At 39.0% G+C, this 72089-nt stretch overlaps 2 protein-coding genes across 2 annotated transcripts; both read right to left on the reverse strand.

Moving 5' to 3' along the window:
• Positions 1-26644: 26644 nt before the first annotated feature.
• Positions 26645-28726, reverse strand: LOC110941819 (dof zinc finger protein DOF5.6). Its single transcript, XM_022183494.2, has 2 exons — positions 28546-28726; positions 26645-27914 (listed from the first exon to the last, which is right to left on the reverse strand). Exons 1-2 carry the CDS (start codon positions 28594-28596, stop codon positions 26898-26900), a joined length of 1068 nt encoding a protein of 355 aa, XP_022039186.1. The 5' UTR covers positions 28597-28726; the 3' UTR covers positions 26645-26897.
• An 8852-nt stretch (positions 28727-37578) lies between these two features.
• Positions 37579-38058, reverse strand: LOC110943929. Its single transcript, XM_022185660.1, has one exon. The coding sequence runs from the start codon at positions 38056-38058 to the stop codon at positions 37579-37581; it is 480 nt and encodes a 159-aa protein (XP_022041352.1).
• Positions 38059-72089: the final 34031 nt, after the last annotated feature.

A 72089-nucleotide genomic window follows, 5' to 3' on the forward strand; every position in this document is an offset into this window, starting at 1 on the left:
AAAGAGATAAACTAGGAAAGTAAATAATATTAAAAGTTACATAAAAGATAAACATAAAATCTTGAAGATCTTGATATTTGCCGCTCTAATCGTTAACCCGTAGTATAGCCAACCAATGTTTTTTCATCTACTAATCAGACGTCGCCTTTAGAAGCCCAAATCATTAATAAGCGAATACCTGGATCAAATGGCCCATTAAAAATCAAGACCACCACTAAGCACTATATAGATTTTTAGAAGATTTAATTAAAATATTATCATTAATATCTATCTATAAGTAAAAACAAAATGAAATAATACGTAGTTTATAAACTTAAAAGCTTATAACTATCAAGTATAAATAAAGTTTATAAGTTAAGTACCATATAGATTTTTATAAAAACAAATCTATCTATATAATAAAAGAAACCTAATATAGGACACTTGGCATCTACATCTTTCTTTTCCTGCTCATGTTACCGGATCACACTAACTTTGTGGACCGAAAATTATCCGACCCGCATAAATTAACTTTTTAGTGTTTCTACTTTTTCGATCAAAACTTTGAACCCTAACATAAACAGAGGAAATCAATACATCTTCTATCGAGCATCTCTATCTCCAATTATCTTCCTTGCTACGCTATCAGGCTAACTTTATTATTGTGATCCTCTTCAAAGATTTCTTTAAAAAAACCCTAATCATTAATTCCTTCCACCTCACACGTTCATACCCGATCCCAAACTCAAGGATTAATTGTGCATTCTATACAAACAATCAAGGTTTAATTCATCATGTAGGCTACAAATATCAAGCACCCAATTTTTTTGACTTCATTGAACGGATTCGTGAAGCACAGGTTTGATACTGCTCTTACTCATGCCCTAACGTAAGTTCTTCCGCATAGCTCTCACTTGATTATTATTTTGATTTTTGCTATGATGTGTCATGTGATTAATTTGGAATTATGATTCGTAGGTTGCTTAATTACGAGTGATTGTCTATAATTCGTTTAAATTGAGGGCATGTTTGGCTAAGCTTTTCAAAACAACTTATTGACTTATCAAAAAGCCAATACGTTGTTTTTGTGTTTGGCTAAGCCAAAAGTCCTTTTAGAAATGGCTTTTTGCAAAGAAGAAAAAGGAGGTTTCAAGAAGTCACAATATTGTGACTTTTTGGCCAGCTTTTAACTTTTCAAACTACGAATTACCAATATACCCCTTCTTTACCCCCTTATATCTAAAAGAATGCCCATTTTAGTCATTTTACATCAATAAGCTAATCCAAACACTTTTTTTAAAAACCTCTTTTCAAAAAGTCATTTTCCCAAAAGTCAATTTCCAAAAGTCCTTTTTAACTATAATAAGATTAGCCAAACATGCCCTGAAACCAATCTGGTGCTTTTGAATCCTTTTTAACGTTCCTAATTCCATCCGAGTTAAAATAATTGTTTTCTAATTTGTTTTATGGTTAATTTTGGTACGATCTGGTTAACTTTGGGATTAAGGGTCATATGGTTGTTGCTTAATTATGAGTGATTCTTTAATTTGGTTAAACTGATTGGATATGGTGCTCTTTATTTTTAGGGTTAGTTAGGTGTGAGTGAATTGGGTACCAAGTGAAGTAAATAAAGTTTGCATGAAATCTTTTCTAATGTTTCAGTGCTCCATTAAAAAAATGTTATTCAAAGTGCATGGAATGGAACCCAGGTGGTATGTCACCTGCTTGGAGTAAGTTATTGTATTTGAGCAGGGTCAGCAATGTCTAAAGAAGGTATAGACATTGCAATAGATAGTTGTACATTATGCTTTTCTGGCTGTACATGAATGTATTTTCAATATCAAAACATATGTAAAGCTTATTTATTGTATTTGAGTTTTATGATATCGTTGGACGGGCATAAGACAAGATTTTATTAAAACCAGCATGAAGATCGTCAACATATATCTAACATCTATATGGTCTTGCACTAAATGCTTCTTGTGGTCATGCTTTGTATGTCATTGGTAATATTGAAGTTTGTTTTGATGTTTGAGGTTATGTACGATGAAGAATATGTTCCAACGATATAATTCATACTCATTTTACTATCAAATCGAACTGAGACGTACCTTCACTATTTTGAAACATGTGTTTGTGTAGCTACTCAGGTCTCCGGCCTTCATTGACCAATTGTTCTACCCTTCACTACTTCAGATCTATATGTATGAACATATAATCCAATATCTACTTATTTACTCATTACGATGCTTTTTTTATTATTTGATGGTGTACTTGATCCTTTGAATCGATCAAAACCTAGAAAAAAGTGATCTTTCGTGGAGCCCTTTATTTTTAGTGTAACTCAAGTATACAGTTATACGCAGCATACAATGGATGACTAAGGGGTAAAACTGACCCTTGCACTAATCTATGGGGTTTATTCGGACTTTTATTTTAAGGGATAGGTTGTCATGGGTTTAATATAACCTAGGATAACGATGGTTCCACTAACTTAAAGAACTCGAATGAGAAGTTGGCTTCCATGGACATGACTGGATAATCTGTTACGCAAAGTGTCACGGCCCCCGGCCCGGTTTGACCCGTTCCAGGAGCCGCGGGACAGAAATCCTGCGGTACTTGATTAATTATGAGTTTAGCAGCGGAAAATTTATTTACAGGATCGGCTAAGTTAAAACTTTTCCCGATTATTTTATTTCACAATTCGGGATAAAACCCCGATAATTTACAATAACAAGATTTTACTGATAAAACATATTTCTTTATTTTATATTGAGCCACTATCTTAAGCTTGAAATGCTTCCCCTGCATTTTTCCTGAATTACAGCAGATCACCTGAAACATGTTTGAAAATGATTTTGTCAGCGGGGAAATACTGAGTGAATTATTCTAGTTACTGGAAAATAACACATTTGTTATAATTCACAGTGTTAAGATCTTTTACAATGTTTCTGATATCAACCAACTACCCACAGTACTTTACCACTCGACCCATTGGCCCACCTGTCCAATGGTGTCTGTGATTATGGTCATATCACCCAATGGCTGCCCCAATGGTGAAGATTATCAAGTAATGTGCACAATACCCCACATACCGGCTGTAATTTGGTGATTACATAAACTTAATCACTGTAAGTTATAATTCTGAAAATAATTTGGAGTATTGTAAACAGTTAACAGCTCACAAACGGTGAGAAAAGAGTTTATAAAAGAAGAATAACTCACATTGCAGATTTAGTACTGACAGAATACGATTTTATCCCTGTTAACCTAATTTCAATAATAATGCGCACAAAACAGGATTAGTGATCAATACAGCAGTTACGATAACTCACGAGATCAAATTCTCACAATGAATGACAAAGTGAAATACTTCAACTCATTTATCGAATTAACGACAAACGACAAAGTATAATACTTCAACTCATTTATCGAATTATCGACAAACGACAAAGTATAACCCAATGTGGGTGGCACTTAGACATTCTTTGGATATATTGATCCCGGAAAATGAATCGTAATAGCGATCGAGTAATTACCCTGTTCCGCGACAGCGATTCGATATTAGTGGGTGTGTGAACGATTTCTGCTATAACTCAGTGTATAATTCGAGTTTTAACGTCGAACTTCCAGCAAAATTCAAGTGCCACTGCCCCCTATTTATATCTGAAATTTGTCCTCCCTCGCGCCACGCGAAGAAGACATGTGTACCCGTCGCGTGGCGCGACGGGTCTATTTTCTAGCCTAGGTTGTTTCGTGTCCTAGATAGCCTTGCTGAGTAATTTGAACGAACAAATTTCGTTTCTACAGCAAATTTAGAGGATAAACGTCCACTAGGGTTTAACCCCCCTGAGTTTTAGAGGCCCTGATCCTGATTCTGATTGTTTCGAAAATTTTAGGGTTAGTGCAGAATTACTTGGGTGTTTCAATTAGGGTTTCCTTATTGACTAATTATCATTCTAATTATTGATTTTTTAATAATAGTTGTTACATCCTCCCCACCTTAAGAAAAATCTCGTCCTCGAGATTTACTGAAATAGATGAGGGTATTTCCGCTTCATTTCTGATTCCAGTTCCCAAGTATATTCTGATCCCCTCTTTGAATTCCATTTGACTTTCACCAGTACTAGTCGCTTGTGTTTGAGAAACTTGATTTTCCTATCTTCTATTTGTAAAGGTTTCTCTATGAATTTCAGCTTCTCATTTACTTCTATGTCTTGAAGAGGTACTACCAGAGATTCGTCTGATAGACATTTCTTAAGATTGGATACATGAAATACATCATGTACTCCAGCTAGTTCTTCTGGTAGTTGTAAGCGATAAGCAACTGGTCCGATTCGTTGAATCACTGGAAATGGTCCAACATATCGGGGACTCAGTTTTCCTTTCTTACCAAATCTTACAACTCCTTTCCAAGGAGATACTTTTAGCAGTACTTTGTCTCCTATTTGAAATTCAAGTGGTTTGCGACGATTGTCTGCATAGCTCTTCTGGCGATCTCTGGCTGTTTTCAATCTTTCCTTGATTTGAGTTATCTTGTCTGTGGTTTCTTGCACAATTTCCGGACCTGATAATTGACTTTCTCCTATTTCCGCCCAACATACAGGCGTTCTGCATTTGCGTCCATACAGTGCCTCGAATGGAGCGGCTTCAATACTTGAGTGATAACTATTGTTATAGGAGAATTCAATTAATGGTAAATGGTTATCCCAATTACCTCCAAAGTCAATTACATATGCTCGGAGCATGTCTTCCAGAGTTTGGATCGTCCTTTCACTTTGTCCGTCTGTCTGTGGATGATATGCAGTACTCACATTGAGTCGGGTTCCCATTGATTCTTGGAAACTTTTCCAAAATCGGGAAGTGAAACGACTATCTCTATCCGATACAATGGAGAGTGGGACTCCATGTAAGGATACTATTTCATCCACATACAGCTTGGCTAATCTTTCCATGCTAAAGGTTTCTTTTATTGGTAGAAAATGAGCTGATTTGGTTAATCGATCCACGATTACCCAAATTGCATCATTACCTTTTCTGGTTTTGGGTAACTTAGTAACAAAGTCCATTGTTATGAGTTCCCATTTCCATACAGGCATTTCTAACTGTTGTAGTAAACCTGAGGGTTTCTGGTGTTCGGCTTTAACTTGTGAACAGGTTAAACACTTAGATATGTATTCAGCTATATCCTTTTTCATTCCTATCCACCAGAAATTCTTCCTTAAATCTTGGTACATCTTATTGTTTCCTGGGTGTATCGTATACCTAGATTTATGAGCTTCTTCTAAAATTTTCGATCTTAAATTTCCTTGTTTAGGTATCCAAATTCTGCTTTTGTGGAATTTCCAAATTCCATCATTTCCTTGTTCCAATTCTTTTAGGTAACCTTTCATTCCTTCGGTATCATCCTTGATTGCCGTTTTCTGGATTTCCTTCACTTGTTCCCTTAAATCTACTTGTAGATTTATTCTGAGAGCACGGACTCGCCTTTGCTTTTCATGATATTTACGACTTAAGGCATCTGCTACTACGTTTGCCTTTCCTTCGTGATATTGAATATCACAGTCGTAATCGCTCAAGACTTCCATCCACCTTCTTTGCCTCATGTTTAACTCTTTTTGCCCGAATATATACCTTAAACTCTTGTGATCTGTATAAACAGTAAACTTACTCCCATACAGATAATGTCTCCAAATCTTAAGGGCAAAAACTATAGCTCCTAATTCTAAATCATGAGTCGTATAGTTTTCTTCGTGCTTTTTCAATTGTCTGGAGGCATACGCAATTACCTTCTTGCGTTGCATTAACACACACCCGTATCCTAATTTTGAAGCATCGCAATATACTTCAAAATCTTATGTTCCTTCTGGTAAGGCTAAGATTAGCGCATTGGTTAATTTCTGTTTTAGGATTCGGAAGGCTTCTTCTTGTTTTGGTCCCCACTCGAACTTAGTGGCTTTACAGGTTAACTTAGTTAATGGTACAGCTATCTTGGAAAAATCCTTAATAAACCGTCTATAATAACCGGCTAAACCTATAAAACTTCTAATTTCCATTGCAGTTTGTGGAACCTTCCAATTGGTAATTGCCTCTATCTTAGTAGGATCTACATGAATACCTTCGTGATTTACCATGTGTCCTAAGAATTGTACTTCTTGTAGCCAAAATTCACACTTCGAGAATTTAGCGTACAACTTTTCTTTTCTTAACAAAGTTAAGAGTGCATGCAAGTGCTGACAATGCTCGACTTGACTTTTGGAATAAATGAGTATATCGTCAATGAACACGATCACAAATTTATCCAAATATGGTTTACAGATTCTGTTCATCATGTCCATGAATGCTGCTGGGGCATTGGTTAATCCGAAGGGCATGACTGTAAACTCATAATGACCATACCTAGTTAGGTATGTCCTCCTCTTGTACTTTCAACTGATGGTATCCGGATCTTAAGTCTATTTTAGAGAAATACCTAGCTCCTTGTAATTGATCGAAAAGATCATCAATCCTAGGTAATGGGTATCGATTCTTAATTGTAACTTTATTCAATTCTCTATAATCAATACACATTCTTATTGATCCATCTTTCTTTTTCACAAACAACACTGGTGCACCCCAAGGGGATGAACTAGGTTGTATAAATCCTTTGCTTAGTAATTCATCTAATTGCTTCTTTAATTCTAGCATTTCGGTAGGAGCTAATCGATAAGGTGCCTTGGCTATCGGTGTAGTTCCTGGAATTAGATGAATCCTAAATTCTACCTCTCTATCTGGTGGCAACCCAGGTAAATCTTCTGGGAATACATCTGGGTATTCTGAGACTACAGGAATTTCCTTAAGTTCTTTTCCTTTAGTACAAATGATTACTGAAATCATATATACTATTCCTCGTTTTCGTTCATAATTAGCAACTTTCATTACTGATATGAACTTTAATGGCTTCCGGGCTTTATCTCCTGAAATTTTAATTACCTCTCCAGTAGGTGCTTGAATTTCTCTAGAGTTCCGATCACAAATGATTTGAGCATGGTTGGCTATTAACCAATCCATTCCTAACACAACATCGAATTCAGCTAATTTCATAGGAAATAGGTTTGCAACAAATTTGTGACCTGAGAGTTCTATTTCTACTTTTTGCAAAACTTGATTAATTTCTACGGAATTCCCATCTGCAGTTTCAACTGTAAAAATCCGCCTAACGGTAGTTAGTGGTAACTTAAGAGCTTGACAGAATGGAGTATTTATAAAACTTTGGTTTGCACCAGAGTCAAATAATACTTTTGCATAGACGTTGTGAACTAAGAACGTACCGGCTATCACATCCGGAATGAGCTCTGCTTCTTGAGTAGTTAGCTGGAAAGCTCTGGCATTCTTTTTAACAGTTCCTTCAACTGGTTTGCCCTTGTTATCGGTGATTTTGTTTAGTTTAGGACATTCGGTTTTGTAATGTCCTATTTCCCCACAGTGAAAACAGGTTACAGTTTTCTTCTTACAGTTTTCTTCACTATGGCCTACAGATTTGCAGAAGTTACAAATTGCATTGCATTTTCCAAAATGCTTCCTTTTGCAATTTCTGCAAAATGGCGGGGTTGAAGGTTGTCTCGCTCCTTTCTTCTTGAAATTACCACTATTACCCACTCTAAATCCTTGGGTAATTTTCTGAGCCAATTCTTTCTTCCTATCTTCATCTCTTGTGCGTATCAGTTCGTCGGTTAGGGTATTAGCTAATTCTACTGCATCGTCAATAGTACGAGGTCTCGCAGCCTTAACGATATTGCGAATTTCGCTAATTAATCCCCAAATATATCGAGAAATGAGTACTGGTTCTGGCGAAGCCAGGTTAGGTACCACTCTCGCATATTCGAAGAATGTCGAAGTATAACCACGACAATCTACCCCGGTCATTCGATGATTTAGGAACTTATTTGCCATTTGTTCCTTCTCATACTCAGGACAGAATTTTCTTTCGACAAGATTTTTAAATTCTTCCCAAGTCATAGCATAAGCCACCTGTCTTCCTTTTGCCTGCAGCACTGTGTTCCACCATTCTAGTGCTCCTTCTTTAAACAAATTTGAGGCGTACATGACTTGATCTTCTTCAGCACATTTACTTATTGCAATTACTGCTTCGGTTTTCTCTAACCATCGCAGTGTTGCAGTTGCTCCTTCATTGCCTGCAAATTCAGCGGGTTTACAAGCAAGGAATTCTTTGAAAGTGCAACCAGGTGTTGCAGCTTTTCGCTTCTTAGGGCGCGGAGTGTGCTGAGATTCATTGTCATGATTAACATGATCATTGCCCTCGTTTATACTATTACTAAAATTATCTTTGATAGTATGTTTACTAGGAACGATATGTTGCGGATCGTTCGGATTTTTCATAGCAGCAACGAATTTTGGAATTGCGTTGGCTATCCCTTGAGCAACAATATTTTCGATATCTTGTTTGGTCATATATTGATCTTCTGGGTGTTGCTCCGATTGATTAACTTCATTTACTGGTTCGTTACCATTATTTGCGATCTGATAATAATTTATTATAAGTAATTAGCAATTTATACAAATAATCGAACAATTTATAACACATAAAGTCAAAATTATCGATTTCTCGATTCCATTTTATATCAGTATAGTATGCATCAATACACACCGATATTTTACAATGTTTTATTCGTTATGTTACAACTGATTTCACTATTTACTTTTACTATTATACAAAGATAGCGTTACCACCCTCCTACTTGTCATCCTAAAAACGAAGTTCACTCTCGTCATATTTCCAGGCAATCTGTCCCCCTATCTCCCTAATTCTATTCCCTGCATCCATCAACTCTTCACCGAAATGGCGAAGTTCAGCCAGATTTTCATTGCTCATTGGTGGATTAGGTAGGGGTTCTGGGTCAAACTGTGGAAGAAAGGAATAAGGGTCGTTGACAATATTTTGGAATTGCCAATCGTTTGTCCACCATTCTTCCATTTCCCCAGGTTGGAAGTGTACTATTGGATCTGGTATTACTAGCCCAGAGTTCATAGGAAGTGGATTTTCAATAGGATAGGTAAAAATATTCGTATTGACAGGCTGTAAAGTATCACAGTTTGCCAATAGAATATCTATCTGTTCCTGAAAAGTTAACCTTTGGTTTTGGTTGGAACTCTCCCCAATTTCTACCTGAGTTGGTCTAGAACCTTGCCCTATTTCTGTTTCTATTTCTTGAGAATATTTATCAAACTGTTCCTCCATTTGCCTAGACTCGTCATTGGCTTCAGTTTCCTTTTCTTGCTGATTAGGGTTTTCCTGGATTATAATTGCCTTTCCTTTTCCTAAAGGGTTGTTATTTCTAGGAGGTTTTGTAACTGGCTTTTTCTTACGTATACGGCTTCCCCACACATAATTTTTCTTTTTCTTTCTTTTTGGTTTGGTCAATGGTGAAGTAGGGAATTTTACAGGTTGGTCCACATCAGCAATATATCCCGTAAATTCATGAGAAACTTCTATATTCACTGGATACAGATTGAGGTTCTGAAAAGCTTCAGATATCTCGTTCATGCTGTGTAGCATATATGCAAAATGCACAAAATATCAGGTTAAAACTTTGGAGCAAAGTTTAACAAATAAACATGGAAATTTATTGCACACTATTTGTACAAAATACAGGGGAACATACTCAGATTTATTTTACTAAATTTTATTTATTTACTTATTAGGAAGTGCTGCTTGCTAAATTTAGGGCATCTAGAGATTTGCATGTTCTGCCACAGTGACTAACATATACAAATTTGCCCATTTTTCATCGAGTTTATCTTCCCAAGGTGATTTCTTAAGTAACTCCTGGGTTTCCTTTTTAATCTTCTTTTCTCTGATTTGCTCCTTACTTTTCTTAATAATCATATTCCTTTTTCTAGGAGAAAGCGGATATTCATAATTTGCTTTTTGCACAAATATTCCTTCTTCAGGAATTGTAGGGAGCTTTGAAATTTTAGTTTTGGACGAACTTCCTTCTTCGTAAATTGATCTATCTAATTTAAGATAGATATTTTGCAACTTTTGTTTACCCATACTGTAACTAACAAATAATCAGTTAATATCACATAAATACATAACAGTAATCAGGAAAAATCAAGTATCGTTTAAATACTTAATTAGCTTAACTTAGTGGCTCTGATACCACCTTGTTTCTGTCACGGCCCCCGGCCCGGTTTGACCCGTTCCAGGAGCCGCGGGACAGAAATCCTGCGGTACTTGATTAATTATGAGTTTAGCAGCGGAAAATTTATTTACAGGATCGGCTAAGTTAAAACTTTTCCCGATTATTTTATTTCACAATTCGGGATAAAACCCCGATAATTTACAATAACAAGATTTTACTGATAAAACATATTTCTTTATTTTATATTGAGCCACTATCTTAAGCTTGAAATGCTTCCCCTGCATTTTTCCTGAATTACAGCAGATCACCTGAAACATGTTTGAAAAAGATTTTGTCAGCGGGGAAATACTGAGTGAATTATTCTAGTTACTGGAAAATAACACATTTGTTATAATTCACAGTGTTAAGATCTTTTACAATGTTTCTGATATCAACCAACTACCCACAGTACTTTACCACACGACCCATTGGCCCACCTGTCCAATGGTGTCTGTGATTATGGTCATATCACCCAATGGCTGCCCCAATGGTGAAGATTATCAAGTAATGTGCACAATACCCCACATACCGGCTGTAATTTGGTGATTACATAAACTTAATCACTGTAAGTTATAATTCTGAAAATAATTTGGAGTATTGTAAACATTTAACAACTCACAAACGGTGAGAAAAGAGTTTATAAAAGAAGAATAACTCACATTGCAGATTTAGTACTGACAGAATATGATTTTATCCCTGTTAACCTAATTTCAATAATAATGCGCACAAAACAGGATTAGTGATCAATACAGCAGTTACGATAACTCACGAGATCAAATTCTCACAATGAATGACAAAGTGAAATACTTCAACTCATTTATCGAATTAACGACAAACGACAAAGTATAATACTTCAACTCATTTATCGAATTATCGACAAACGACAAAGTATAACCCAATGTGGGCGGCACTTAGACATTCTTTGGATATATTGATCCCGGAAAATGAATCGTAATAGCGATCGAGTAATTACCCTGTTCCGCGACAGCGATTCGATATTAGTGGGTGTGTGAACGATTTCTGCTATAACTCAGTGTATAATTCGAGTTTTAACGTCGAACTTCCAGCAAAATTCAAGTGCCACTGCCCCCTATTTATATCTGAAATTTGTCCTCCCTCGCGCCACGCGAAGAAGACATGTGTACCCGTCGCGTGGCGCGACGGGTCTATTTTCTAGCCTAGGTTGTTTCGTGTCCTAGATAGCCTTGCTGAGTAATTTGAACGAACAAATTTCATTTCTACAGCAAATTTAGAGGATAAACGTCCACTAGGGTTTAACCCCCCTGAGTTTTAGAGGCCCTGATCCTGATTCTGATTGTTTCGAAAATTTTAGGGTTAGTGCAGAATTACTTGGGTGTTTCAATTAGGGTTTCCTTATTGACTAATTATCATTCTAATTATTGATTTTTTTAATAATAGTTGTTACACAAAGCTTGGTTGCTATAACTTAAATAAACATTTATAAATGAATTTTTCTTAATGACAGCTTAATAGGTGTAGCTATTGCCTGCAACAACAATTTTCTTTTTGGCTTTGCGTTGCAGATGGTTTCTCCAACTGAAACATTACCAAGACTTTAATGAAATAGGGATGAGCAAATGATACCAGGTACCAATTCTGGTACCGAAATTCCCGAACCGACTTGATTTTCGGTACCGCCTAACTCACTTGAGAACGAACATCAATGGATCGGTCATAGATATATCAAAATCCACGCTTGGTACGCAATAGCTTTGTTTCTCTATAGAAAAATGATAGGTGGATTAATCTCTTATGCACACGCATATATAAAGTTTACCTAACTCACATATTGCTTTGTAGCAGAAGACTAATGGTGATCTTATACTTGGTGACCAGATAATGTGAGATTTTCTTTTTTTATACATATGTACATAATGTGGTAAACTAAATCTAAGCACACGTATATGGAAAGAACACCTTAATTTCTTAGTTATTACATTTAATAAAAGAGCAAAGTTTGTATGAGCTGGTGTGAAATTACATATACTAGAGTCTCAGATAACGATGGAAATATTACAAATAAGACTACCAATTTGGTGTACAAGGAAATTTGTTATGAAATTTGAGTTATTTGTTGCATTTTTTACCTATTATATGTATTTTTAAGTTACTTTACTAAATTGATGTTATTTTTATTTATTTTTTATTAAATTCACAAGTCCCAAGCATTTTCATTTGTGAAACCGCGTGTACACGCGGGCTCTAACCTAGTTAACCATAATCTAGACGCTAAGTTAAACTATAGACTCTTTAAAACTAAACCAAACTACTAACCGGCAAGTGTACCGACTCTAGAATAGCTAAGTAAGCCCGAATATCAAACCCACAAGACTCTTTTAATTACGTTAACTTGACTTATTGACTGACCCGACTAAATTGTTTTTGTATTTTGAGAAGGGGAGGGGGGGTCTAATAACCTAAAATTGCAATTAATTTAAAGACGACCTAATTAACCAAACTAAAAAAAACTGGGAATTTGGATTTTACTCAGATGATGATAAGGATACTACCTAGGTTAGAATCCCATATGTTATTAGTTGAATTTCTATCGGACATGAGCTGTTTCGGAACCGGGATCTTAGAGTACTAAACCTACCGGGAAACCGAGCAGGACCCTCGACCCTTCTCGAGAAGACACCTATGGAACTATAATAGATTGTTAAATTGCTTATTTAAGTAGACTCCAACATGGGCTCTCTAATTATTCTAATAAAGTACCCTTAGTCAACAATCTACCTCTGATGGAATGTAAACCGTGTCCCTCTCTATTGATTTACAATGATATTTATAATTACATTTTGGTTCCTCTATTTTAGGATAGAGATATTTACATTAAATGCTATACAATCATACTAAAGATATGTACGCTATTATACCCCCGCAGTCGAAGCGGGAGGAGACCGGATGCTGAGACTGTCTCTGAACTCTTCAAATAATATCCGAGGTAGTCCCTTAGTAAAGATATCTGCAACCTGGTACCGTGAAGGGACATGTAGAACTCGAACCTGGCCACGTTGAACTTGTTCGCGAACAAAATGAATATCTAGTTCTATATGTTTTGTTCGTTGATGTTGGATGGGATTCCCTGACAAGTAGATGGCACTTACATTATCACAATATACCAACGTGGCTCGAGATAACGGATGATGTAGCTCAAACAGGAGATTACGTAACCAGCAAATCTCTGCAACAACGTTTGCAACTCCCCGGTATTCCGCTTCGGCACTGGAACGGGAAACGGTGCTCTGGCGTTTCGAAGACCATGAAATTAGATTGTCACCAAAGTAAATACAATACCCACTCGTGGACCTCCTTGTGTCAGGGCAGCCGGCCCAATCTACATCTGTATAGGAAACCAGTGTCTGTGTGGATCTTGCATGAAGGGTCAAGCCGAAGGATAAAGTACCTTTGATGTAGCGAATAATTCTTTTGAGAGCATTCCAATGGTCAAGGCGCGGGGAGTGCATATGCATGCATACTTGTTGAACTGCATAGGATATGTCTGGCCGTGTAAAAGTCAAGTACTGTAGTGCACCGGCTAGACTGCGGAATAAGGTAGGATCATGAAATAGTTCACTGGTATGGGCACTACGTTTGCTGTTAGTATCAACCGGTGTAGCAACGGAGTTGCAGAACTGCATGCATGCGCAGGAAATAATGTCAGTCGCATAGGACTGCTGTGAGAGAAACATCGTGTCCTTGGTGCGGGACACAGAAATGCCTAAAAAATAGCTCAGAGGGCCAAGGTCCTTCATGGCGAATTCACTACTGAGGCGTGCCATGAGAGATTGACGAAGAGAGTCAGTTGAGGTGACGAGAAGTATGTCGTCTACATATAAAAGAAGAAAAGCCGTATTAGAACCCTGATGAAGAGTAAAAAGGGAGGCGTCACACTTGCTATGAATGAACCCAATAGAGAGAACAAAATCCGTGAACCGCTGGTACCAAGCCCGCGGGGCCTGCTTTAGCCCGTATAATGACTTCTTAAGAGAACAAACATGGTCTGGGAACTGCTTATTTCTGAATCCCATTGGCTGGTACATGTAAACTGTTTCATGAAGATTCCCGTGAAGAAAGGCATTAGTGACGTCTAACTGATGTACGGACCAATGCTTGGACAGAGCTATGGAAAGAACTGTCCGAATAGTAGCCGGTTTCACAACCGGACTAAAAGTCTCACCACAATCGACACCTATCTGTTGCAATCGACCGTCACATACCAATCTTGCCTTGTACCGTTCCAAAGTGCCATCCGACCTGTACTTATGTTTAAACAACCACATGCTCCTGATAACATTCATATTAGGGTGGCGAGGTACAAGTTCCCACGTTCCGTTTCTAATTAATGCATTATATTCAGTAGTCATGGCAGAGTACCACTCCGGTATAGTTAGGGCAACAGCCGGGTTTTTAGGAATTGGTACAATGGAGGGCGTGGTCGTGGTATGTAAGTTGAAGGGTTGCTTAGGTTTAAAAACGCCGCTCATAGAACGGGTGTGGGGTCGGGTTTGAGGTTGGGTCGTAGTAAGTGGAGGTGGGTGGGCCGAGGAAGGTTCAGCGTTTGGTGGAGGGTGTGGGTCGAGTGGATTTGTGGGATGTTGGTTGGTGGCAGGCGGTGAGGTGGGGGCCGGGTTATTAGGCTGAAGGTTTAGGCCAGGAGGGATATGTGTGGATGATTGTGGCGATGTGGAGTTAAGGGCCGGTTGGGTGTGAGGTGATTGAGTGGTTGTTGGGTTTGAAATATGTGGGCATAGGTGTTGGGGGAACGGGTCGAACAAAAAATCGTAGGTGGGTTGCGGGCCAATAGTTTGGGAAAACGGGAATGTGGTCTCGTCAAAAGCGACATGTCGAGATATGACCATTTGTTTTGTTTTCAAGTCAAGGCATCGGTACCCCCTATGAGTAGGAGGGTAGCCAAGAAAGACGCACGGGTGGGAGCGGTAGTCAAGTTTATGGATGGTAGTGAATGGGTGTAGAGGATAGCATAGGCATCCGAACACACGAAGGTGATCGTAAGTCGGGGTGAGTGGTAGAGAAGTTCGGTGGGTGTGTTGTTTTTGGATGTTTTGTTAGGTAGGATGTTGAGTAAATAAGTTGCGGTTTCAAGTGCAAAGTGCCAGAAATAGGAGGGAAGAGAGGCATTGGCCATGAGGGTACGAATCATGTTATTAATGGTTCGAATTTTACGTTTAGCTTTACCGTTTTGAGAGGAGGTGTAGGGACAAGATAAACGGTAAAGAATGCCATTTGTGGTGAAGAAATTTTGGAAATAAGTGTTTACGTATTCCCGACCATTATCACATTGAAAGGTTTTTATGGTTCGTTCAAATTGTGTTTTTATATTTGTGGCAAAGTGTGTAAATGTAGGGAAGACTTGGGATTTTTGGGCTATTGGGTAGGTCCATAAAAAATCTCTGTGGTCATCTAAAAACAATACGTAATATTTATGACCAGATGAACTTATGATCGGGGAGGTCCAAACATCACTATGAATGATATCAAATGGTTGGAGAGTATAATTAGTAGAAGCAAAAAATGGTAAACGAATACTTTTTCCAAAAACACAAGCTTGGCATACATTATTATTTAAATTGTCAAACGAAACAGAACAAGAAGTTTTTAATGAATTTAAAGATTGACGCCCTGGGTGACCAAGACGTTGATGCCAAAGCTGAGCAGAGATAGCGGCAAGAGCAGTTGGATGGGAGGAGGATGACCCGAGGACCAGAGGGTAGAGGTCACCGCTGCTGTTGCATCGCAGAAGGGGGGCCCGCGTCTTGAGGTCCTTCACAAGAAAACCAAACGGGTCAAATTCAACAGACACAGAGTTGTCCGTGGTAAAACGACGGACTGAAATAAGGTTTTTAATTAATTTAGGTGAGTATAGGACATTTTTAAGGACAAAAGGTGGAAATGGTTTGGGTAGGTATTTTGTGCCCTGTCCTATAACCAGAATTGTATTACCATTGCCTACTATAATATTTTGAGGAATGCATGAATTAGAAAAAGAATGGAAATCACCTTGCTCGTGAGACATAGTGGATGTAGCTCCCGTGTCCATGTACTGAGTTGGGTCGGGCTGAGTAAGAGACATAGTGTACATGGCTTGCTCAATATCGGTTGGACTGTAGGCTGCATAATTACTCTGCTGAGGATGGGGGCCGAGGAGACCGGGTTGCTGGGCCGAATTGTTTGGTGGGTTACGGTTGGCAGTGGGGTATGGGCAGGGTGGGTTGGGCCAACCATTGGGATGTTGGGCCGGGTGTGATATGCTGTTGGGCCATGTATTAGGTTGGGGAAACCATGGTGCCATCCAAGGAGGGTAAAAGGGATAGTTATAATTCTGTGGGTATCGACCGCGACCCGTTCCCGATCTGCCACGACCGCGTCTGCCCGAAGACCGACCCCTGCCACGACCATACGAGCGGTCATCATATCTATTCTGGTCAGAAGATTGGCGGCCGGTGGTGGCTAAGAGCCCCGAGGATGCAGCTTTCGCGGAATGTAGAGCTTGTTCCGCCTTTCGTGTCTTGACCTGTATCAGCTTGGAACGAGCAGTATAGAAGGAAGGTAGCGGTTCTTGTTGTTGCAAAATAGTGGCAATCCCTTCATACTGCTCGTTCAGGCCAGAGATCAATTGGAGCACCAACCGATCATTGTCAACCGGAGCGTTCACGTTTGCCAGTTGATCGGCTAACACCTTTAATTCTTGACAGTAAGCCGAAACATTGGGAAAACCATCCAGCCGAGTGTTAGAGAACTTGTGCATAAGGTGAATGGCACGTGAACTTTTGTTATCTTGAAAGAGATCTTCGATGGCTTTCCAAGCATCGTAGGCGGTGGCAGTTTTGTTAATGATGGTGTGCAGGAGATCATTGGAGATCGTGCTATAAATCCATTGTAGAACAATGGCGTCAAGACGATCCCAATCATCGTTGGGTTGAGTGGTAGTAGAAGAGGCGGTAGCGGTAGCCTGTGGTTTAGGAGATAGGTGGTCATGTACTAAGAAAGCCTTGTAATTATTTTTGAACAGTGTTGCCCAAGTTGCATATTGAGAGGATTCAATTTCCAAGATTATAGGGACATAGTTCTTGATATTTGATACAGTGGTGGCGGGATGAATTTTGGATTCAAGTGTTATGGATGGAATTGTAGGGGTGGGTGGGGGTTGTGATGTCATTGTCGGTCAAACAGAAGAAAGATTAAAAAAAATAGAGGAAGGAATATGATGATGAAAGTGGAGGGAAATAGTGGGGAGAAGGCACGACCAAGAAGGAAGATCGGCCAAAAGATGGTGACGGCAGGGGAAAGAAAATTAGGGTTAGGCACACAGGACTCTTGATACCATGATGGAATGTAAACCGTGTCCCTCTCTATTGATTTACAATGATATTTATAATTACATTTTGGTTCCTCTATTTTAGGATAGAGATATTTACATTAAATGCTATACAATCATACTAAAGATATGTACGCTATTAACCTCACAACGCGAAAGTCAAGGGTAACTTGGAAACCTGATTCGACTCGATAAGCAAAAATTGGAAAGGATACTAAGTCGGCCTTCTCACAAAGTACCTAAACCTAGCAATTTACCAACCTAGACAGACCGATAATCTCGCACCTCACGGATTCTAAGATTAGTAGAACACCTAGACCTACTTGATTCACGAATATCGCTTTTATGATATATTGGCCAATTAACCACAAAATAATCAAGAACACACAGTTAATGATCTAACATGAACCTATTATGTGAACGACACTCAACAAGGAACATGTAAAGCAATAAGATTAATCAAACAAGTATAGATATGCATACACATCGAATCATGGCAAAAAGTCTATACTTTACTAGAAAAACCATAACAAGTTTATAATCCGGATAAAAATCGAAACTTTAACATATGTTCATCATTAACCTTGGTAGTATATGTAAATTTAGCCTCTAATCATGGTTTTAACATTCAAAACACAAAGTTCAAAGATTTAATTCATGGTAGAAAGATGAAAAGTAGAAAAATATGAAAACGGGAAGATGGAACCCGTTATTCTTCGTTCTCGTGCCTTGGATCTTCAACCGTATCGAATCTTCACTTCAAAACCTTCAAAAACTGAGTTTCAGGAGCTCCAAATTCATCTCATAGATATCCAATTCGTGTAGGGTTATTGTATTATCTAATTGTGATCAAGCATTATATATTTATAACACAACCGTGCTAACACCCTTTTTCAGTGGAAATAGGCTCCTCGCGTTGCATGACACGGGCACGTGTAAGTCAACTCCGAATCAATTACCTCCTCGCGTCACATGGGGAGACCTTCCTTTTGCTTAAAATTTGTGCCTTTTCAAATATTGGTCCGCGAACGCGTTCTGGTGCTCGGTTTTCTTGATATATGGCTCGTTTTTCGCCCTGTTCAGCTATCTTCAATACCCGAGACCTGGGAAACACAAACTAATCAACAATATACACATTCTACCTAAAAACAACGCAAATGGAATCGAAAACTGTACAAACTATACACGAAAAATAGATGTATTTTGCAATACATGAATGCTTGAATAATTCAAGTTACATACCAAATAAACCCAAACCCAAAGTCTTAATGCAACCACAAATGGTTTAGCTACTCTTGGCTGTGTGAAATGATGAAAAAACACACAAATTAGAAGCACTAAACATGATTATGATGATAATTTAGTCTTTTTCACTTGAGTCCAGTCTTGTTCCTAGCCTCTCAACGCGAGTGTACGAAGAAAACAAACAAAGAAATCCCTTAACTTTTCAGCCATAATTGTGCAAAAATATCATATGGGTGTAAATACGGTGGTCCACCGTATTTACGGTGGTCTTTACGATGGGGTTCTCTGTTTACGGTGAAAGAGATGTGAAACAATGTTGTGTAGTGACGTAGGTTCGGTGGTTCCCCGAATTTACGGTGGTATTTGGTTTTTTCACCCGTTTTTTCATGTTTGATCCATAAGATTGCCTCTTCCATGTTTGGGATTGAATCTCCAAGCGTGTATGCATCCTTCCTTGTTGTCCTATGCATATAAACCACATAAAGTTATTCGATTCGACTCAAAAGTTCATTTTCAGTTGACAGGCGACACTTGTCTGAAATAGTTTTAAATTTGATAAATCTTGACTTTAGACTAAAAACACTTTTGTTAATGATAACATGTCTAAACAACAGTTTTAGTCCATGTTTAAGTCTACCAACGAACTCTTTGTTTTGGTTAATTATAGTTTTATTTACAAACAACTTATATGTTATATCTAAGTTTACTACAATATGCCAAATTTTATATATTTAATCTATTTCATTTTACCAACTCAGTACATTAAAAATATAAACAAATATAAGACATAATTCGTTTACTTCATTTTAGTCAAAAACATAGTGTTTAATATGTAAATTTATAATAATTAATATAGAGTACAAAAGGAAATAAAAGAAATATTGAGTGTTTAAAAATGTGTGTTTTATAACTTTAGATTGAGACTGAAATTGTTGTTTAAAATGAGAATAAGTAGAAAGAGAGGTTTACATAAAACTAAAAGCATCACTATCCTGGTTAGTTTTCTGACTCCATTCGCCTCTGGGGTTTGTGGTTCTGGGGAATAGTCGTTTGGTTTCGGTTTCGCCTCGGTGGTGTTTTTCCGATTTTGAGCACTTAGTAGGTCTGTCATTGATCGCGGCTATTTTTATAGTTTAGCTAGATCGATACGAATCCTATTAACAGTTTAAAAATCTGCGTTAAACGCCACTTGAGTCATGGAGGAGTTCGTTGGTCCCTCCGGCGTCACGCCGGGATCCGGTTTGGCTAAGTTTTACGTGTGTAATCTCCCGGACAGATGTGGTTCGAAGGATGTGGAGGAGTTTTTTAGGCAGTTTGGGGAAGTCTCAGGGGTTTACATCGCCCGGAAGAGAGACAAGTGGGGAAATAGGTTCGGTTTTGTGAGTTTTTGCAAGGTGAAAGACGTTAAGTTTTTGGAGAAGACTGTGGCAAGAGTTAAAATGGGCAACTACGCGTTGAAAGCTAACCTCGCTAGATTCTCAGAGGAAACTAAGGAGTATTTTGCTAAACATGCAAACTCGAAACCTGTCAATCATTTTCATGAGTCTGCTAAAGGTTCACAGTTTATAAACAACCTCTCTCATATGACGGGTCCCATGTCTTTCAAGGAAGTTGTATCAGGTGGATCGTCGGGGAACAACGAGAAACTGGTGGAGGTGTCGGCTTTTGTATCGGCTCTCAAGGAGTTCTTTGATAGAGCTTTGGTGGGGAGGGTCAAAGATCTTTATACTCTTCGGTTTCTGGACAAATTTATTAAAGAAGCCGGAGGTTGTTATTCAAATATCAAGTTCCTGGGCGGTCTCAGCGTTCTTATTTCTTTTGTTTCTCCGGAAGTCATGGGGTTTTTCTTAAAAAGTTTTTCGAAGGAATCCAACCTATTCAGCTCCCTTGAGATTTGGAAAGGTCAATCGCTGCCTTTCGAGAGGTTAGCTTGGTTGTCCATTAAAGGTGTTCCATTACATCTGAGAGAGAACGAGGTGTTCGACTCAGTGGGTAGGCTCTATGGGAAGATTATACATCCATCGCAACTCGATGAAGACGATGGTGATTTAACTTCTGACATGGTGGGGGTAATCGTGGGGGAAGGTAGACCTATCAACGAACAAGTTACGCTCACATGGGAGAACAAAAGATTCAAAGTCTGGGTTGCGGAGGAGACCAGCGATTGGATTCCCGACTTCCTGGCTACCAAAAATAATAGGAACGTCGATGAGCAGATCGAAGTTAATAGTAATGAAGGTATTCAATCCCATGCTGTGCCATCAGTTAACGATGCCGGTGTTCGGGACGACTCCGACAATAGAAAAGTAGTCGAAGAGGCTAGCATGCACGATTCGGGTGATCCTATCAACCCGGGGATATTCCCGAGATGGGAAGACGGCTGGAACAAAGGTACTTTCAATGCTGCACAGGCTTCGAGGGGTGCAGATTACAAAAAAGCTGATAAAGGTCTTCTAAGAAGATGGGCCTAGGAAAGGGTAGGGCCAGTTTGTACAAGAAAGCCCAATATGTTTTCATTGGTGAACCAACCCAACATAGGTCCAAAAAAAGAGTGAGAGTGGACCCGATTGTGGTCCTTGACAGGAGTGAAGTTAATGTTAATCCTACAGTGGGTGGGGAAGGTAACGAGGAGGGGTTTACAACATCAGGTTCTATCGACCTAAATGTCAATTTAGATCCAGCTTCTGCAAGGGTTTTCAATGAAGGGAGTAATGATAACCAAAAAGGAGCTTTACAGGAAAAAGGTACAGAGGAGGGACAACCAGAAACAAACGGAGGGGAGACTAAGAACATGGAGATGGGGGAGACTGAATCCACCATGGAATTAGCAGCAAAACTTGGAATCAATCTTAACGGTCATCTTGATCTGGTGAAGGATACTATCAGGAAGGAAGGAATCCAAGATGGTAAGCCATGAATTTTTTATCGTTAAATATTAGAGGTATGGGGGTGGTTTCGAAGGCTAGTTGGGTCAGAGATATCAAAAGGGTCCATGGGATTTCGTTTATTTCTCTTCAGGAAACTCAGGTTCAAGACTCTAGAGATATTGATTTAGCTAAATTTTGGGGGGGGGGGAGGTGATTTTGAAACAGATTGGGTAGCGGCTTCAGGTCGATCTGGGGGTTGTGTCTGTCTATGGGATCCTAAAATCTTTAAGAAGGAGGCTACGCTGAAACACAACAATTTTATTCAGATTAAAGGTTCCATTACTGGGTCTGGCAAGGAGCTGAACGTAATTAATGTCTAAGCGCCTCAAAAAACAACTGAAAAGAGGGCCCTTTGGTCAGAATTAAAGGGGATCATTGTCAATTCTTCTGGTCAATGGATCATTATGGGTGACTTTAACGCGGTTAGGGGTCCGGACGAGAGAAAGAATTCGAAGTTTAATGTGGCTAGCTCAAGGGATTTCAACGACTTCATTGTTGATATCGGCTTTTTGGAATATAGTATGAAAGGTTATAAATATACATATCTGGGGGAAAGTGGTTCGAAACTAAGTAAAATTGACAGGTATCTGGTCTGTAATAACTTCTTCAACGATTGGCCCGAAGCTTGTCTCCGTGCTCTTCCGAGACATTTGTCGGATCATAATCCTCTTATTCTTACAACGGTGAATAAGAATTTTGGAAGGAAGCCTTTTAGAGTCTTCAATTCGTGGTTAGATAAAGAAGGGTTTGAAGAGGTCATTGTTAAAGCGGTTGGTGATTTCGATATGTTGGATGGCTGCCCGGATGTTAGATTGAGCAAAAAATTTAAGTTTTTAAGAGGTCGAATCAAGGATTGGAGGGACAAAATGATTGAAAAAGAAACACAAGAAGAAGCGAGTCTCAGGGAAGATCTGGAGAGAATGGAGCGAATCTTGGAAGTTAGGGAGCTTAACGAAGAAGAAGAGTGGATAAAAATGGAATGTTTTAAAAGTTTGGAGGAGATTGGTCACAACAAAGCTAAAGACCTTAAGCAAAGGTCCAGGATACGTTGGGCTATCGACGGTGATGATAATACAGCTTTTTTTCATGGAACCATAAACAGAAGGAAGGCGTCTAATGCCATTCAAGGTCTCACTGTGGATGGTACATGGACTCAAGAGCCTAAGAAGATTAAAAAAGAAGTTCTGGCTTTCTTTAGGAGTTTGTTTAGCGAACAAACGCCTATTAGACCTTTTATTCGGTGTCATGGGGTTAAAAGAATTTCAGAGGAGGAAGCCCATGAGATTATTGGGCATTTCACGGATAAGGAGATAAAGGAGGCGGTTTTCGCTTGTGGTTCGGATAGGGCCCTGGGTCCAGACGGTGTTAATTTCAGGTTCATAAAGAAATTCTGGCATCTTTTTGAGCTTGATTTTAGGGAGATTATGAAATATTTTTTCGAGTCCGGTAAGATCAATCAAGGGAGTGGGTCATCTTTTATTACTTTGATCCCGAAGACGAGGGACCCCACGAATCTTAAGAATTATCGCCCTATTAACCTTATTGGGGTTATTAGCAAAACGATTTCAAAAATTACTGCCACCAGATTCAAAAGGGTTATTGGTAGGGTTATTTCTCCCTCTCAGTCAGCTTTTGTTAAAGACAGGTACATCCTCGATAGCCCTTTTATGCTCAACGAGGTGATGGCATGGTTAAAGCAAAGAAAGAAAAAAACGTTTCTATTCAAAATTGATTTTGAGAAAGCATACGACAACGTCAACTGGAAGTTTGTTCTCGATGTTCTTAACCAAATGGGGTTCCCGGCTAAATGGTGTTCGTGGATGGAAGGGATCCTTTCTTCGGCCAGGTCTGCGGTGTTAGTAAATGGATCTCCTACTTTCGAATTTCAGTGTCAAAAAGGTTTAAGACAAGGAGATCCTATTTCCCCTTTTCTTTTCCTGACTGTCATGGAAATTCTGTCCTGTCTCATCTCAAATGCTAGTAGTATGGGGCTGTTTAAAGGGATTAAAACTCCCAATGATGGCCCGGAGATTTCGCACTTCCTTTATGCGGACGACGCTCTAATTTTGGGGGAGTGGAGCGCTGAAAACATTAAGACGATCGCTAGAATTTTGAGGATATTCCACATTTGCTTAGGTTTGAAAATAAATTTTCATAAGTCAAATATTTTTGGTTTAGGGGTCAGCGAAGAGGAAACGGAAAGTATGGCTAGTATTCTGGGTTGCAAGACGGGTTCTTTTCCTTTCAAGTATCTTGGGATTTCGGTCGGAGCGAATATGAATAGGATTAATAATTGGTACCCGGTGGTGGATTCTTTCCAAAAAAGACTTTCTGCTTGGAAGGCCCACTCTCTTTCAATAGGAGGTAGGGTCGTCTTAATTAAAGTGGTTCTCGAAAGTCTTCCGATATACTATTTATCCATGTTCAAGGCCCCGGTTAAAGTTGTGGAAAAATTAGAAGCATTGATGAAAAGGTTTCTTTGGGGTGGTAATGAAGAAGTTAGGAAAATGCATTGGGTGTCTTGGGATCGGGTGGCCCTTCCGAAAAAAATAGGGGGCTTGGGCTTATGTAAGCTTAAATATATAAACGTTTCCTTATTATCCAAATGGATTTGGAGACTAAAAACGGATAAAGGAAGTTTATGGAAATCGGTTATTGAGGCGCTTCACGGGTCGGGAAGAAAATGTTCTTATTTGCCGCTAAACTCCGCTATTTCTGGAGTGTGGAAGAACATAGTGAAATCGGAGGAAGGCACAATCATCAAAGGGAAAAAGATCTCTTCTTTCATCAAAAGTGTTCCTGGAAACGGGAGGTGTATTAAATTTTGGTCTGAGCATTGGATCGGCGACAGCCCCCTGATGGTTTCCTGGCCAAATCTGTATGAAAAGGAGGTTGAAAAAAATTGTGTTATTGCGGATAGGTTGGGCTTCGGGGTTAACCAACCGGTGTTTTACTGGAACTGGTTGGGTTCGAACCTTTGTGATAGAGATAGGGTGGATCTGGGTGAGTTGGAGAACATGCTGAGGGACGCTCGGTTGACGTCTCAAGCGGATAGATGGAGCTGGGCTGGGAACAAGGACGGCGGGTTCACTTCGGCTTCAATTAGAAAACTTCTTGTCGATGAAAACGCAGCTTCTTTCGACATTGTCATGGGTTGGGTTCCGTGGGTTCCGGCTAAATGTGGTATTTTTTTCTGGAGAGCACCTCAAGACAGGATCCCGACGAGGTCTGCGTTGATCAGACGTAATGTTTTCATACCCGATTCCAGTTGCGGTTTTTGTGGAGTTTACGAAGAATGCCTGGACCATGTTTTCTCAGGCTGTGAGACGGCGATGAGAGTTTGGCTTCAGTTCAGCGATTGGTTGCGGCTCCCGGCTATGATTGTTTTCGGTTTCAGAGATATTGCCGAATACCATAACGTTTGGAAGCTGAACAAAGAGGAGAAGGAGGTAGTTAAAGGGCTGTTAATGATAAGTTGTTGGGGTATATGGAAGGCAATGAACGAAAAGATCTTTTCTAACGGGCCAGGAAGAAGCGAAGATATTATGGGGGTTATAAAGTCTTTTGGCTATCTTTGGTTAAAGAATAGATCGAAATATAAAGACATTGTTTGGGTCGAATGGTGTAAATTTCCTTTGTATATGTTGTAAGTTGTTTTAGCGGGGCGGCCGGTTTTTGGTCCGTTTTTGCTGTTTTCTATAAAAGTTACATTTCAAAAAAAAAAAAAACATAAAACTAAACTGCTTTAAATAACTTTTCATAATACCTACATCTTTTTTTTTTATATATATTTTAACAAAACAAACCTATATGATAACTTTCACATTAATTATTCACTCAAAAACCCTCAATCAAAGACATCCTTTAACAACTACGATTTTTGTCTTTTATCAATGATTAAAGAATTCATGTTTGTTTTATTGTTTATGAAATTCCGAGAGCCGTCAAAACACAAAGAGACATAGGGGTCAAATGCTAATGAGAACGCACATTTCAAGACAATTTTGGCTTTGCTTTCATCACCTTCCCTTTTACTTTTGTAATTTTATTTACTCTCTCAAATCTTATTTCTTTAAATTGTGTAAACTAAATCTTTTTAGCAACCGTAACATCTGTTATCTTAAAACTTCGAAACTCTATCAATGTTTGCTTACCGACAGAATAACGGGGTTTGCATTGAATAGATTACTTCAAATGAAATAATAAGAAGAAAAACTGCTGTTCAAAATAAAAAAAAATACGAAAAATTGATGTTCTATAGCTCTATTGATGTTATAGCTTAATAAAACTATATTGAGCAAATGATTGTCACTATTAACATTATAACAAACATCTTATCAAGATGATTGTCTTATAATATAACTTTGACTAAGTTATAAAGTTGGCATCTAAATGTTCAAACCATTTCATCTTCGAAACGATATATTATCTTACTTTTTATGTTTTTCTTTTTTCTCTCACTCTTATGTTTCAAGTGAGACAAAATTAAAATTGAAAAAGGTAAGATGACCTCACTTCACTGAGGTGTGGAGATATTCTATATATAATCCTACATGCCAACTTTTAGTCCCTCACCCCTTCAAAATAATTTTGTATAGTTTATATGTGAAAGCATTTCTTTTCTTTTATAAACTTGTGGTATGTATGATATAGCCAGAATTATATTCACACATATCAACTAGCATTTAGATGTGACTAGGCTTGATGCAAAACTACTATCGAGCAAGGATTTCACTGGAAGCAGCCTCTCTATTTCTACGGGCTAGAGATAAGGCTGTCTACATCTTACCCTCCTTAGACTCTATCTTAGTTTTGCTATTAGTAAGATTTACTGAGTATGATGATGATTTAGATGTGAGTAGGTCTAGTTTATGAAATTAAAGCAGCCGATAAAACACAGGCAGATCTAGAAAATAACAATGATCGAAAAAGACATTAATCCCTTGACAGAATCTTAAAGAGATCATATATCACTTGGATATTAGTTTTAAAAACATTAAAAAACACACTAATTTGCTTTCTTAACGTGTCACAAAATCCTACAATCCTGAATGTCGATTAAAATACATCCACCAACACTACTAAATATATAATAATAATAATATTAATTAAAAAACCAAGATCCAAATTCCACCAAAGCAGTCATTTTTGGAATCCCATTCATACTAAAACCTTCAAACCCTAACCCATGATCCGAACCCATTACACCAATGAGTTCGTCGCTGACGGTCCATACCCGCTCATTAACCCGCCCCACGACGACCCAATACCCGTCAGGTACGCACCACCACTTCCGCCGCCAGAACTCGCACCACCACCAGTTTGATCTTGCCATTCTAAAGCCAAAAGCTTTGGCTTTACATCAAGAGAACTAATTGCATCCTCATTCACATCATTCCCATCATTATTATATGCAATCAAACCTCTTTCCATAAAAGGATTATTAATAGAATCAAGTGTCATTCCACCAAAAGGTGAACAAAGATTACCACCATGATAATTTTGTCCCATCACATTCACACCACCCATCTCCGCCGCGTAACCACCGCTACCCATCATCCCCATCAACTGACTACCACCACCACCACCATTATTCTCCATGAAGTCAATAGCCCTAGTAGCACTCCCATTCAAATTCTCAAACATAAAACTCGGAATATTACTAGAAGTCCCAATGCCAAACAAATTATTCGCCGAAAACTGCATCGTTGAGTCCGGATAGGACAGTTGAAGATCAGTCGAGTTCATAATCAACTGATGATGGTTATGGCTATGGTTATGATTAGGGTTAGCATTAGGGTTTAGGGTTGGGTTTAGGTTGATCAAATGTGAGTTTTGCTGGTGTTGGTGCTGGTGTTGGTGGATGATATTGTTATCGTTACTGTTACTGTTATTGGCGGCTGCCGAAGTGGATTTCTTGGAACTTGAAGAGATTTTTTTGTTTTTTCGGCAGCCGCCACCAACAGGGATGTTACGTAGCGTGCCGCCTTTGGTCCAGTACCGGCGGCACGTTTTACAGAAGTAACGGGGTTGAGTGAGTGAGTAGTTGTTGTAGTAGCAGAATTTGGTGTGTGTGGAGTCACAACGTGGACATTTGAGGGCTTGATCGTGTTGTGGGCGGAGCCTACGCTCCATTAACGGGCGGGAACATGCAAGCATAGGATCTGTCATTCCTGATGGTGACGATGAGTCCATTCCTGCTTCCTCCGGAATTGTGCCCTACAAATAATAATAAAGATGATGTTAGAGTAATCATTATCGTCTATTTTGTGTCAGGAATTGTACTTTCAGAACATTCATTTAGAATGTACAGAAAGAAAAAGACATTATTATTATTAATTTATTATTATTATTATTTTTATTATTATTATTTTATTTACAATTTATGTTATCTTAAAAATGAAAAAAAAAAAAAATATATATTAATACAATGTTGTATTTTGAGATTTCAAAATAGAACTTATATATTCTGTTATGCAGTTTGTGAAACTCTATATGCATAAGAAAATATAAATCCTAGGGGTAGATTGTGTTAAAATGGTGTACTCGTTAACCAAGTATCACGGGTTCAAATCATGCAGAGTATAGGTGTCGTGATTTTAAGAGTTGAGTAGGTATAGTCGTGTAGAGTAGAGAGTATGTATGTATTTGCCAATTAAAAAAAGCTAGCACAAACTGGCCGGAAATAAATCAAGAATTGTGTTGCATATTGAATATGTAATAAGTATATTTTTTTGAAATAGACAAATTAATTAAGCATACATGGCAACTAGTTTAAACTTACACATAAAACATAATCTTTGATATACGATAACTATATAACTAGTCTGATCATAGTGTTGTCAGGTACCTGAAACCAGTCGGGCGAGTCCATGCAAACTTGAAGCGACGTTAAACCCATTTGATATTCAAAGATATAAACCAGTGTAAGTAATACTTACTATATAAGTAGAAAGCGAAAACCCTAACACACAGTAAGTGTGTTGAAGTGTGTGTGGTTTAGAGCGTAAATGTGAAGGATGCAATGAGGACTATGGTGATGGGAGTGGATGTAAATAAGAAGGAAGAAAAAGCAACATGTGGGGGGTAGCTGCTGCCTCTGCCGTCGGTGTCACATTCCCGATGTGGACCCTGCACAGTAACGGACGGGTGAGATCTTATGTGTGCTTTTTGTGGAGTGTGATCGTGGCCGTTGGATGGGCGGGACATCTGACTGATGTTGACAGTATGATGTTTTATTATGTTAAGAACCGAAAGATCAGACTGCTTTGTGGGGTATTGGATTGTCTGTGTAGGGGCCCACTACGTCGCTTCCAACACGCAAGGCATAAATTCTTTTTTTGATGACGTGTCGCAATGGATGGTGTCCACGTGGATAATGCCAGTGTAATATCTTACTATTCGAAAACTATTGCAATTTTTAACAATATACAAAAACACAACCATTTTAAACACAAAACCGACAACATTTAGCTAACGAAGATAAAGATCAATGGAGATATTAGATAGACACCTTTGGAAATAGAACGAAAAAAAGTGAGAGATGATTAAAGGGGTGGGACGAAGGCAACGATTATAGGAGGGTAGGACCCTCGGCGTAATTTTATCAATAACAAAAACAAAATTTATAACATGCGAACCTGGTTGTCGACATAAATGGCTCAAAAATTTTAGTTAGTGAAATCTGACTAATTGATAAACAAATGTATTTTACATAGTTAGACACCAATGTGGACTAGCCCACTTGATAGTGGTCTATGCCGAGGGTCATCTGAGTAAGGGAATATTTTAGAATGGTGTAAATTAGAGGGGGTGACATTCGTCGTTCAAAAAAAAATAGTTAGACACTTCATTAAATTTATACACCAGCCAACATGCGACTAGAGTATAAGAATCAATGGCGGACTCATGAATTATTTTCATGGTATGCGAACAATGGGTCAACTAAACATTCAAATGGTGTGATCGGGGCTTTTACCGATAAAATACATTAATTTTTTTTAGGAGTGCGTCCTCCCACTCTCGCCCCTACTTGGGTCCGCCCCTGATAAGAACTATTTCTTTCTAGTACAATTTTTCATTTGGAATTTTATATGTGCGTTAGACCCTACAAAGTCGATTTCAGAAACTATACAAATGCTATGATCATGGTCAAAGAAAGAAAGAAATTGCATTAACGAGATCATACAATTGCGTTAGTTTGTAATAACTGATATAATTAAGATCATTAAAGATAAATTTCATTAACATGCACACATTGTATTTGTTAGAAAAAAGTAACATGGAAAGAGAGAAAATTTATAGCATGTCAAAATTCCCTATTTTTTAAAATTTTTTAAAGTCATTACTCATGAAACAATTAAGGGGATCTATGAGTTTTGGTAATGATTATATTCTGAGTCTAAAATTGGCACTTTGTTCTTTCTTTACACTTAAAAAGAGTTTTTCATCATTAAAAGACAACTCAACAATAAATCAAGAATTTTTGTAGGCCATCATTAATAGTTCAATCATGCAATTCAAAATTTTGGGAATACGTTTTTTGTTCAAAATTAATTTAACTTTTTTTTTGAATGGCAACACGGAACTTTATTAATCAAACCCAAAAAGGCCCATAGCAAGATGCTATGATAGCCATATACATTACATCAAAACTTAGCAAAAAACACAACATCAAAACTTACAGTAACATAAACACACAACTTAACTACAACATGAAAAGTACACACAACTTAACTACATCAAAACTTAGCAAAAAAACACAACATCAAAACTTACAGTAACATAAACACACAACTTAACTACACCATGAAAAGTACACCCAACTCTCCCAAGAATTCAATTGTACCTTCGATTTGTGCTCCATCCATTGATACGATTCTTCTTTTATTTCTTCTATCATTTTAAAAACTTCACCATTTCTTCCTTGAAATACCTTTTCGTTTCGTTTTTTTCCAAATGATCCAAGTTGTCAACACGAAAATAGCATGCACCGCCTTTTTTCTTTTCTTCGGCCAGCTTTGCTCCTCAAGTGCATTGAATATTTCTCCTAATGTCTCCTGCTGTATAATTGTTGGTGCCTTAACCCATGAGCCGATTTGTTCCCATACTCCTTTAGCCTCTCTACAATTAACAAGAACATGGTCCGGTGTTTCTTGTTCACGGTCACACATTCTGCATAAATCCGATGGTATCGGTACCCCTTTTTCTCTTAACTGAGTTGCCGTCGGTATCCTCCCTTTTAGGGCTCTCCATACGAACAAGTGTAGGATCGCGAGACGACCGAACGAGTCGATCAGAAGAGTGCTCAGACTGAATTAGAGGCGGAATTCATTGATCCAGTCTTTGTTTAGCTTGATTTCACTATTAATTGTCTCTTGTATTGATCAAAAAGCTGTTACAGACGCGGAGACACTTTGACGGAGCTTCGCCGTCGCAAATCACAACTAGACTACTACTCCCTGATTTCGCTTATAAGAACCTATTTATAGGCTACTGATTTCGCTCATAAGTACACAATATCAGTAGGAGCGAAATCAGGTATTACGTTTCAGGCGAAATCAACTAATAGACATTTGGAGCGAAGTCAAGATTATCATGTGATTTCGCTTGTAATGACAGAAAGTCATTTGGAGCGAAATAATCACTAATTCATGTTTTCTTGATTTTCGTGCTCAAAACAATCAGCCCTAAACTAAGACTCGAACGAAGATGTAGTCGACAGACAACTGCACCAACAGACTCCCCCTTGAATGTTGACGGAATCTTCAGTGAGAGTCTTCAACATGTCAACTCTTCAATCTTGATCGGTCTTCTTCAGGAATTCTTCCTGGAATCATGTACCCGGATCTTTCTCTGGCTCTAACTTTCGTCAGACTCCCCCTTGCAGCAAGCTGGGATCGCTGTCTGGAATTTGTTATCACCTTTGAAATCAAATCCTGGCTTTTTCAGTTTAAGCTCTTCTTAGATTCTGATGCATCTCCTGGCCTTCCATAGCAACAGGATCAGAATCCTACACAACTCAAACACTCTATTACAACAAACAATGTTGTGATTCAACTTAATGAATCAATTAAACATTTGAAAATCTTTCACATTTGAAGTTTATCAAACTTTAAAACATTCCAAAATCTGATTCAAATTAATGAATCATATTAAACATTTCAAATCAATTAACCAACCCATCTGTTCATCATGTTTAGCCTTTGAGATTTTGAATATCAGCTCTCCAATATCAATTGTCGAAAATCTTTTTGGATTTTTCAAAATATGAAACATAAATGCAATAACCGAAATTAAATGCAGAAATGAAGTATGTACAAACATATTTTTGTGAGTTTGCGAAAGAGAATCATATCAGTTTTTAGACACATCACAAGCACCGTTAAGCTTTTAATCGTTTTAAGTTCTAAACGATTCACATAGATTGACGATATTGTTGTCCACTTAAACTCATTCTAAAAACTTTCGACATGTTTACCGATACGTTTAGGTATATTAATTTTGCACTAAATTCTTATGGACCCCACGATCTCAGCATATCCCCTCATCATGCAATACACTAACTCAAGTAGTGCCTTTAAACTTTTATCAACTGTGATTTGTGCGAAAATAACGCAGAATGTTTAAACATTAACAATCAGGTCGATACTTCCGTATACACAGAGAAAGTCCAATGTTTAAACAAAATAAGAAAATAAAAACAAGTTGAAGTTGTTTAGGCTTTAACCACCAGGTCGATACTCCCGTATACGCAGAGGTGGTCCAAAGCTTAAACGAAACACCAAAGAAAATAAAGCAGAACGTTTAGGCAATAACATCTAGGTCGATACTCACGTATACGCAGAGGATGTCCAATGCTTAAACAAAATAAAGAAATAAAACAAGTTTAAATCTTTGCAAAATAAAATGCACAATCACAGTGTCATATTTAGTAAAGTTGTGAAAATTCACAAACTTAACCAGTTTTATGCGTTTGGCATTCAGCAATTACTGAGCAGGCACACAATCAAGAAGGACAAAACTAAGTATTATGCTATCAATCATGTTTCCCACTAGAACTAGGCTTTTTCTTTATGTTTGTATCGTTATTGCAAATCTACTAGTCTAGCTGAGCCTATCGTCACATCTTTAGTGAGACCGTTTAACACTTTAAAACTTTACATATCTCTAGCATGCTGTGATAGACCACTGATTTTCTATCATTTCCTCTTGTTTCAGCAAAACTCTTTTTTTAAATTTTTCATGTTTTTGATATTTTCAAATTTTCTAATTTTTTAAAATTTTTACACCCCCTAAAATCAAAATATGTTTCAATTTTGATTTTCTGTGAAAATTTGAAACAAACTGTACAAACTTGACAACTTGATGAGAATCACTTCAATTCTCCATCCACCTTGCATAAACAATCAGAACTCCCCCTGACAACAAACTATTTTCCCATTATGATTTCAAAACACTTAAGTTTGTTTTAATCAAAATGGTTTTTCCGGAAAACTTAGTTTGTTTATCAACCACTTGTAGGTTCGGGGTTACTTCATCACTTTGTTTTTCTCAATCACATGGAAGATTTATCATTTCTGGATTTTATCATAAAACCACTTGTAGAAAATCAAGTACAACTTAATGTCCCTGATTTACAACATGTAAGGCGAAAAATCACCAGAGTGAAATTTCTCAAGAAATGTGCCGATTCATGTTCCACGCTTACCAACCTGGGAACTCCGGCAAGTCAGGCTTTTCTATTTGAACAGATTCACCCAAGCCTGACGATCCTTGGGTGATTTTGAATTCTTGTTTAACAATGGTGGAAAATTTGCATCATCCATTGTTAAACCCAAATTCTCCTTTTTTACCTCAACACCAGGCTCCTCTGGCTTTGACGAATCAGAATCATTGCCTGCACATGGCTTGTCTGACTTTGACTTGTCAGATTCATTGCCTGAAGGTGGCTTGTCTGACTTTGACACGTCAGATTCATCACCGACCATTTTCTTCTTCTCCTTTTCTTCTTTCGTCCTCAGATTTGTATCCGATGAATTCGTCTTGCTTGACTTTGCAATCGAGGGAGTCGATTCATTAGAACTCTTATTTGATGCAACTGGTGAACCCGAGGACAAAATCTTCTCCAAATATTCTCTCGCCTTCTTCCTCTTCTTTCGCATCTGTCTTTCTGCCCCTGTGAAAGTTTAACTTTCTTTTCTTGAATTGTCTGTTCTTGAACTTTAGGTTTTAGAACCTTCTGTTCATGGGGCTTGACATTGACTGGAATCTTTGCCAATTTTTGAGAATTAGCCCTCAATCTGTTATTTGATCTCCTTGGGCACTCTCTGGCAATGTGACCTCTGATGTTGCAGTTAAAGCATCTCCTTGTCTCATAACTCCAACCTTGGCAGTTAACAGCAATGTGTCCTTTCACTCCACAAGTGTAACACATTCTGTTATCGTACCATTCACCACTTTCACACCAGATGCTCAGATCATAACATTGTCTGGCTTTGTGGTAATCATCACTCTTCTTGAAAACTGGATTTGGCTTTGAAGCACTGTGGTCAAACCTGCACCACTTATTACCAACAATTTTTGAGTTTTCATTTTTCAATTTTTGTGATTTTTGATTTTGATTGGATGATCGATCTGATGAGCTTTTATTATCTTTTTGAACATTTTTCTCATTTTTAATTTTTTGTTTCTATTCCACTTTCTTCTTCAAAGGTTTTTGCTTAGAGCATTCTCCCTTTTCAGTCGATTGTAGCACAGTTTTCTGAAATTTTTCTTTTAATTTCAAAAATAATTTTGTTTTTCAATTTTTTTCTTTTTCATCATTAGATTTCTCATCACAATCTTCAACTACGACTTTGTCATAGTTTGTGACATTGTCACTTATTGGAACAAAATTGATCGGTTTTGGACAGGGGAATTCAGAAGCAGTCACAAAACCTTTCAATTTCTTTTCAAGTTCATCAATCTTGTTTCTTGAATTCTCAACTTCGTTTTCAAGCTGAGATATTCTTTCAAGATGAGACTTGATTGATTTTTCATTCTCAATCTTAATGTTTTCAAGAACAGATTTTTCATTTTCCAAAACTTTTAACTGTTCTTGAAATTTTGTTTCATTTGCTTTCAGATTCTTGTTTTCCAGCTTTATCCAGAAATCTTCATTTTCTGAAGATTTATTTTTGCTTTCAAAGTCTTTTTCTTTCTCTTTCAAAACCTTGTTTTCTGATATTAAACTGTTTAAGTCATTTAACAGTTTAACATTCTCAGATTTCAACTTCTCACAATGTCCCTGTAAATCCAGAATCTGTTTTACATCAGTTTGCTTTTCATCTTTCAACTTCTTGACTTCCAATGTCAAACTTTCCGCATCCTTCAAGAGTTTGTCATTGTCAGTCTTAAAGTTGTCACATTTGGAGCACACTGATTCAGAATTTGAAGATTCATTCTTCACAGATTCTTCATTCTTTGAAATCTCCTTTGTCTCTGTCTTGTATGTTCCTGCACAAAAAAATTTTAACGAAATCAAGAGGATTCGCATTATCATCAATATAACAACCCCTCCTCATATCATATTTCAAATTTCTTTTTGCTGCCCAACAAACATTGATTCTTTTGTTTATTTCATATATCACGTCTAAACTCAAATCATCTAAATTCATTTTTACTTTATCCATAAAATCTCTCTTCTTTTTATAAATTTCATAACTGTGATTTTTAAGTTTACTGATGAATTTACTCAAAGATAATTTTGAAAAACTAGAATTTTCTCTCAGATTTTTCAAAAAATCATCCCATTCAGCTGGTAATCCATTAGCAAACTTTGATACCATTTCAGCTTCTGATATTATTATCTGATTTTCTTTCAAATAGTCAATCAAACGATCAAATCGCTTCTCCAGATCATCCAACTTTTCATTTTTCTTACACAGAAAACATTCGAATCGGATATTCCACACATTTTTAGGCAATCCTTGATAATGACTACTGAAATATCCTCGATACCAATCATTTATCTTTTCAAGATCATTGTTTTCCTTTTCATCAAACATTTCTGCCATATTCCAAATAATCCCGACACGTTTTTTTTTTCACAAAAACAACCTGTCAAGCGAAATTAGAGTTTTCAAGTGGAAAACTCTTTGGAGCGAAATCACTTGTTAAGCCTCCTTGGAGCGAAATAACCCTGATCACTGGAGCGAAATCTCAATCTTTGAATCCCAGGAGCGAAATCAGATTTAACTTGGAGTGAAATCACTCTTGTATTTGGAGCGAAATTAGATAAATGTGTCTCTGGAGCGAAATTAACAACAAAACTTGAGCGAAATCTCTGAAGTTGCACCCTGGAGCGAAATCAAACCAGTTTTTTTTAGAGCGAAACTAAACAACTTTGGGCGAAATCAGACGTGTCCTTCTCGAGCGAAATCAGCTCGGAGTCAATTTTAGTCCATTTTTAGTCCGAATTTAGGTGTGAAACTTTCAAGGGTTTATCTACGTCCAATTTCCTATAATTTGTGAAATTTTGAGCAGGTTTTGACTAGTAAGTCTCGTTCTGTTGAAGAAAGAAGGTGTAGAAATCAGAATTTTCCAACGAAAACGAGCAAAACGGTAAGAACTCTTCCTCCTGAGCTCTGATACCACTTGTAGGATCGCGAGACGACCTAACGAGTCGATCAGAAGAGTGCTCAGATTGAATCAGAGGCGGAATTCATTGATTCAGTCTTTGTTTAGCTTGATTTCACTATTAATTGTCTCTTGTATTGATCAGAAAGCTGTTACAGACGTGGAGACATTTCGACGGAGCTTCGCCGTCGGAAATCACAACTAGACTACTACTCCCTGATTTCGCTTATAAGAACCTATTTATAGGCTACTGATTTCGCTCATAAGTACACAACATCAGTAGGAGCGAAATCAGGTATTTCATTTCAAGCGAAATCAACTAATAGACATTTGGAGCGAAATCAAGATTATCATGTGATTTCGCTTGTAATGACAGAAAGTCATTTGGAGCGAAATCATCACTAATTCATGTTTTCTTGATTTTCGTGCTCAAAACAATCAGCCCTAAACTAAGACTCGAACGAAGATGTAGTCGACAGACAACTGCACCAACAACATGCTGCATTTCTGTGCTGCCCAATTGTTCCAAAAATAATTGTCCGCTACTTCGTTTAAGTTTATGTTTCTTTCCAACGTACTCCGAACACTTTTAACCGGGAAGCTTTGATCTTTGTCACCGCACCACACCCACCTATCACTACCTTCCGCCAACCGAAACTGATTTAGTATACCCAGTAATTCTTCAGCTTGTTGTTTTTCATCTTCTATTGTAGGAATTCTCGACCAAGCCCAATCCCAAATAGTACCCCCATTAAGTTGTTTGTAACATTCTTCTATTTTAGCTCTTTTGTTTATTACAATATCATAAAGTAAAGGAAACCTTTCTCTTAATGAAACTTCACCAATCCATACATCAATCCAGAACATCGTTTTATCGTCGACACCAACTTTGCTTGTGAGATTATTTTCGATTACCACTCCCCTCTTAAACATATCTTTTCTAACTTCCATAATAGTTTTCCGTACCCCTGTGTAATCGATTTTCAATGGGACTGCTGTGATTCTTCTCTTATTTTTATGGATTGTACCTATTACTTTTGCCCATAATTGTTGCGGTTCCGTTTTCAACCGCCACCACCATTTAACCAATAATGCCAGGTTTAAATCTCTAATACTTCCTATACCCATACCCCCAAACTTTTTAGATGCTACAATTTTTTCCCATTTAATCCATCTCATCTTTCTGTTCGTGTTATCCCCCCCCCCCCAATAGAAATTTCCTCCTTATTCCTTCTAAAACTTTTATTACTGCAACCGGACATTTTTACAAAGAAAGATAGTAATTAGGTAGAGTACCGAGTACCGATTTCACCAAAATTGCCCTTCCTGCAAAAGATAACAACTTTGCTCTCAAGTTTGATAATCTCCTGTTGAATGTATCTATTACTTCCTTCCAATTTTGAACTCGGTTCATATTTGCTCCTACTTTCAACCCCAGATATGTGAATGGAAATTTTCCCGGTTTGAACCCGAAGCTATTCGCCTTAGAGACAATCTCTTCCTCTTCAACCCGTACACCAAAAATCTGACTTTTCTTTGGATTAACTTTTAAACCAGACACTAAGTAATAGCATCTTAGTATCCGTCTCAGATTTTTTATGTTACTCTCTTCCCATTCTCCCACGAAAATTGAGTCATCCACAAATAATAAATGAGTTATTGTTATTTCTTCCCCCGGTAACTTCACTCCCGAGAATAATCCTGATGCTTCGGCATTAACCATCATTACGTGTAATGCCTCCATCGCAATTATAAAAAGGAACGGGGAAAGAGGATCCCTTTGCCTCAACCCCCTTTTGTGTTGGAACTCCTCGGTTGGTGCCCCATTTACTAGGATTGATCCCCTCCCGCTATAAAGTAGTCCCATAACCCAATTCTTCCACTTCGATGGAAAGCCCATATGAGTTAAAACAGAAATAAGAAATTTCCAGTTTAACGTATCGTAGGCCTTCTCAATATCCGCCTTAAATACAAAAAATTTCTTTTTTCATTTTTTTCTCCCAACCAACCACTTCGTTAATTATTAGCGGCCCATCTATAATATTCCTACCCGATATAAAAGCCGATTGAGAATTTGAGACAACGCTATTTAATACTGATTTTACCCGATTAGCCAACACCTTTGATATAATTTTGTTGACTACCCCAATTAGCGAGATGGGGCGGAAAGCGGAAAAAACAAGCGGATCGTTTACCTTTGGAATGAGTGCAATAAATGATGAGCTACAAGAATGGTGGATCGAACTAGAGAAATAACATGTAAACAAATATATACATCAACCAATTTTTTTAATTGTAGCAGGTATACATTTCATTGAGTTAATTACACCATTAGTCCCTATGGTTTATGTAAAGTAACAACCTTAGGTACTAATAGTTTAAAGTAACAATCTAATGTTTTAACTTTTGATTTTGTAACATCCTAGGGCCTTAAGGCTAACGGTTGGTAAACACTAATTGAAAACTTAGGGTATTTTTGTCAATTAAGAACTTAGTACCCAACTTTGTTACTTTATAGAAACCACAGGGACTAACCTCGCAACTAACTCTGATAGTATTTAAAACCCATATTTTATCTTTTTTCTCTTTTTCTTTAACTAAGTTTTTTTATTATTTAACTAAAAAATATAAAAAATGAGGACAAACTAAAACACACTAATTTATAAAATCCAAAATGGTCAATATGAGTTATAAAAAAACTTTTCTAAACCATGGAATAAGTCACTTTTAACTCTAAGCCTTTTTATACATAATTCAATTCTAGTAAAAAAAAACTAAAGTTTATATCCATCAAGAACTAAATTCAACTTTATTAAAAAAGCTGCACATCGTTGATCAATATGAAGTTTAGTTTGAAGGTGGTCATCAAACAATAAAGCAAATATAAAGTTTATATCCATCGTACACCCATCCATTCATCACAATTTAGTTTGAACTAAATTTTTATAAAGTTTAGCGTACCTTTATTCTCATCCATTCATCACATTATATCCATCAATAACTAAATTCTCATATGCAAGGTGGTCACCAAAAAATGGTTGGATGGCTCCACGACACGATGCGGATGGTGGTTCCACGGCACGGTGCCAGCGGTGGTTCCACAATACGGTGGTGGTGCGACATCATGATGCGACGGTGTTGGGTGGTGCAACGATTCGGTGGTGCGACGGTTGGATGCTACGTTGGGTGACGGTTGGGTGGTGCGATGGCACGGTGGTTGTTCAACGGTTAGGTGGTGTTGTTACAGTACTGAATGATCACAATGTGTATCTATTTTTTATTTGATTAAGTTTATTTTTCTCTTTTATTAAATAAATTATGTCAACATACTTAATAAAAATAAAAAAAATTAATTGTCACCTAAGATAGTTTACCTCCATTCAGGTTAATTATATAGGATTAGCAAATAAAATAAACTTTAATGAGTTAATTAGAACAATTTTTTTTTATGAATGACCTAATTGAAACACTCCTAAAACTTGGTTATTGTTTTGTGAAATATTCCCGTTAATTTACTTGTAAGCTAATTACGGAAGTGGATTCAAATTAGCTTTAATACGTCAATTACGTATAATTATTTAAAAAATGGTTTACTTACACAATTAAAAAGGTTTAATTAAATAGTAATAGAAAAAGAAAATTTGTGTTTTATATGTGACAATAGTTAATTTTGTGGTTAGTCCCTGTGGTTTCTCTAAAGTTCAAGGTTGGGTACTAAGTTCTCGGTTAGTTTTTAACGGTCGTTAGCCTTAAGGCCCTAGGACGTAACAGAATCAAAAGTTAAAACCTTATATTGTTACTTTAAACTATTGGTACCTGAGGCTGTTACTTTCCATAAACCACAGGGATTAACGGTATAATTAACTCCATTTCATTTCATAAAAGTGCACGGTTTGATAGCGGGGAGGCACCTAGGGGAATGCAGGACCGGCAGGTAGGGGTGTGCACGGTTTGATTTGGTTATTAGCATTATGCGTAACTGTAACCGAAGTTATCGGTTAATCGGTACGGTATATTCGGTTAATTTGTCGGTTTTATGTTCGGTTAATTTCGGTGAATAACCAAACCAAAAATTGGCTAAAATTTTTGTTTAGAAATACCTGTAATAGAGTTATAAATACATGAAATAAATATATAAATACATGAATTGGAGGTATAAATAAATAAAATGAAGGTATAACACATGAAATGAAATTATAAAACATGACATGGATGTATAAAAGCTAAATGATTCGGTTCGGTTCGGTTAATTTCGGTTAATCGATGGTACAAAAAATATCTGTTAACCGATTTTCAGTTAACCGATTTCCGTTTAATTCGGTTTCGGTTAATTTCGGTTCGGTTTTGTAGGTTTTCGGTTTGGTTTTGATTAACGATTCGATTATTACTCACCCCTACCGGTAGGAACCCGACCGGTTCCCTCGGTATCGCTCAGTTTGGCTCCTGCTTAATGTCTCCCGTTGAAGTAACCATTTTGTTAGATTAGGGGTGCAAATGAGCCGAGCGGCTCGCGAGGTACTCAAGATCAGCTCGAGAAAAAGTTCGAAACGAGCTGAGCCTTACCGAGCCCGAGCCGAGCTTGAGCCTAAAATAAAGCTTGTTTGTTTATCGAGCCTGAGCTCGAGCCTCGCATGTGAAGCTCGTTAGGCTCGTCGAGCTTTATCGAGACATAGTGTAAACGAGCCGAGTCGAGCCAAACTTATTTAAACTTGTAAAAAGCTGACCTCGAACCTAAATATAAGCTTATTTAGTAAACGAGCCCGAGCCCCGAGCTTCACTTATCGAGCTTGCGAGCCTAAAAAGTCTATTATTTATATTATTTTTATTTAATATATTAATTAATAGATAATAAATGAGCCGAGCCCGAGCTTGAGAAAATACAAACAAGCCGAGCTCGACCTCGAGCTCTGATAAGTTAATCGAGCTCGAGTCTGGTCAAACTCAGATTCGACTCGCCTCATTTGCACCCCTACTCCTGTAACAACCCTGACCGTTTAAGGTTATTGTTAATTTTTTATATTTTTAATTAAATTTATGGTTTTCTATTAGTGCTTATTTATTTTAATTTATTAATTGGAAAATGGTTTACCGGTACTTACCCAATTTTGTTTTTGTCCCACATGCATCATACCGAAACCATTTCGTGTGCACTGAAAATCGCATTTCAATCGACTGTTCATAGAAAAAATGATTTAGTTATTATTTAAACAAATACAAGATGTCTAACTATTCGAGTTATGAACTGTTGTCCTGTTTTATAACATGTATGTAATATAATTTTGTTTAGTCTAATGCCTGCCCAGTGACAAATAAGAGCTAGGATAAGGCTTAGAAATCATTAGATCCTATGTTCGATTAGGATAATGCTTAGAAACCATTAGGTCCTATGTTCGATTCTTTCAAAGAGGTTTTTCTCAGATTTATTGAGTTTCCTCCTGAATTGGTGTATAGACATTATTGTCTAGTGGAGATGGATATAATCGGATGGTTCCGCTCGTGACACGATCATACTCCAATGGTCACTCATTAATCCAAATTTGCTGTTAAAAATATATAATGGTTATGAAAGTGAAACCACATAGACTGAAATAACAAATTTTAAACTAATAGACTTAAATAGTGATTTTTGACAAACCACATGGACGAAAAGAGTAATTAACTCTTTTGTTTAAAAGAGTTTCAATTTAAGTCGCTTATACAAACCATAATAGTATACCTAAGCTAGAGATATATATTGATGCTAGAATTTAGTTTATAGTAGGTAAAAAGTGTGAGCGAATAGTAAAGTATCTAATATGGACTACAACATATAATGAAAACCACAATAAGGTATATCAAAAACACATAAAAACATATCTAGTTAGCTGATATATTGATGTGTGTAAAATGTAACATATAAATTACATCAAATAAGGCATAAAACTAACCCTTTTTAAGTACTAATGTTGGAAAAAGAGTGTTTTTGTCTTCCTTTTGTATTTTCAGGATGAAATGAGCTCAAAGTCACAAAAGAAGCAAAAAGACAGTCAATTCTAACACAAATACAAGAAAAGGAATAAAAGTAGACTGCCCGAACCCTCAACGGCATCTTCCCAAGCAAAGAAGAGAAAACAGAAGCCTGAACACGCCCCGTGCTCAGCCAGCACGGGGCCGTGCCCAGGAAGCAGCAGAAAAGACAAACCTGTAGAAGTTTCTATTGCCCACCACGGGGCCGTGTCCAGTGAGCACGGGGGCATGGCGAAAGTACAGCAGGCGCATTAATTGTAATTGCGAATTACAATTAATGAAGAGAGATAGTGTCAGACGGGCACGGGGGCGTGTCCAGCGGACACGGGGCCGTGCCCAGCCTTCTGTTCAGCCTATAAATAGGAGTGCTTGGTTTCATTCCAGCTCATCCCTTGGCACACCACCTCTCTCACACTTCATCCACCACCCACCACCACCATAACACCATCATCCACCATCATCATCCATTGTCCATCGTAGAGTGTGTGAGTCGTCTCGGGATCCAAGATTGATCGTAAGAGTTCTTGACAATCAAGGCCATGTTTGCCTAAGTCTCTTACATCACTTGGTGAAGACAAGTGTTTAGTATAATACTTTTTATTTTTAATCTTTTGCACTTTTTATTTGGTTTTGTATTAATGACTTTAATAACTAGTTACTTATGTTGAAGGTGATCTTTCCTTATCGTTTGTCCGTGGTGTCTTGGCATTATTTTACTGTCTATATAAAATAAAAGATTTTCACCATTCATATCTCCACGGTTTATATGGAGGTATGTTGGCTACCTGGTCGGGGGTTAAGGGAACGGTTTGGTAAGGGTCTTGCCCTTGTTCAGCGTTTAGAGGTCCTGCAAGGGACCTGGGTCAAATTTAGTAGGATCTCCTTCAATGCCCATAGGTATTGGATGGCGGGGATCCAAACTCTTTGACCCCCTCATAAGTTAACTACTATTAATACTATAACCCGGCTATTTAGGACTGTATCCCTGCTGACTCAGACTACTTAGTCGAGGGTAACGTCACCGCCAAAAGCGGGGCCTACCATAATTTGCATTAATAACTTAATTCATTATCTTTCAATAATCCAACCTTTTAGGATTGTATCCTTGCTGAGTCAAACTACTGGGTTGAGGGTAACGTCGCCTTCAAAAGAGGGGCCTACTACAATAACTAAGATAATCTCTTAAACAAGTGCTAAAGTGCGAAAATAATCAAAGGTTATACTAATACACGAGTCGGATCCAAGTGATTCATCTTGTCTATCTGTTTTTATTTATTTTTATTTTTCAGCATTTAGTTAGTTTTTATTTTCTTAGTTTAAAATCATTTTTCTAACTTTTTGATTTGATTAGACGTTGAGGATAAACCGGTATTAAAAGCTCTTGTGTCCTTGGACGACCTCGGTATCTTACCAACACTATACTACGTCCATGATGGGTGCACTTGCCCATATGTGTGTTTAGTGTTAGTAAGTATCGTGTTTTATAAATTTAAAACTTGGCTGAAGGTGTAAAAAAGGGCTTAATTATAGTATAAAAATATATTACACTACACACGCATCAAGTTTTTGGCGCCGTTGCCGGGGACACAAGGATTTTAAGAAAGCTTAAAATCGACGGCCTAATCAGTTTTTTTAAAAACCTTTTTAAAACGCGCGCACATTTTTCTGCATTTTAGTTTAGTTTGCATTTACAGTAGCCTGAACACGGGGCCGTGCTCACTGAACACGCCCCCGTGCTGCATATTTTTAGTTAGATACCCAGATACAGAGTCTAAACACGGGGCCGTGCTCACTCAAACGCCCCCGTGTCCAACGTGACCAGTAACTTTAATTAAAACGCCCAGATATAGATCCTGACCACGGGGCCGTGTTCACCCAACACGGGGCCGTGTCCAGCTTCTGTTTCCATCTTTGTTTTTGTTTTCTGGTACCGAGACTCAGTTGTGGTCTGTTGAGTGATTCTTATGGATCAATACTCAGAAGGTTACAACTACACCTATGATGAGGATGATTATAGGGGCAATTATTGCACTAATTGTCGTAACGCACGCTCGGTTCAATATAATAACTCATATCAACCATCCAATTCATACAACCACTATGAGGAGCCCAGGTACGAGCCATCAACTTCATACACATCCTATGAAGACCAAAGGTATGAACCTCCTCCCTCATACTCATATTTTGATGAACCAAGGTATGAGCCCTCATACTCATACTTTGAAGATTCAAGATATGAACCACCACCTTCATACTCTTATTATGAGGAACCATGGCGTGAACAACCCACCTCATGTGAGTACTACGAAGAACAAAATTTCGACCCTTATCCATCATATACTTACAATGAAGAACAATGGTGTGAACCATCTACTTCATATGAGTACTATGAGGAACAAAGGATCGAACAACCGGATTCAAGCTTTGAGGATCCAAATTCTTTTTCTCTCACCGAAGTGACCAATAGGATATTAGAACACATTAAAACTATTGAACGTTACATGAAAGAATCTCGCGCAAGGGAAGAGGAGTCCCGCGCAAGAGAAGAATTAAATTGTAATAATAACGTAGAGATAGTTGAAAATGTAAAAATGGAAAAACAAGAAAGTGAAAAACCGACACATGAGTTAAACAATGAAAAAGGTGAATCCGATAACGTTAAATTACAAGAAGAGTCTAATTTTGAAAAAATTAACCTCTTGTCACCTACTTTCGAAAATCATTGTTTAGTAACCCCTCATGCTAAGTTTTTAAAAGAGTTAAACACTAGTGCTAAAATCAAAGAAATAGTGAGTGTTAAGTTAACTAATGATCAAACTTCGCTAATAAAAGAAGATCCTTTTGAAATTAACATTACACCGGTTCCGTGTTTCTTTCAAAATTCATTTATTAGTAATATCACCATTGACAAAGATCTTTGTGTTAACATAATGCCTAACTACATTTTTGAAAAATTAAGTATTAGTGATTTTACTCCACTTCGAATACCCATTTTTCTATCCGATCGAAAAGTGATAAGATCAATCGGTGTAGTTGAAGATGTTTTGGTTCAAACAAATCAAATGGTAATCCCAACCGACTTTGTCATCCTTGATGACGCCCCTCTAGTCTTGGGAAAGCCTTTTGTACAAACTCATAAGGCTTTGAAAAACCGGAAATTCAACAATCTACCTCTTCAGTTAGGGGCATTCAAAAGAAGCATAGATCTTGAGCGTTCAATGAAATATCCTTTTGGCAATAATGACCCCCTAATTGAAGATAAAGCAGAACCACCCGATACAACTCAAGAAGATGACCACTTTGTCGAAGAAGAAATCGCCATAGAACAAACCTTTAAGGTTCTTGATCTAGATGAGCCACAAAAGAAGGTGTCTTATAAAGACCCACCCATTGAGCTCAAAGAACTTCCTAAAGGTTTGGAATATGCTTTTCTAGACAAAGATGGTGGTTTACCTGTAATTATTTCTTCTAAATTAAGTAACATAGAAAAAGAGAAATTAGTTAATCTACTTAAAAAACACAAAAATGTGATCGCTTGGAAGCTTGTAGATATTAAAGGAATAAGCCCTTCCATGTGCACGCACAAAATTTTAATGAATGATGACTACAAAACATTGATTCAACCACAACGAAGAGTGAATCCTAATGTTCAAGAAGTGGTTAAAAATGAAGTCATCAAGCTACTTGACGCCGGACTAATCTGCCCTATCTCCGATAGTCCGTGGGTAAGTCCCGTCCAAGTAGTCCCAAAGAAAGGAGGTATGACGGTAATAACTAATGAGAAAAATGAGTTAATACCAACAAGAACCGTCATAGGATGGAGAGTTTGTATAGATTATAGGCGATTAAATGAAGCGACAAGGAAAGTCCACTTTCCTTTGCCTTTCATTGATCAAATGTTAGAACGACTATCCGGTCATAAATTTTATTGTTTCTTAGATGGTTTTTCAGGTTACTTTCAAATACCAATAGCACCAGAAGACCAAGAGAAAACAACTTTCACATGTCCCTACGGAACTTTCGCATATCAACGCATGCCATTCGGTCTATGTAATGCGCCTGCAACATTCCAACGTTATATGGTAGCCATTTTCCATGATATGATAGAAAAGACAATGGAAGTCTTCATGGACGACTTTTCCATCTTTGGAGACTCATATGACCAATGCCTCGATAATCTTGAACGAATGCTATCCCGATGTGAGGAAACTAACCTCGCCCTTAACTGGGAAAAATGCCATTTCATGGTAACGGAGGGAATAGTACTCGGTCACAAAATCTCAAGCGAAGAAATGGAAGTTGATCGAGCAAAAATAGAAACTATTTCTCGATTACCTCGCCCTTAACTGGGAAAAATGCCATTTCCTCCGTAAGAGCAATCAGAAGTTTCTTAGGGCATGCCGGATTTTATAGAAGATTTATCAAGGACTTTTCAAAAATTTCAAGGCCTCTAACAAAATTACTTGAAAAAGATGCGCCTTTCATCTTTGACAAGGAATGCAATCAAGCATTTCTAACCCTCAAAGAAATGCTAGTCAATGCACCTATCATGATAGCGCCCGATTGGAAATTCCCTTTCGAAATCATGTGTGATGTACGTGACTTTGCCGTTGGAGCAGTCTTGGGACAAAGAAAAGAAAAGCATTTCCACCCAATCTATTATGCTAGTAAAACGCTTAATGATGCACAAGAAAATTATACAACTACAGAAAAAGAATTACTAGCAGTGGTGTTTGCTTTTGATAAATTCCGTTCTTACCTTGTTCTTTCTAAAACTGTAGTCTATACAGACCATGCAGCCATCAGATACCTCTTCAAGAAACAAGATGCAAAACCCCGTTTGATCAGATGGATTCTACTCCTCCAAGAATTCGACATCGAAATCAAGGACAAAAGAGGAGCAGAAAACACTGCTGCAGATCATCTCTCGCGCCTAGAAGACCCAGCTTTGGAAGCGACCAGGGACGAACAAATCAACGAAAAATTTCCCACCGAGTCCTTGGAGATGATGGAGAGTAGACAAGAGCCATGGTATGCCGACTATGCTAATTATCTAGCTAGCGGTATAGTCACAAAAGGATGGCCGCATCATCAAAGAAAGAAATTCTTTGCTGATGTAAAGCATTACTTTTGGGAAGATCCTTATCTTTTCAAAATGTGTGCCGACCAGCTCATCCGAAGGTGTGCCCATGGTAATGAAGCACGAAGAATTCTTCGTCACTTTCATGAAGGCCCATACGGAGGACATCATGGTGCCGCGAGTACCGCACGAAAGGTATTTGATTCAGGGTTTTATTGGCCAACCATTTACAAGGATGCACAAAACCTTGTAAGGACATGTGATGCTTGCCAAAGATCAGGTAATATTTCTTCCAAAAACGAAATGCCCCAAAATGGCATTCTCGTTTGTGAAATCTTTGATGTGTGGGGACTCGATTTCATGGGACCTTTCCCACCGTCAAAAGGAAACAAATATATACTTGTGGCAGTCGATTATTTGTCTAAATGGGCGGAGGCCGAAGCTCTTCCAACAAATGATGGAAGAGTAGTTGTAAAATTTCTGAAAAAATTATTTTCTCGTTTCGGAACACCAAAAGCTTTGATAAGTGATAGGGGCACCCATTTTTGCAATCATCAACTCGAAAAAATATTAACAAGGTATGGGGTCTATCACCGGGTCTCAACAGCATATCACCCTCAAACAAATGGGCAAGCCGAAGTGACTAATCGAGGTTTAAAACGAATACTTGAAAAAACCGTAGGACTAAATAAAAAGGAATGGGCCGACAAATTAGATGATGCTTTATGGGCCTTTCGAACTGCTTATAAAACCACTATAGGCACGACCCCATATAAGCTCGTCTATGGAAAGAGTTGTCACTTGCCAGTAGAAATAGCTCACAGAGCCTACTGGGCAATAAAAAATGTAAACTTAGACTTAAAAACTGCCGGTAAAAATCGATTTTGTCAAATGAATGAATTAGACAAACTAAGGAATTATGCATATTCTAACTCCGAAATTTATAAGGAAAGAATGAAGAATTTACATGATAAATATATTAAGACTAATGAATTTCGGATAGGAGATCAAGTTCTATTGTTTAATTCACGACTTCGATTATTTCCTGGTAAACTAAAATCTAGGTGGTCAGGGCCTTTTTCCGTCACCCATGTTTTTCCTCACGGTGCAGTAGAAATTAAAGCTCGAAATGGGATACCATTTAAAGTCAATGGCCAACGGCTAAAACTCTACCGAGTATGAGGAAGAGGAGATCTCGCTTCAAACGGTTAACGAATAAACTCAACATCGTACCTGACATGTTACGAACAGGCAAGTGTACGTCAAAACCGGTAAGTCTTCTAACCATTTTCGAAAAAAAAAGGGCATGCACACGAGCACAAAAAAAAATTAAAATTTTGCTCGGCACGAGGCCGTGTCCGCTGGACACGGGGCCGTGTCGAGGTGACTGTCGGGATAAAACCCTCTTTTCACAACAGTTACCTCATTCCACACGCCCCGTTTTGCCGAAAACGCTCTGGTTCAAGGCGATTTTCCGCAGATTTCTGACGTCACTACCACGTTTAACAACATCAAGGTATGATTCTACCATCTTTAGTAATTAGATTAGTTACTTGCATGTAGTTAAAACATCAAAAATTGGGGGAAAATCTAGGGTTCTTCGTGTTCATCCGGATCGAACTTCAAATTTTTGATGTAATCTGTTAGTAGTAGTTTAGATTAGTGTAGTAGAAAGTAAATAAACATGTGTTGTTGATAGATTTGTTCGATTTCCTACTAAAACCCCAAACCCTTGTTTTTGAACCGAAAAAAACGAAATTGGAAGGGTAAACGGTTTGTTTTGGGAAAAACGACACTTAGGGTTTCATTTTCGGGGGAAACCGCAACTATTGGGCTAAAAAAATTTCAGGTTTTCGGAACCGGGACGAAAAATGAAGTTTTTAGGTTACAGACGCCTGGACACGGGGCCGTGCCCACTGAACACGGGGCCGTGTCCAGCCCACTGTTTGCAGTTTCTTTTAAAATTTCTTTGTTTCGTACTAACTTTTGGTGTATTCTTTCAGATGTCAAAGTTCACAAGGTTCAACGCAAGCGAACTCGATGCTAGGGCACGATATGAGATACTCCAAACAAGACCCGAGGAGTACCCTAGGCGAGCATGTACGGACTTGTTAACCATGGTGAACCAACTAGACCGATTCAACAACATCGTGACAGGGCCACTAGCAGTTGCATTGAACACTCGGCTTCGGTCGGTGTCTCAATGCACAATGGAGTTTTACAGTACTTTCGCTTTCAAGTCGAGGGTTGACCCGTTTGACAATGAAGGGGTCGCATTTCGGTGTGGCGGGACACAGTACTCAATCTCCATGGCACAGTTTGGATCTATAATAGGACTATACGGTGAAGAAGAATCGGGAAATGAGGAAAACACTGGGGGATTACGAAACTTGGACGAGACCGAATGTCAAGCCGCATGGGCTCAAATAGGTGAAGGAATCTACAACCCTAGCAGCACTAAGAGTACCAAACTGAGGGACCCGCTATACCGCTACATTCACAGGCTCCTCACCTACTCGCTGAACCAGCGTCACGACAGTAGTGGCGTTGTGGGGTTAAAAGATTTGGTTGTCCTTCACTGCATCCACAACCGGAAGCCTCTCGATGTTCCATATCTCCTGTTGCGAAACATGCATCTCAATCGCCTTGCTCGAGCTCCAACACCTATCTTCTTTGGGGGATGGGTATACCGTCTTTTCAAGCACTTCACGAACATTCCAAGGTCCTTTGAAAGAAGTCCGTGGTTGGGACGAGTTGACTACCACATTTGCCGAGCCATGAACTTGCTTTATGAGGCGGAAGACGGGACGGTGAGCTTCCAAAGAACGCAAGGTTATGCATGGAACCCACAGGAGGCCCTAGTTCTTCACGCACCACCTCCCCACTACCAGTACCAACCCCATGGCGATGTGGGTCAATCCTCCTCATAAGGAGGCGGTTTTCCTAACTTTCAAAGTTTACATGATCTTTTGCAGGAAAACCTCATGTGTACCAGGAACACCTACAATCTCGCCAACAACACATACCACCGGGTCGGAGCTATTGAGCGCAACATCAACGATATACAAGATGATATCGGTAGCATCCGGGAGTATATGGTTGGGCATAGGGGTGGAGGTGAGGATAGCGATGAAGACATGGAGTATGAGGCTTGAAGGAACAAGGAGCGGGTTGGTGGTGAGCCCACAGGTTTAAGCACCCTTTTCTATCGAACAATTTATGGCCTGCGTGCCACTTGTTGAACAATTTACTTTCCTGAACTACTTTTTATTTCCGTTTTATTTTTCTACTTTATGCTTGGGGACAATTAACTGTGGTAATGTAGGATGTTTTATGATTGCTTGGTGTGGTATTGAGTGATGAAACAGGTACAATGCAAGGGTTAGAGTGCTAAACCTTAGCGCTTACAGACCCAAAATGGAGAAACCGGGAAACAAAACCAGTTTTTCAGGCTCACAGACTGTCCACACGGGGACGTGTCCAGCCGACACGCCCCCGTGTTCATCTCCCAGACCTGCTGTTTGGCTACTGACCTGCAATTATTTGCCAGACACGGGGCCGTGTCTAACCAACACGCCCCCGTGTTCACCTTCTGTAAGTTTCCGATACTGGCAGTTCACCACGGGGTCGTGTCCAGCGAACACGGGGCCGTGTCCAGACTGCCAGTAACATAAATCTTTGCTTTTTAACACCACATTACACATCCAATCAACCTAAAAATTTATTTTTGGGAAACATTGAGGACAATGTGTAATTTAAGTGTGGGGGGGAAGCTAACACTTTGAAATTTTGCAAGTCCTAACAACAAGCATTACAAAAAACTCTATTGGAACCGCTAAACACCCCAAATTTTTTCAAAAAAAATTTTCATTTTTTCTTACTTGTCTAAAGTTTAAGTTGGGAATCACAAGATTAATAAGGTTATATTTTTATAAAATTTACAACCGAAAGCGTCGTGATAACAAGAACCAACATAAGAAAATTATGAAACGGCATAACAAGTCTAGTTAAAATTTGATTATATATACTTGATCACATTAAAAACCCATTCCCACAAAAGTGAGTTTTGAGCCTTTATTGAGCATACAAATTTACATCTTTAGACTAAATGCTCATTTTTCGTTTCTTGTGTGAATAGCCGCTTGGTTCTTACAACTCTAGAACTTGCCACGACGATTCATTCCCGGTCCTTACCAACTTAAACCCAAGTAAGTAAATGATGGAGGCATTAGGACTAACCATTTTTCTTTCTACACCATTATTTTTCATTTTTTTTACCACCTACCCAAAATCCCACTAGTTAACCCCTTTGAGCCTAAACCTTTCGTTTCTTTACCCTAAACCCTTTTTACCCACCAAAAAACCCTTTTTATTTTTCACCCCTTATTTTAGTAACAAGCTCGGTTTTTCGCAAGCTCGTTCTTTTATGTGACTAAAAAAAATAAAAAAAAATAAAATAAATTTATATGATGATGAAGTTGAAAACAAACAAAGCTATACAAACAAAAGCTTGTTTGGAGAAATACTTCAAAAATAAAAAGTCACTAAAAATTGTGTTACGAAAACCGACGCTTTTTACGCTTTTCGCCCTTTTACTAACCACTAACCCAACCACCAACCTTTAGCCCAAGCCTAACCCTTCACCCAAAAAGTCCTCTTGATATTTACAAAGGTATAAAGTTAAAAAGGAGGAGGATTGATTGCTTGGCAAGCCTATGGAAGGCGTAAGCTCCATGCCGCTCTCGAGTGATTCACTAAAAAAATACACCTTCGGCCGAGTGTTGAGTGATTTCTCCCGTGAGGTATGTGAACTTGTATATAAATAAAATTTTAAAAAGGCATGTTATGCCCAAATAAGTAATTTATCCTATGAAACGTTCTAAATAAATCATAACGAATAGGATTGTAAATAAACAAAAATAAAACCCAAAAAGATCTTGGATTCCCGACACTCTATGACAAGCCAAAAACCTTCTCTTCTACCTATTCCATTTGGGAGTGTAAGCCACATTTAAAGAGTTTTGCTTGAGGACAAACAAAAGTTCAAGTGTGGGGGTATTTGATGTGTGTAAAATGCAACATATAAATTACATCAAATAAGGCATAAAACTAACCCTTTTTAAGTACTAATGTTGGAAAAAGAGTGTTTTTGTCTTCCACTTTGTATTTTCAGGATGAAATGAGCTCAAAGTCACAAAAGAAGCAAAAAGACAGCCAATTCTAACACAAATACAAGAAAAGGAATAAAAGTAGACTGCCCGAACCCTCAACGGCATCTTCCCAAGCAAAGAAGAGAAAACAGAAGCCTGAACACGCCCCGTGCTCAGCCAGCACGGGGCCGTGCCCAAGAAGCAGCAGAAAAGGCAAACCTGTAGAAGCTTCTATTGCCCACCACGGGGCCGTGTCCAGTGAGCACGGGGGCGTGGAGAAAGTACAGCAGGCGCATTAATTGTAATTGCGAATTACAATTAATGAAGAGAGATAGTGTCAGACGGGCATGGGGGCGTGTCCAGCGGACACGGGGCCGTGCCCAGCCTTCTGTTCAGCCTATAAATAGGAGTGCTTGGTTTCATTCCATCTCATCCCTTGGCACACCACCTCTCTCACACTTCATCCACCACCCACCACCACCATAACACCATCATCCACCACCATCATCCATTGTCCATCGTAGAGTGTGTGAGTCGTCTCGGGATCCAAGATTGATCGTAAGAGTTCTTGACAATCAAGGCCATGTTTGCCTAAGTCTCTTACATCACTTGGTGAAGACAAGTGTTTAGTATAATACTTTTTATTTTTAATCTTTTGCACTTTTTATGTGGTTTTGTATTAATGACTTTAATAACTAGTTACTTATGTTGAATGTGATCTTTCCTTATCGTTTGTCCGTGGTGTCTTGGCATTATTTTACTGTCTATATAAAATAAAAGATTGTAACACCCCCAAAATCCCACTTGCGGAAATCCCGCGAGGCGTGTTACGCATCAGAGTTCGAGCCACCAATCACATTGAACCAATAGTAAATACTTAAATAAAATATAATATCAAATCCCAAAGTATTGTATAGCGGAAGCATAAATCGTTTAGCAATTGTTTCATAATACTTAAAACCAAAGTTTCCAATGTAAATAAATCCAAGAGCCTCGATCCATGACCACTCCAGCACTCCCAGATAGCAAGTCCATGTTCCAAGTGTTAATGACCTACAAGCATGCAAACAAGTGTGTCAGACTACGCTGGTGAGTTCAAGGTGTTATTACGCGTTGTGTTACCAGATATATGTTAATACGATTCGAAGATATGTTATGATGTTGCTCAAGTTAGATTACCCTAGGGACTACGCCCTTACGTAACCGAGGAGTGTGCCTCTAAGCAACCCACTATGTTGTTCGGTTAGTTACCCTAGGGGAACCGCCCTTACGTAACCGAGGAGTGTGCCTCTAAACAACCATAGTGAAAACCCAGATAATTAGTACCTAATAGCGCTATCAACTAATTACCCCCATTGCCCTCCAGGCAATGACCAAAACCGATTAAGTTGTTTACCCAATGTTTCCCGTCCAAATGTTTACTAGTTGTGCACGCATGGCCGTGATAATCCCAACCATCGTCCCACTACGATGTCCCTGAACTAACAGTGACTCTCCATCAAGGAGAGGAATACGCACAATCTTCTCTTTACATAGAATTTCTGCTTGGTGCTTAGACAACCAATCCATGCCTACCACTATGTCAAAACTGCCGAGCGTAACGGGAAGGAGGTCAATATCAAACACCTGACCCACGAGATCTAGTTTGCACCCGAAAAGAACGTTCGAGGCTTCTATCGTTTTACCATCTGCTAGTTCTACTACCTGTTTAACTTCTAAAGGCGTTGGGGTTATCCCTAATCGTTGACTAAACTCTAGGGACACATAACTCCAATCGGCACCCGAATCAAATAATACAGAAGCAATACGATCATTAACAGGAAACGTACCAGTTACAACGTTGCCGTCATTCCTGGCATCCCCTGCTCCAAGCTGAAACACTCTGCCCCGAGCACCATTACCCCCGTTGTTGTCGTTGTTGTTGTTGTTGTTGTTCCCAGCATTGTTGTTATTCGGGCGGTTGTTGTCGTTGGCGTTCTGGTTTAACTGAGGGCAATCCCGCTTAAAGTGACCCTCGTCACCACACTGAAAACACCCCTTCCTGAAACCCTGGTTCTGCTGGGGTGGTTGTCCCTGTTGTCTCTGATTCTGCTGGTTCTGTTGCTGCTGGTGTTTGGGTTGTGAGGTTCTACAATCCCTGGCCTCATGGCCTGGCTTACCACACTTGTTACACGTCCGACCACACGGCCCCCAATGATGATAGCCACATTTGTTACACCATGGCTTTCTCCCTGCATATGAACCCTGGCTGTGGCCACTTCCCTGGCCCTGATTGACAGAAGACGACTGGCTGACGTTGCGGTTGCTGTTGTCTGGCCTTTTCTGAGTCTGACCAGCACTGGATGCTTTGTCGTAGTCGCTCCACTTTCGTTTGTTATCATTAGCAGATGCAGTAGCAGTGGGTGTCGCGGCAGCAGTGGCTGAAATGCGCGGAGGTAACGATTCGCTTTCCACCTCTTGATCCACAATCTTGTGAGTCAGACGAACGATCTGTGTCAAATCATTGAGATGGGCTGTAGTGACCAAGCTCTTCACACGCGGAGGCAACCCTTTGATGAATAACTCAATCCTCCGAGACATAGGCCGAGACAAGTTCGGGCACATGTCGGCCAGTTCATACGATCGCTTCACATACGCTTCGACTTCCGATCCAACCATCTTCAAGTCGTAGTATTCGTTTTCCAACTTCTGGACTTCATCCCGAGGACAGTACTCCTCCCTGATCAGTTCTTTAAAGTCTTCCCAGGTTGTGGCATTCGCTGCCTCGATGCCCAACAACTGTACTTGGGCGTTCCACCATGTTAGGGCACCATCAGCCAAGGTACCCGCAGCATATTTCACCCTGTCCCCAGCGGGACAGTTACAGATAGCAAACACAGACTCTGCTTTTTCGAACCATCTTAGGAGTCCCACAGCCCCTTCAGTTCCGGTGAAGGTCTGTGGCTTGCAGTCCATAAACATTTTGAATGTACACACAGGCTGGTTGGGTTGAGGTTGCGCTTGTTGACCTAAATAACGAGAGGAAACACATTATAGGAATGAAAAGACGTGTACGTGGTGTAAGAGTAAAGAGTACTTGGTACATTCCGTACCAGCTTGATAGGCTGCTAAAGCCTCAGCCACGCGGGTATTGATTAGGTCATTCAACTCAGCCTGGGTCATGTTGATGTTGCCACGTCCGTGTCCTCGTCCACTCATGTTTCTATAGTTGGGAATAAACCGATTTAGGAATCGAAATGGAACAGGAGTCAAGTATCATACTGATATTCGCGTACTACTAAGTTCACACATAGTAAGGCAGAACCCTTCTCACGCTCGATAAGCCGCACTGGGACTTGCATGCACCCCGCGTTATTATTAAGTGTGCACCCATAATAATAAGGCGATTTGCATGTTTATCTCAGAGCCTCTTAGCTTGCGCTCGAAGTTTCTCCCGTTCAAATAACACAACAAACGGTATTACAGGTCTATGATCTACATGAGTCGAAAAGTAGTGTCACACTATCAAGTCACTATAGTATTAAATGTGTCAGTTCATATACGTTGTGGGTGTGTGACTGCTAAGCTAGTAATGTATAAAGGGAGAGACGAACCTTGCAATCTGGAGCTGAGTGTCATGATCGATGTTCGAAGGCGTTCGGTTATAGTCTGGTCTTACAAAACGTTTTAAAACCTAGTTCACTATAACCAGTGGCTCTGATACCAACTGTAACACCCCCAAAATCCCACTTGCGGAAATCCCGCGAGGCGTGTTACGCATCAGAGTTCGAGCCACCAATCACATTGAACCAATAGTAAATACTTAAATGAAATATAATATCAAATCCCAAAGTATTGTATAGCGGAAGCATAAATCGTTTAGCAATTGTTTCATAATACTTAAAACCAAAGTTTCCAATGTAAATAAATCCAAGAGCCTCGATCCATGACCACTCCAGCACTCCCAGATAGCAAGTCCATGTTCCAAGTGTTAATGACCTACAAGCATGCAAACAAGTGTGTCAGACTACGCTGGTGAGTTCAAGGTGTTATTACGCGTTGTGTTACCAGATATATGTTAATACGATTCGAAGATATGTTATGATGTTGCTCAAGTTAGATTACCCTAGGGACTACGCCCTTACGTAACCGAGGAGTGTGCCTCTAAGCAACCCACTATGTTGTTCGGTTAGTTACCCTAGGGGAACCGCCCTTACGTAACCGAGGAGTGTGCCTCTAAACAACCATAGTGAAAACCCAGATAATTAGTACCTAATAGCGCTATCAACTAATTACCCCCATTGCCCTCCAGGCAATGACCAAAACCGATTAAGTTGTTTACCCAATGTTTCCCGTCCAAATGTTTACTAGTTGTCCCAAACCACCGGGACGCATGCTTGAGAAAATGCAATGAACTCACCTGGGATTGCTCGGTATGATTCACACAGTTCAATTAAGTTACAAAGTGATCAACCCCGTCCTACCAAAGTTATTATGCTAGTCAGATTCGTATACAAGTTGTACAAGTATTCGACATCATAATCCACGTATAGGCATCGACGTAAACAGTCACGTAAACAAGCAAAGTCCAAGTGTTTAGCCCAATCAGTTGGGCTCGTATTGTGCAGGCCCAATATCAGCATGTATGGTTATCTGGTCTCGAGTCGCACAAAGAAAGGTCTCGAGTCGCAACCAGCGATCTCGAGTCGCAACGAGGGGTTTCGAGTCGCAACTGTGGTTTACGAGTCGCAACAGAGATTACGAGTCGCAACAGTGGTTTCGGTTTGTCATGGTCTGGTTACGAGTCGCAACCGGACTCGCAACCACGGTTTCGAGTTGTGCTGTGTGTGTACAAGTGTGGGGTCTCGAGTCGTAATGGGAGATTCCGACTCGCAATCCGTGTCGCAATCAGTGCACGTAACAACTTTCCTGATTTCCTTATTTGCATCATAATCAATTCCGTAAAAACAGTTAACAACTTTGGCAGTTTCGAATTTAGATCAAATCAGTTATTATTTCACAATCAACCACATTCAAACTGTTCATGCCCTATTCAAGAACATACATCTTAATCATTCACACAGATTCTTAAACACGACCATATAAATTCAGCCGATTATACCTATACGTTCGGTTGTAAGCAGGCAGTTCTGATTTAACCTAGGTAGACAGCTGGTTAACAAGCATCATATCCGATTAGATACAAACATACAAACATGGCCGATTCATGAACATTAATAGTTAACATTATAATCAAACATACTATCATGCAACAATACTCACAAGAACATTCATATAACAGCCGATTCCTCAACAATATTCAAACCAACAATAAACATATCAATTACTAACCGAATTAGAGAAGAGACAAGAATGATCCTCGGTTGTAGGGTGTGGGTGTGTCGCCGGGTTCCAAGCAGCCGAGAGGGAGAGAGAGAGTCTTGTGTGTGTGTGTTGTAACTAACTAAGGGCAATAACCCCTAAAGAGATGTTTGTTTGCGGGCATGAGAGTGGGCCGAGCCCCACATCTCGAGTACAAATATTACGGCCCAAAGTTCATGTTGTGTGGTTCGGTTTGTTTATGACATACATACATGCACTCATATAACACAAAACACAAAATCATATCGTCATAACAATCGTAATAGTTCACATCAGCACATAATGTTACACAGAAGTGGGCTCGAATTACGAGTTGTCACAGTATCCCCAACTAAAAGGAAATTTCGTCCCGAAATTTAGTACGCACACACTGAGAAAGCTAGAAGCTAGCTAAGTTTAAGTTAGGTAAGTTATATCGTTTGCTGGTTTTCCTGGGGTGTCACATCCTCCCCAACTTGAATGGGAATTTCGTCCCGAAATTCGCTAGTTGCATCAACACTAGGTTCGCTAGGTTTTGACTGGTCTTCGGGGAACAAATGTGGATACTTAAGTTTCATCTGGTCCTCGCGTTCCCACGTGAACTCTGGACCACGTCTTGAGTTCCAACGAACTCTCACAATCGGTATACGGCTGTGTTTACGAACTTTAACTTCCCGATCCATAATCTCAATTGGTTCTTCGACAAACTGCAATTTGTCGTCTATCTTCAGCTCTTGAAATGGTACTACTAGTGTTTCATCAACCAAACACTTCTTTAGCTGCGATACGTGAAATACATCATGGACATTACCCAACTCAGCCGGTAATTCCAACCTGTAAGCCACCTTTCCAATTCGTTCTAGAATTTTGAACGGTCCCACATAACGAGGGTTTAGTTTGCCGCGTTTCCCAAAACGCACCACACCCTTCCAGGGTGAAACCTTTAACATAACACGGTTATTAACTTCAAATTCCAGTGGTTTACTACGCTTGTCAGCGTAGCTTTTCTGACGATCGCGGGCTGCGGCCATACGATTTCTGATCTGTACAATGCTTTCTGATGCTTCAAGAACAAACTCAGGTCCTGTGATCTGACTATCCCCCACCTCATGCCAACAGAGAGGTGAACGACATTTCCGCCCGTACAGTGCTTCGAACGGAGCTGCCTTAATACTTGAATGGTAGCTGTTGTTGTAGGAAAATTCTATCAACGGTAGGTGCTTCTCCCATCCTTTTCCAAAGTCGAGTACGCATGCCCGAAGCATATCTTCGAGTGTTTGGATGGTGCGCTCGCTTTGACCATCCGTCTGCGGGTGATAAGCGGTACTCATGTCGAGTTGGGAACCAAACGATTTATGCATAGACTGCCATAACTCTGAAGTGAAACGCGGATCACGGTCCGAAATGATAGAAGTTGGCACTCCATGCCTAGAAACCACTTCCTTAAGATACACTGCTGCCAGCTGAGAAAACTTGTCTGTTTCCTTGATTGCCAGGAAGTGTGCTGATTTCGTGAGGCGATCAACAATCACCCAAATAGTGTCGTTCCCAGCCTGAGTTCTTGGTAGTCCTGTTACGAAATCCATAGTGATCTGCTCCCACTTCCATGTGGGTATTTCTGGTTGCTGCAGTAGACCTGAGGGCTTTTGATGTTCTGCTTTGACTTTAGCACAAGTCAAGCATTTGCTGACGTAGGTTGCTATATGAGCCTTCATGCTAGGCCACCAGTACGTAGTTTTTAAGTCATGGTACATCTTATCTGATCCAGGATGTACGGAGTAACGTGACTTGTGTGCCTCTTCCATTACTAGTTCCCGTAAGTTGCCAAAGAATGGGACCCAAATGCGTCCAGTTACGTAGTAGGCGCCGTCTCCCTTTTGTTCTAGTCGTTGTCTCGAGCCACGTAAAGCTTCAGCTCGAACATTCTCTGGTTTCAATGCTTCTAACTGAGCATCCCGTATCTGGGAAGGGAGATTGGACTGAATCGTGAGTTGCAATGCTCGCACGCGCCTAGGTGCATTATCCTTTCTGCTGAGGGCGTCAGCTACAACGTTCGCCTTGCCCGGATGGTACTTGATGGCACATTCATAATCGTTTAATAATTCCACCCATCGTCGTTGTCGCATATTCAGCTCTTTCTGGTCGAAGATGTGCTGGAGACTCCTATGGTCGGTGTAGATGGTGCATTTGGTACCGTACAGATAGTGCCTCCAAATCTTCAACGCAAATACCACCGCTCCTAGCTCCAAGTCGTGTGTCGTGTAGTTCTTCTCGTGCACCTTCAGCTGACGAGAAGCATAAGCGATTACCTTCTCGCGTTGCATCAACACGCAACCGAGACCCTGAATTGACGCGTCACAATATACCACAAAATCTTCGGTACCCTCTGGTAATGACAAGATCGGTGCACTGCAAAGTTTCTGCTTTAACAACTGGAAGGCCTCCTCCTGCTTCGTTCCCCAAGAGTACGTCGTGTTCTTCTGTGTCAGTGAGGTGAGAGGTTGCACGATTTTTGAGAAGTCTTTAATAAACCTTCGATAGTATCCAGCGAGACCAAGAAATTGACGCACCTCAGACGGAGTCTTTGGTGCCGCCCAATTCTTAACTGCGTCCACCTTCGCAGGGTCCACATGTATCCCTTTCTCGTTAACAACGTGCCCAAGGAAATGCACTTCCCGAATCCAAAAGTCGCACTTAGAAAACTTCGCATACAGCTGTTCCCTTCTCAAGAGTTCCAAGATGAGACGTAGGTGACGCTCGTGATCTTCCTTGTTCTTGGAATAGACTAAGATGTCGTCAATAAACACTATAACAAACTCGTCGAGATATGGCTTGCATACGCGGTTCATGAGATCCATGAAAACTGCTGGTGCATTGGTCAATCCAAACGGCATGACCAAAAACTCATAGTGTCCGTAGCGCGTACGAAAGGCTGTCTTGGGAACATCCTCTTCCCTAACCCTTACCTGGTGATAACCTGACCTTAAGTCGATCTTTGAATAGAAGCTCGACCCTTGCAACTGGTCGAACAAGTCGTCGATGCGTGGTAACGGATAGCGGTTCTTAATGGTCACCTTGTTGAGCTCTCGATAGTCGATACACATACGGAATGACCCGTCCTTCTTCTTTACGAACAAAACTGGGGCTCCCCAAGGCGAAGAACTGGGTCGAATAAAGCCCCTGTCCAACAACTCCTGCAGTTGATTAGACAGTTCCTGTAACTCTCCTGGTGCTAACCGGTAAGGAGCTCGAGCAATTGGAGCCGCTCCCGGTGCAAGATCAATCTGAAATTCTACTTGACGGTGAGGAGGTAACCCTGGTAGCTCCTCTGGAAATACATCGGCGAATTCTCGCACCACTGGTAGATCCTCAATCTTACTCCCTTCAGACTGAGCGTTGGTAACTAACGCTAACATTGCTGGGTACCCCTTCTGTAGATACTGTTGTGCACGCATGGCCGTGATAATCCCAACCATCGTCCCACTACGATGTCCCTGAACTAACAGTGACTCTCCATCAAGGAGAGGAATACGCACAATCTTCTCTTTACATAGAATTTCTGCTTGGTGCTTAGACAACCAATCCATGCCTACCACTATGTCAAAACTGCCGAGCGTAACGGGAAGGAGGTCAATATCAAACACCTGACCCACGAGATCTAGTTTGCACCCGAAAAGAACGTTCGAGGCTTCTATCGTTTTACCATCTGCTAGTTCTACTACCTGTTTAACTTCTAAAGGCGTTGGGGTTATCCCTAATCGTTGACTAAACTCTAGGGACACATAACTCCAATCGGCACCCGAATCAAATAATACAGAAGCAATACGATCATTAACAGGAAACGTACCAGTTACAACGTTGCCGTCATTCCTGGCATCCCCTGCTCCAAGCTGAAACACTCTGCCCCGAGCACCATTACCCCCGTTGTTGTCGTTGTTGTTGTTGTTGTTGTTCCCAGCATTGTTGTTATTCGGGCGGTTGTTGTCGTTGGCGTTCTGGTTTAACTGAGGGCAATCCCGCTTAAAGTGACCCTCGTCACCACACTGAAAACACCCCTTCCTGAAACCCTGGTTCTGCTGGGGTGGTTGTCCCTGTTGTCTCTGATTCTGCTGGTTCTGTTGCTGCTGGTGTTTGGGTTGTGAGGTTCTACAATCCCTGGCCTCATGGCCTGGCTTACCACACTTGTTACACGTCCGACCACACGGCCCCCAATGATGATAGCCACATTTGTTACACCGTGGCTTTCTCCCTGCATATGAACCCTGGCTGTGGCCACTTCCCTGGCCCTGATTGACAGAAGACGACTGGCTGACGTTGCGGTTGCTGTTGTCTGGCCTTTTCTGAGTCTGACCAGCACTGGATGCTTTGTCGTAGTCGCTCCACTTTCGTTTGTTATCATTAGCAGATGCAGTAGCAGTGGGTGTCGCGGCAGCAGTGGCTGAAATGCGCGGAGGTAACGATTCGCTTTCCACCTCTTGATCCACAATCTTGTGAGTCAGACGAACGATCTGTGTCAAATCATTGAGATGGGCTGTAGTGACCAAGCTCTTCACACGCGGAGGCAACCCTTTGATGAATAACTCAATCCTCCGAGACATAGGCCGAGACAAGTTCGGGCACATGTCGGCCAGTTCATACGATCGCTTCACATACGCTTCGACTTCCGATCCAACCATCTTCAAGTCGTAGTATTCGTTTTCCAACTTCTGGACTTCATCCCGAGGACAGTACTCCTCCCTGATCAGTTCTTTAAAGTCTTCCCAGGTTGTGGCATTCGCTGCCTCGATGCCCAACAACTGTACTTGGGCGTTCCACCATGTTAGGGCACCATCAGCCAAGGTACCCGCAGCATATTTCACCCTGTCCCCAGCGGGACAGTTACAGATAGCAAACACAGACTCTGCTTTTTCGAACCATCTTAGGAGTCCCACAGCCCCTTCAGTTCCGGTGAAGGTCTGTGGCTTGCAGTCCATAAACATTTTGAATGTACACACAGGCTGGTTGGGTTGAGGTTGCGCTTGTTGACCTAAATAACGAGAGGAAACACATTATAGGAATGAAAAGACGTGTACGTGGTGTAAGAGTAAAGAGTACTTGGTACATTCCGTACCAGCTTGATAGGCTGCTAAAGCCTCAGCCACGCGGGTATTGATTAGGTCATTCAACTCAGCCTGGGTCATGTTGATGTTGCCACGTCCGTGTCCTCGTCCACTCATGTTTCTATAGTTGGGAATAAACCGATTTAGGAATCGAAATGGAACAGGAGTCAAGTATCATACTGATATTCGCGTACTACTAAGTTCACACATAGTAAGGCAGAACCCTTCTCACGCTCGATAAGCCGCACTGGGACTTGCATGCACCCCGCGTTATTATTAAGTGTGCACCCATAATAATAAGGCGATTTGCATGTTTATCTCAGAGCCTCTTAGCTTGCGCTCGAAGTTTCTCCCGTTCAAATAACACAACAAACGGTATTACAGGTCTATGATCTACATGAGTCGAAAAGTAGTGTCACACTATCAAGTCACTATAGTATTAAATGTGTCAGTTCATATACGTTGTGGGTGTGTGACTGCTAAGCTAGTAATGTATAAAGGGAGAGACGAACCTTGCAATCTGGAGCTGAGTGTCATGATCGATGTTCGAAGGCGTTCGGTTATAGTCTGGTCTTACAAAACGTTTTAAAACCTAGTTCACTATAACCAGTGGCTCTGATACCAACTGTAACACCCCCAAAATCCCACTTGCGGAAATCCCGCGAGGCGTGTTACGCATCAGAGTTCGAGCCACCAATCACATTGAACCAATAGTAAATACTTAAATGAAATATAATATCAAATCCCAAAGTATTGTATAGCGGAAGCATAAATCGTTTAGCAATTGTTTCATAATACTTAAAACCAAAGTTTCCAATGTAAATAAATCCAAGAGCCTCGATCCATGACCACTCCAGCACTCCCAGATAGCAAGTCCATGTTCCAAGTGTTAATGACCTACAAGCATGCAAACAAGTGTGTCAGACTACGCTGGTGAGTTCAAGGTGTTATTACGCGTTGTGTTACCAGATATATGTTAATACGATTCGAAGATATGTTATGATGTTGCTCAAGTTAGATTACCCTAGGGACTACGCCCTTACGTAACCGAGGAGTGTGCCTCTAAGCAACCCACTATGTTGTTCGGTTAGTTACCCTAGGGGAACCGCCCTTACGTAACCGAGGAGTGTGCCTCTAAACAACCATAGTGAAAACCCAGATAATTAGTACCTAATAGCGCTATCAACTAATTACCCCCATTGCCCTCCAGGCAATGACCAAAACCGATTAAGTTGTTTACCCAATGTTTCCCGTCCAAATGTTTACTAGTTGTCCCAAACCACCGGGACGCATGCTTGAGAAAATGCAATGAACTCACCTGGGATTGCTCGGTATGATTCACACAGTTCAATTAAGTTACAAAGTGATCAACCCCGTCCTACCAAAGTTATTATGCTAGTCAGATTCGTATACAAGTTGTACAAGTATTCGACATCATAATCCACGTATAGGCATCGACGTAAACAGTCACGTAAACAAGCAAAGTCCAAGTGTTTAGCCCAATCAGTTGGGCTCGTATTGTGCAGGCCCAATATCAGCATGTATGGTTATCTGGTCTCGAGTCGCACAAAGAAAGGTCTCGAGTCGCAACCAGCGATCTCGAGTCGCAACGAGGGGTTTCGAGTCGCAACTGTGGTTTACGAGTCGCAACAGAGATTACGAGTCGCAACAGTGGTTTCGGTTTGTCATGGTCTGGTTACGAGTCGCAACCGGACTCGCAACCACGGTTTCGAGTTGTGCTGTGTGTGTACAAGTGTGGGGTCTCGAGTCGTAATGGGAGATTCCGACTCGCAATCCGTGTCGCAATCAGTGCACGTAACAACTTTCCTGATTTCCTTATTTGCATCATAATCAATTCCGTAAAAACAGTTAACAACTTTGGCAGTTTCGAATTTAGATCAAATCAGTTATTATTTCACAATCAACCACATTCAAACTGTTCATGCCCTATTCAAGAACATACATCTTAATCATTCACACAGATTCTTAAACACGACCATATAAATTCAGCCGATTATACCTATACGTTCGGTTGTAAGCAGGCAGTTCTGATTTAACCTAGGTAGACAGCTGGTTAACAAGCATCATATCCGATTAGATACAAACATACAAACATGGCCGATTCATGAACATTAATAGTTAACATTATAATCAAACATACTATCATGCAACAATACTCACAAGAACATTCATATAACAGCCGATTCCTCAACAATATTCAAACCAACAATAAACATATCAATTACTAACCGAATTAGAGAAGAGACAAGAATGATCCTCGGTTGTAGGGTGTGGGTGTGTCGCCGGGTTCCAAGCAGCCGAGAGGGAGAGAGAGAGTCTTGTGTGTGTGTGTGTTGTAACTAACTAAGGGCAATAACCCCTAAAGAGATGTTTGTTTGCGGGCATGAGAGTGGGCCGAGCCCCACATCTCGAGTACAAATATTACGGCCCAAAGTTCATGTTGTGTGGTTCGGTTTGTTTATGACATACATACATGCACTCATATAACACAAAACACAAAATCATATCGTCATAACAATCGTAATAGTTCACATCAGCACATAATGTTACACAGAAGTGGGCTCGAATTACGAGTTGTCACAAAGATTTTCACCATTCATATCTCCACGGTCTATATGGAGGTATGTTGGCTACCTGGTCGGGGGTTAAGGGAACGGTTTGGTAAGGGTCTTGCCCTTGTTCAGCGTTTAGAGGTCCTGCAAGGGACCTGGGTCAAATTTAGTAGGATCTCCTTCAATGCCCATAGGTATTGGATGGCGGGGATCCAAACTCTTTGACCCCCTCATAAGTTAACTACTATTAATACTATAACCCGGCTATTTAGGACTGTATCCCTGCTGACTCAGACTACTTAGTCGAGGGTAACGTCACCGCCAAAAGCGGGGCCTACCATAATTTGCATTAATAACTTAATTCATTATCTTCCAATAATCCAACCTTTTAGGATTGTATCCTTGCTGACTCAAACTACTGGGTTCAGGGTAACGTCGCCTTCAAAAGAGGGGCCTACTACAATAACTAAGATAATCTCTTAAACAAGTGCAAAAGTGCGAAAATAATCAAAGGTTATACTAATACACGAGTCGGATCCAAGTGATTCATCTTGTCTATCTGTTTTTATTTATTTTTATTTTTCAGCATTTAGTTAGTTTTTATTTTCTTAGTTTAAAATCATTTTTCTAACTTTTTGATTTGATTAGACGTTGAGGATAAACCGGTATTAAAAGCTCCTGTGTCCTTGGACGACCTCGGTATCTTACCAACACTATACTACGTCCACGATGGGTGCACTTGCCCATATGTGTGTTTAGTGTTAGTAAGTATCGTGTTTTATAAATTTAAAACTTGGCTAAAGGTGTAAAAAAGGGCTTAATTATAGTATAAAAATATATTACACTACACACGCATCATATATCAGAAAAACATTCATTCTTTAAAAACGTTAAAAACTCATCCAATAACGTTATCACATCAACATCACCTTTTACATCAAAAACCCCTTCTCGACCACACCATCTACCAAATACCTCACATTTTCTTCATTTTTTCATGTTTGTGAGGAAACATGGATGTAAAAAATGAACCCAAAAAAATAGAGCCCACAATAAATAAAAATAAATGAGGTGGAAAAATAAGAAAAAATGAAGGCTAAAAATAATTTATTGTGAATGCTTATATAACATTTCTAGAAATGTTTTTCACTGTGGAGATAGTTACAACAAGGTTTTTTTTTCCTTTCTTTTTGTTTTTTTTTCTTTTATTTTTAGCTTTACCCTCAATATTCTAGCGTTATCAGTTACACTTCTTAGCTTTATAAAAAACTTAGTAAATATGATTTTGATCTGCTCAAGTTTTACTTGCTAATTTTTATTTACGTGGATCAAATATAATACGTTTGCGTGCTTCAATTATGAATACTTGTAGTTTGTTATTAGACATGTTACTTTAGTTATAGGGTTTGAATATTGTTATATTTTTCTACTAGTTTACGTTCCTAACTTTAAACTTTCATAGAGTTATCATATGATCTTTAAACTCTAATAATTCTTTTTTTTTGGGTTATTGGATTTTATCACCCCCAACTATCGGCCTTCGGCCATTGTCACCCGCAACTAACACTTTGATACCCGACACCCCCAACTTGACTTTTTGTTTGCACTGGCACCACCCAGTTAAATCTGCTCTAACTTGGTTAGTTTTTTGTCCAACGTGGCACAATTTTGCTGATGTGTACATGATTAGGCGCTGATGTGTTATATCCCTTCTCTCCTTCTTTATAACACTCCCACAAAAACCCTAACCCATCAGATGGATCTTTCAAACAAACGATTCATGTAATCATGATTCAGTATGCTTCTTATGAGCTACCATCTTTTCAATTAACCACCATGAACACCCTCCTTCAACTGCTACAAACCAACAACCATAATTCCAAATGGAATTCTTCTTCACAAGACTTACCAAACCCCTGTTCATGGACAGGGGTTTTATGCAACCCAAACAATTTGTTTATCACTGAGCTTTCGCTCTCTTTTTTCTCTCTTTTCGAGATCAGCAATGATTATTCTTGGTCTTCTCTTGTTTGCGGGATTGAAATGCTAGAAAAGCTTGATGTTTCCAACATTCAGCTGGCCGCAATCGCACCATCACTTTCAAGGTTGTCTGGAGAGATCCCAGATGAAATTAGTAGTTTACATATTCTTATGAATCTGAATATGAGTTGAAATAAACTCAGTGGTTCCATCCCACCATCACTTTCAAGGTTGTAGAAGCTGACTAATCTTGACTTACAAGTCAACAATCTGACTGGTCAAATTCCTGACTCGTTTGGTGCTATGGATTCGCTGTTGGAGCTTCAACTCAAGAAGAACATACTCATTGGTGTTATAAGGTCTCTGCCCACTAAGTTGCAGATTGCTTTAAATCTCAACTTTGAAGGGCCAATACCTGATTCTCTCAAAAGATTAGATGCGCTCGAAGTCTTGGATGTTTCAAACAACCGATTCACGTATTCATGTTGGTTTGTGGGGATGAATCGAAGAGAACCAGATGGATGACTGTGAGGGAGGAGATTAGGGTTTTTGTGGGAGTGTTATAAAGAAGGAGAGAAGGATATAACACATCAGCGCCACGTAATCATGTACACATCAACAAAATTGTGCCACGTCGGAAAAAAAAAACTAACCAAGTTAGAGCAGATTTAACTGGGTGGTGCCAGTGCAAACAAAAAGTCAAGTTAGGGGTGTCAGGTGTCAAAGTGTTAGTTGCGGGTGGCAACGGCCAAAGCACGATAGTTAGGGGTGATAAAATCCAATAACCCTTTTTTTATAGTTGTTTTACGTTTATACCCCTCAACTTTAATAGATTTATCATACGAGCGTTTAATAATAATTCGTTTTCTATAACGATATACGTTTTGACATCTCGAACTTTGAAGAGTTATTATACGGACCTTGAAATTTAATAAAGTTAATTTATTACATTTATTACAAATATTTGTTCTTTTATCTTTTTTATAAGTTTAATTCTTTTTTTATTTTACTTATTATTTATTTAACTTATTATAGTTAAACTAACTTTTAACTCTATACATGTTTACTTAATCGCGTTGCTTACTCATTTTTACCGTTGTTTAGATTAAAGCCTACATGGTGTGTGTTAATCCTTCAATATACAAGGTAACAAATTTATTTTTTTCTTTTATTCACCAATCACCATATTATAGTCCAAAATAACTTTTAACTCTAGACTTGTTTACTCAACCATGTAGATTGTTTATTATTACCGTCGTTTAGTTTAAAGCTTGCATGGTCTATAATAACACATCGATATATCATGTAACAAATACATTCTCGCCATCTCTCTCCTATGACGTCACCGCGAAACACGAACTCCAATACTAGTTAGGGTGGAGGGAGTGGTCAATCTCTATTAAAGTGTTTGAGTTATTTTCTAACCAATAATATCATGCTATGTCAAGTCCCCATTCCACTTCCCATTTTGTACCTAATCACTGGCAATGGTAAACACATGGAGAGTGGTAAACAATTTTTTTTTAAAAAAAGAAGATAAATTTGTGATTGGTTGGAAGGGGTTGGGACCCACAATTAACCTCCCACCCCCCCCCCCTCTCTCTCCTCCTTCCCTCCTCTTCCCGCATCGTTGACTGCTCACCGCTGAAGCCTCTCCCCGCTCACCGACTCCGCCCCCCTTATATAATAGAGATAATCACATCAAGGTTTTTTTTTCTTTTTGTTTTTATCTTTTATTTTTATTTTTTTGTCTTAATTTTGTTTTTTTTACCCTCAATATTCTAGCATTGTCACTTACACTCCTTGGCTTTATAAAAAAAACTTAGTAAATATCATTTTGACTTGCTCGAGTTTTACTTGCTAATTTTTATATACGTGGGTCAAATATAATACGTTTGCATGTTTTTTATGTATGTTTTCGGGTGGTCTACGTTTTGTCAACATGTTTCCGTGCTTATTTTTATGTATGTTTATGGTTGGTCTACACTATGTCATATATAATACGTTTTCACTAAGGAATATAAATTCGAGTTACTTTACGTTTCAACACAGGCTGCAGCGTGCGGCACCATTCTTTAACATAAAAAAAAACTATTTCCATACGTGCCTTTTTAAGTACGTTTCAGTATAAACCTAAGTTGGTTTACGTTTTGACGTATTTTTTTCTCGACAATGACTCAAGTCAAATATAACATGTTTACATGTTTTTTTATGTAAGTTTTCAGTTGATCTACGTTTTGACCTAAGTTATGTTAAAAAACGAGCCAGGTCAGATATTTTAATCATACAAATTCGAATTATTTTAAGTTTTGACACCGCCGCAACGCGTGGCGGCTCAATATACTAGTTCCCACTAATCCACAATGTCTTGGTAATGTTTCATTATACAGTAATAAGTATGGTGGATGCATTCCAGTATATTAATCTACCAAACACGCTTAAATATTTCTTTCAATTTCCTTTTATCTTATACCTCTAACCTAAGACCACACGGTGTGATAGCGTAGAGGTCGGCATGAAGGGCTCAATCACACAGCACACCGGCCCGAGCATGGCGTGGGGTGGGGGCGGCGAGATCTTCCCCGGCATGGAGGCAAATAGGCAATGTGGGTGGTGACGTGGCGGTTGGTGGTTGCTGTAGAGTTTTGGGGATGATTTAATTGGTTATTTTTTTAAAAAAGGCCCCATTTCAAATCCATTTCACCCTGCGCTTTTTTTACCACGCTCTCTACTGACGTGGCTGCCACATGATCCTTCATGCCCCTCCGATACCGTGTAGTCTAACACCATCCGATTTAAGATTTGTATCTTTTTTTGGAATATTTTGTATTTTAAATATGACAGTTTTATAAATTTTGATTGTTGATATTTAGCCTTTTCTATATTTAACTAGAGTCGTAGTTATCCGGGCGTTGCGCATGGACGCAGTTAGAATTCAGAACGTATAGCACACCATGACAACCGATAAATAAATTTATAAAATTAAATAAAAATATATCTAAATGTGTTATGCTATTTGCTTCGTAACTCAGCTCTGAAAATTAAAATAATAAGAAAAAGTAAATCAATATAGTAAATAACTAAGGTAAAAAAAAGGTAAACGAAAAAGAAAACTATAGAAACGCGGTCGGCTTCGGTGTCCTCGTTATAGCAAAGAAAAAGAAAAGTTAAAAAATATGTTTAAAAGAGCATCGATGCGTTCGTTAAAAAAAACTAAACTAAAAAATATTCAACACAATCATTATAGCAATGAAAAAGAAAAGCTAAAAATTATGTATAAAACGGTATTAACGTGTTCGTTAAAAAAACTATTTATGGGTAGAAAAGTAATTTGGTTAAGGTAAAATAAAAAAATACAATAGTTAAAGTGTTAAACCACATGAGTAGTAAATGAAAAAGTTTTCACTAAATAAAGAAATAGACTAAATGAGAAAAAACACTATTTATCTTATTATAATTAGTTAATTACTGCTTTCATCCATGTGGTTTGTTAAAAATCACTATTTCTGTCCATTAGTTTAAAAATTGCGATTTCAGTCTCTGTGGTTTCACTTCCGTAACCATTTCAATCCATTTATTTTGTTAAGTACAGGGACTGAAATGGTTACGGAAGTGAAACTACAGGGACTGAAATCGCAATTTTTAAACTAATGGACTGAAATAGTGATTTTTGACAAACCATAGGGACGAAAACAGTAATTAACTCTATTATAATTTATATAGAGATAATTCAGCACTGTTGTATCAAATTTAATATTTTATTCGAAACTTAATATTTTTATATAAATAAATTAATATCTTTATATAAATAAATTAATATCTTTTGATAAACTTCAAAATGTTTATGACAATTTATCATTTTTAGTATTTGTATCACTTCATTGAGTGTTGTATATACATATAATTAGAAGTTTCTCAACTTTTCAAAATAATATATGAATTAATTAATTGTCTACATACCAATACTTTGTTTTTCCAATTAATTTACATAGCTTGCATTATGATAAAACTATATCTAAAATAATTACTTATAAATTCCTTTTTAGCAATTTAAACGCATACCAATATCAATATCAATATAGTGTTACAACATACTTTAACTATGTTATATACAAGGAGAAAAAGTATAAGCCTTATAAAATGACAAAAAGTAATAATACGTTATAGATCCACAATAGATCAAATAGCAATGGATACGACTATTCCAACAGTTAGACCTTTCTTTGATATGAATTCTCTATTCCTAATGGCTGTGGTACAGAAAATACTGTTAAAGAAAAGAGTAGACAAGGAATGAAAATATCCCTCTCGGTCTATGACACCTAAATGGCGAGCTCCCGGAATAGGATTCCTTACCACTCGGCCATGCCGCCAAAACGATACACAATAGGATCAAAATTTCCCTTTTGGGTTGTATTACTAAATTTTAGTTTATTGTACTTGCATCCTGTTTTTAATCCTTTTTTTAATTTAGAAAAATTAGAAAAGAAACCATTTTTCCCCTTTTGATTATCTTTGATCTACCCCTTCGATTGATTATATAGTAT

Source organism: Helianthus annuus, chromosome 5 (assembly GCF_002127325.2).
Source record: "Helianthus annuus cultivar XRQ/B chromosome 5, HanXRQr2.0-SUNRISE, whole genome shotgun sequence".
Taxonomy (NCBI): Eukaryota; Viridiplantae; Streptophyta; class Magnoliopsida; order Asterales; family Asteraceae; genus Helianthus; species Helianthus annuus.

Coding starts and splice junctions, on each gene's coding strand:
- LOC110941819 (XM_022183494.2), bottom strand. CDS start 28,596: ATGGGTTTAACGTCGCTTCAAGTTTGCATGGACTCGCCCGACTGGTTT. Junction 27,915..28,545: donor ACTCGCCCGACTGGTTTCAG/GTACCTGACAAC, acceptor TATTATTTGTAG/GGCACAATTCCGGAGGAAGC.
- LOC110943929 (XM_022185660.1), bottom strand. CDS start 38,058: ATGGAGGCATTACACGTAATGATGGTTAATGCCGAAGCATCAGGATTA.